At 45.4% G+C, this 71,288-nt stretch overlaps 5 protein-coding genes, 1 non-coding gene and 3 pseudogenes across 6 annotated transcripts; 4 read left to right on the forward strand and 5 right to left on the reverse strand.

Moving 5' to 3' along the window:
* Positions 1–11,541: 11,541 nt before the first annotated feature.
* Positions 11,542–11,735, forward strand: LOC123414333. Its single transcript, XR_006614328.1, has one exon. It is a non-coding gene; the product is annotated as a U2 spliceosomal RNA (small nuclear RNA).
* An 8,015-nt stretch (positions 11,736–19,750) lies between these two features.
* LOC123411209 (receptor-like serine/threonine-protein kinase At2g45590) lies at positions 19,751–22,125 on the forward strand. The gene has a single exon (XM_045104152.1). It carries the CDS (start codon positions 19,844–19,846, stop codon positions 21,935–21,937), a length of 2,094 nt encoding a protein of 697 aa, XP_044960087.1. The 5' UTR covers positions 19,751–19,843; the 3' UTR covers positions 21,938–22,125.
* Positions 22,126–24,913: 2,788 nt separating this feature from the next.
* LOC123414331 lies at positions 24,914–25,134 on the forward strand (annotated as a pseudogene).
* A 9,428-nt stretch (positions 25,135–34,562) lies between these two features.
* On the forward strand, positions 34,563–34,746 carry LOC123414334 (annotated as a pseudogene).
* Positions 34,747–34,753: 7 nt separating this feature from the next.
* On the reverse strand, positions 34,754–38,514 carry LOC123407514 (indole-3-glycerol phosphate synthase, chloroplastic-like). The gene is made up of 10 exons (XM_045100661.1): positions 38,189–38,514; positions 37,862–38,083; positions 37,188–37,364; positions 37,028–37,102; positions 36,891–36,935; positions 36,628–36,792; positions 36,425–36,503; positions 36,188–36,267; positions 35,470–35,538; positions 34,754–35,111 (listed from the first exon to the last, which is right to left on the reverse strand). Exons 1-10 carry the CDS (start codon positions 38,318–38,320, stop codon positions 35,028–35,030), a joined length of 1,128 nt encoding a protein of 375 aa, XP_044956596.1. The 5' UTR covers positions 38,321–38,514; the 3' UTR covers positions 34,754–35,027.
* A 1,770-nt stretch (positions 38,515–40,284) lies between these two features.
* On the reverse strand, positions 40,285–40,890 carry LOC123411158 (annotated as a pseudogene).
* A 2,632-nt stretch (positions 40,891–43,522) lies between these two features.
* Positions 43,523–44,140, reverse strand: LOC123407868. Its single transcript, XM_045101104.1, has one exon. It carries the CDS (start codon positions 44,047–44,049, stop codon positions 43,729–43,731), a length of 321 nt encoding a protein of 106 aa, XP_044957039.1. The 5' UTR covers positions 44,050–44,140; the 3' UTR covers positions 43,523–43,728.
* A 4,859-nt stretch (positions 44,141–48,999) lies between these two features.
* On the reverse strand, positions 49,000–49,721 carry LOC123407869. Its single transcript, XM_045101105.1, has one exon. The coding sequence runs from the start codon at positions 49,458–49,460 to the stop codon at positions 49,152–49,154; it is 309 nt and encodes a 102-aa protein (XP_044957040.1). The 5' UTR covers positions 49,461–49,721; the 3' UTR covers positions 49,000–49,151.
* A 4,946-nt stretch (positions 49,722–54,667) lies between these two features.
* On the reverse strand, positions 54,668–55,386 carry LOC123409647. The gene has a single exon (XM_045102503.1). It carries the CDS (start codon positions 55,242–55,244, stop codon positions 54,951–54,953), a length of 294 nt encoding a protein of 97 aa, XP_044958438.1. The 5' UTR covers positions 55,245–55,386; the 3' UTR covers positions 54,668–54,950.
* Between the last annotated feature and the right edge of the window lie 15,902 nt (positions 55,387–71,288).

Consider the following 71,288-nt stretch of genomic DNA (forward strand, 5'->3'; position numbering starts at 1 on the left):
TGCGGAAGCAAAACCGTGCCTCTCGAAAAAAAAAAACAGAAAACACGTTTTTTCACGTCAAAAAAGCGCATTTTTTGCGAACATTAAAGTTTCTAAAAGTTACGAAAGACAGGTGAAAAACTGTAACACCAAAAAAATAAAAAAACCAATCAAAGAGACGAAAATGCGTGCAAAAAAATAAGAAATAAAAATCCGAAGGGAACGCTCAAAGCGCGGCACATGACGAAGGCTGGAAACGTGCCAAGTGGTGGTGCGCGAAAGCGATCGCTCTGAGGCTCTTGAAAGAGCGCTCGCTAACTAGTTGCTCTCTCGTCCAAAGCGCGGGTTGAGCGGCGCAACAAACAAGAACATCCTATATGGCGACCTATGCGCTGGATTCCAGCAGAGCGCGAAACAGGCGCCCTCATGGGCCAGCCCATGTGTGGGGCGGGAAAGACTATTTTGTTTTTCATTTTTCTGTTTCTTTCTTTTATAAAAATAATTCGTGAAATCAAAAAATGTTCAGGAATGAAAAATGCTCCCGGATGTTTTTTCATGATTTCCAAAAGACTTATTGTATTAAATAACTATTGGCATATTTTAAAAAAAATGATAAGTTTTAGTAAATGCTCAAAATATTAAAAAAATATTTTGGAACTTCATATATTATTTCCAAATTTAAAATATTTTTTACAAAATTGAGAAGTTGTTTACTGATTCGAAAATTCATAAACTCATAAAATGTTCTAAAATTCAAAAACTATTTATAAATTTGAAAAATTATTCCCAATTTCAAGAACTGTTTGCTCGTCCAAAATATTGTTCACAAGTTCCGAAAAAGTATATAATTCCAAAAACAAAATTCATTATTTATAAAAATGTTAATGATTTGTGGAAATGTTTTCGAGTTTGAAAATTTTCACAATTTCAAAATCAAGTTCATGATTTTGTTTTCAAAATTTTCACAATGTCAGATAAATATTCATAAATTAAAAGACAAAGATAAAATAAAATTGGAAAATGGAAAATAAAATGAATAAAGTAGAAAGAGAATCACCAAATGAAACAAAAAGGAAAAAATGAAAGGAAAAGAAACAACCGGTTTAGGGAAGGGCCGACCCATTCAATAACTAGCCCTATGCACATAATAGGAGATCTCCAACAAACATAGCCCGGATGTTTGAGGTCCATTTGAGATGCTCGTTTGGATTGAAATTTCGTGATCGATTAATGACCGGATTATTCGTCCGGACGTTTGAGACGCATTTGGGACGTCCAACTGTAGATGCTCTAAAGGGAGACAATTTAGTGTCATCTCAATGGTTGCCTCCCATGATACGGTAGTGTTGTCGCCCCAAGTGGCTTCGTCCCCGACAACGCTTGGGCAGAAGACAAGAGGAGGTGAGGCCCCGATTGCGATTCAGTCTCTTTTGTTGAAGTCTTTCCTGCAAAGTCATGAACTTGTTTGTAAGTTCCATTTTTGTGGGTCTAATTATAATCCTTGTTGTATTATGTTTTTATGAATAATTTTTTGGGACAATTAGGGATCCTTCTCCGTGTTAAAATAAGTAGGGCTTGTGTGCATGTGTGTCTTCTGTCCCTCGTATATGGACCACTCGCATTTCTTTCATGTGCAAAGGGAATGAGGTTGCGACATTTTTTTTGCCAAACACACATGCATCCAAAATAAGAACCGTGGGAGATTCCGGCTGTTCTGAGAGCTTAGAGCTTAGAGCATTCTGGTTGTTGGATCCTTTGCTTCAGGCGTTCTTCACCATCCGATCTCGATCCCGAACGATCTCAAACGCCGGATCAAACAAACGTGAGCAGTTACCTCTTGTTCTTGACACCGCGCGTAAATATATTACAGAGCAATCGATTGAGTCCCTGTTTCTTAATGGGAGCTCTAGATTAAAAGAAAATTTAAATTGGTGTCCTCTTTTTACCGAAGAAACTTTCGATCTATTCATAATCAATCACTATATGTAATAAAATTACAATCGGTTCAGTGGATCATCTAGCGATGACTACAAACACTCGCGTAAACCAAGGACACGCCGCCATCATCGTCCCTCACTCGTCATAGTCGGGCAAGCTTTATTATAGTAGATAGTTGATAATTCGTCGTACTAAGACTCCATAGGATTAGTGCACTAAAGCATCAATCGTCATCGACGAAGATAGTCGTAGATCGGAAGGTTTAAATTTATAAACACACAAACGAAAACCACATGAAACAAATTCAACGAAGACTAACACTAACTAAATCACGCGATATCCGACGAAGACACACTTGTACATGCCCTCCAATTATGCTGGATACAACATTCCTATATCGAGGGACATTAACGCTGCCAAACAACCCTCAACTATGACGTTGAACCACAAGAATGAGAGCGCCCCTGGCCGCGCGAGAGGGGGGGTGGGGGGATCGGGGGATCCTATAGGGCATCTAAGGCAGGGTAGACAAGTGGAGGCGCCATCGGAAAAAGGAGACAACTTGATCACCTCGACTCTTTTCTTGGGGCCACATGAAATTGATGTCGTCTTACTTTATTTATTTGTTTTTCAGTTTGGACGGGTTAAGTCACATGCATCTGGACCATGGTCATCTTTTTTTTTCAGGGGTGAAGCCATTATCATTTTTTATCGTGCCATGATCATAAGTAAAAAGTGCATGCACAACCTCGTCGAACTAGAAGCTCCTCGATAATATTTTTAGTCAACCTTTTTTGTTTTAGGCCCAATTTGGTTGTCCGCCAGCTTCGCAAAATCCTGCGTTCCCGCTCCTCGATCGATCATGCAAGCCAAAAATATCGTTCGCCTCGCCAGCTCCGCTCTACTTCGAGAGTGGGGCTGAAAGCCCAATAATATGTTTTGTGGCCCATGCTTAGGGGAGGTTGGACAGGCTACAGGCACGTTCGGGGTTCAAAACATGACGATCGATAGAAAGAACTCTATCGAATCGGTATGTTTCACTTATCGGTGACATTCCTCTGTAAATTACATGAACTCTCTCATTTTTAGGATCTGCAGATCACCTCATTCGTCGCTCCGAGATTGTTAACTAAAGCTGGCTCCGCTCCGCTCTGCTGACTTCGCGGTGTTGCGGCTTTTGGGGCTACTCCGCCCGCTCCGGGAGCGGAGTTCTGGAGCGGAGAGAACCCGAACACACTCTTAGTCTACATCTCCTGAAAAATAAGGTTCATGCGGTTTTTTAGCATAAAATAAAGGTCGTCATGAGTGTAAAACGGAAACACAGATCTGTAGTCTAATTATTAGTTTTTTAGGGTAATCGGCAGTCTAATTTGTTTTGATAAATAAATCAGTAGTCTATTTTTTTCTGATACGGTAGTCCCTTTTTAGGAGTAACTAGTTAGCATACACGTGCAACGCACGTATAATTATCATAGAATGAAATTTTCTTGGTCATCCTAGTTAGGACATAATTTTCTTGGTCATCCTAGTCAATGCCTCTCTTTGTTTCGAAAATAGAAAACATGTTCTTTGATCTAGAACCATATCTTGACAGGATTACTGTGCATTTAGAAAATCTGAGATTATGTGCCTCCAGATGAACATGGGCCCTTAGAACATCAACACCATGCGTATCTTTCCATCTAATTTCTGGACGGTCATATAGAATAACATTGGAAATTGTTAATTTGGGAGCTAAGCAATCAAGGTAGCATATCTAATAGGTAGGAATATACATTGTTGTTTATGTAGTGAAAAATAGCCAATGGAAACCATGGCTTTTTTAATCAGGCAACCATGTTAAGTAAACAAAAAGTGTGTTTTAGCCATTATGCAAGAATATAGGTTGCTGGAACCGGGACATAATGAAAAAGGAAACTGATAATATTGTATTGTGTAATTTAGATGATTTCATGAACCTTGTACAGCACATTGTATACAAGAGCGTAATTTTCCGATAAAAAACATTATAAGCGCTTCAGGTGAGAAAAAATGTGTCATAATTCAGGTGCACTGATTTTGCTTGCCAAAATCATGGAGCTGAAACCGGTCTCGAACAGAGCTAAGGCATAATCTATTCCTAATCAGATACAATTATTTCTAATTTTGTCAATACAATTTCATGATAAAGGCTATCACACATACGCATCAATAATTTGTGCTGCTAACATCTTCCGTCAGAATCATAACACCAGAATGCACTTGTAGAATAAATCAGTAGTCTATTTTTTTCTGATACGGTGGTCCCTTTTTCTATACTACTAATAAAAGATCAAACGAAAACTTCTCTAAGTACACACAACTATTACCCCTACAAAAACAAACACCAATCACCACCACACAATTAGTCAACAAATTACAATCTAACGGCCTTCCACCATCCATGCACCACGACGGTGTACAGTTGCCAAATTAACAAAGGCTGACCGTGCTCCACCTCCTCCTACAGCGAACAACTGTTGCACCTCCCCGAAAAAAAAGAGCCAATCAACTACAAAAATTTAGGAAGAATTAACGGCAGCCAGACGCCCTGGCCTGCACCATCGCCGTCCCTCCGCGTCCGCCTCCGCGTCCAACTCCCGCTCCCCGTCCGCCTCCTCCTCCCCCTCCCCGTCCGCCTCCGCCTCCCCCTCCCCCTCCCCGTACGCCTCCGCCGCCGTCGCCCCACGCTCCGCTGGGAACAGAAACCGCACACCTTTAGGCTGGGAACTGCTCCCACGCTCGCGCAGCCGTCGCGGCTCGCCTCGCCTCGCGCAACCGCCGCCCGACCGCTCGGCCTGCCCCCACCTCGCGTAGCCACTGCCCGACCGCTCGGGGCGCTCCCGCCTCGCGTAGCCGCCACTCGGCCCCGCCCCCGCCGGTACACGATGCGATGAAGAGGAGGGGATCGACCCAAGACGTGAGCTCAGGCCGGTGGCGCCCTCTACACAAGCATCACCGGCGGTGCGGCGAGAGAGCTTCTACCCGTCCATTGGTGCGGGGATGCAGATCCGTGTTGTCAGCGTGTACAAGGCCGAGGTTGACACGCCGGTGCAGGAGTCACTGTCCTTCTTCGTCTGGTAAGCGCGGACGGTCTTCTCTCTGTCGTCGTTTTGGTGCTTGGGTCCCGAGGAGGCGATTGCATGTTTGCTTTGTTGTAGGTGCTTTGGTGCTTTAGATAACACTTCAGGTTTCTCCTCCTGTCCTCCATGCTCGCAGGCCACCAGAGTATTCTAGCAACAACCACTAGACGGTAGGTAGCATGCATTTTATGTCCTTGGCTAAATGCGTACATACAAGTTTGGATGAATTCCAAGAGACGGAGCACTCTATCCAAATAGGAGATGTGGAAGTTTAAAAGGGTACAATTTAACAATGGTTTTCATCGGGAGCAAAGTAATCACTAGCGGCAAATTTAGGTTCTAGAATTGACATATATTAATTTCCTTTTTTTATTTTGATAAATAGAGCTCCCTCTCTGATATCCATTAGATGGGGACAAATCGCACATATGTCCAGTAACTGCACATGTGTGAAGGAAAAGGATTTTTCTGAATGCCATTGTTGTCTGGTACATAGTGTTTATTAGTGAGTATTTTTTCCCTTTCGCAATGTGATACTGGTGCATAGGGGAAGCATCATATACCATTGATTTTGTTTATAGATTAAACCACAAACTGGTACACTGTTTGAGATATAATGTTTTCTATATAAATGTTGTTTCATACAATTAATCATTGGTTTTATTCGAGAGATTAAACCAAAATTAGTTTATGCACTGAACTAGAAATAACACAACTAACATATTGATTTTCTGCTTAAATTTCACAATAGATATTTTGCCAAATGACCCACTGTTTGAGGATGCCACGTCCTTTTTTCCTCGCTGTGTGCACAACCTCATATCGTCGAGATGCTTGACGAGATGTGCAACAATACTTTCAGTAAGCATGTGTGTTCGATTTAAGTGTGACAGGTACGTTGTTGTGTGCTTGTCAGTATAGTACTTGAGGTACCACGCTAGGTGGTGACTTGGGAGGCTGGGACATGCTAGCATGGCCAAACAACCGCTCCACTGTTATCAAGGTGCTAGATGCTCTTGGGGTTGCAGCCCGCATGCCTACTGGAGGTAAGTTTTATAGCATGTTTCTGTCAGTAGATGCTCTTGATGTACATATATCATCCAGATTGTATCCTTAGTGATACAATTTTAGCAACAGTGAATAGATGCCTCATAGGTTTGTTATCTGCTTCTGAATGTTCATAATTTCTAAAATGATTCAGGTTTACTATGGTTTTGCATGAGAAGTTGAATCTACAAACTTTTGAGAACATTGACTATATACTCTAACACCACGGACCAACTCTTGATGGGTTTCCAATGTGTTGCTGGACTCCCAGTTTTTTCTGTTGTGTAGTGGCTCTCCATCTCCCTACATCGTCTTGACATTGTCCGGCTGGGTGTCAGTCTGACGACCGAGCGTGTGCTATCCATAGAAGCCGGCTCCTCCACCCAGGCCTTGCTTTGCAATGCCAGCGAGGACACTGATTTTTCGGAACCGATCTCTACGACAACGTGCACGTACACACACCTGTGCTCCGCTGCCACCCCTCCACTGATGTAAGGTGAACTCCAATTGGGGGGGGGGGGGTATTGATAGGCACCAATGTATTTCTGATTGAGTTCTCATGTCTTGAATTACGTTGATCCTTATTGTAAGATCAAACTGAACAATCTCAACATCACTTGCCCAAACAAGCTGAACATCATGCTACATTATTGCCCAATTTGTAAAATTGGTCATAATACTCCTGCTATCATGCCATGTTTGCTAATACTTATTGAGCTAGAAATGATGTTTTCAGTTTATGAGCTAGCACTCCTTATTATGTTTCGGAAGATTGATAATATAAATTACATTACTGCAATACAGTGTAATACGTAGAACCTGATGTTGGGTTGCCAAGAAAATGTTTGTGCTAATTCCCACAAGAAAAATTTGTTTGAAGAATTATTACTTTATGAGGGAAACGTCTTTATATGGTTTTATGGAATCAAATATGACACTAGATTTGCAGAATGACTAAGCGGCATAGAAAATTGATTTAGCACTATTTAATTAAACATGAAGACCTATTCTTGATTTTGTCCTGATGCTTCAGATGGATTTTCATTCATATCACATCTGGGATGTCGGATGATTGGGTGAACAAGCTTCCTGTGAAACATCAAGATCCCGGCGGCGGCGGCCTCTGGCCTAATGGCAAACACCTGCACGGGAGAGAGCAGAGCGGGAGGGGTATTGGGCCGATACCGTTGTGGGCATTTCCAATGCCATCATTGTGGTTAATACCCACAGGATATTCTATTCCTGTGAGTGGATTGAGAAAAGTTGAGTAAGCATCATCCATATGAGATGCATGTGCTGATTAAATTTAGAGGAGAAAGTGGTTCTTTATTCTTGCAATTTTGGTGCAGATGTCATACATTGGCAGAGAACAATGGTCTTTTGGAGAAGTCTATTAACTTTTTGGAGTTGCGAGGTAAATTTTGGTATGAAATTATGTTAGTTCTACTTTTCAATGATGTTTAATTGCTCGGTTCTTAAGGGTTTCAAAAAGGAGATGGATTTCAAACTACTCTATTTTGAATGCCAGTAACGTGGATCTAAAGGTGAAAATAAAAGTGTGCATGGTGTTTTTTTTTCTTACACAATACTTTTATATGCCCTATTGTTTTTTGCTTCAGGTTTAGGACTATTTGGTCTGTTACATAATCCATGTTTTCAACCACAAAATTTTAGTTTTATTACTATCATATTTACTATTTCTTAGTAATAATACATAACACGTCACTGGTGAAAAGCCTACTGCAAAGATTAATTAGTCAATACTGTTGTCTTAAGAATAATAGTTTTAGGCTCAAAGAGACACTTTAAAAAATTGAAAAGCTGTCAGCAAGTGTTGTATGTTGACCACTCTTCTCGTATGTTTTTATTTGTTGGCTTTTCCTATGGAAGTTTGGAGCAAGTAATTGGCCAAAAATCTGATCAATATTCAGGCTTGCTGAGATTTTTTTACTAGGAGATAAGTAGATAATCATGTAACTCACCACGAAGATAAAGTAGATTGTGGTGACCGAACTGAGCACAAGCTGACTTAGTACTTCGACCTTTCATGTTTATGATTTCAAACACCATTTGCAATGACCTGGATCCAATATTATTTGCATTGTTCTCTTTTAGAATTCCTCTTCGAATGACAGAAATTTATGGGACACTATCTTCACTGTAGATCCATTTCATGAGATAAAAGTTCCTACGTGTTATGAATTTTGATCATCTTGTTTGTTTTCCTGTTGCCTCACCTTTTATGTTGATCACAAGTTTGTCACTCTTATAGAATCTTTTGGTACCTCTAAATCTCCAATTGGCATAGCCGAAATCATGTGAAACTACATATATGTCGTGTAGGATACTTGTATTCATGCTTTGTGCAAAGTTCATCTTTTTATTTCATGTTTGTGTAAAGCATGGTTGGCTTCCAAATGCATGATTGGTGGCAATGTTTTTGGTCCTCCGGTTTGCAGTTTTCATGGCCTTGAGCTACGCATTTGGATAAGGGATTAGCTTGCAATATTCATAAGAATTACTCGCTCCGTCCCATAATATAAGGTGTTTTTACAGGCTATGTTAGCTTGAAAAAAATTACAGGACGGAGGGGGGGGGGGGTTATTTTTAATGTACACTTCTTTATTGTGAATTAATTGATACATGCATTGCTTGTGCACATCTATTGTGAAATAATGATTCGTTAAAATGCTACATGAGATAATATGTTCAGATTTCTTTTGTTATTTATTGATGTTTATATATTTTAAATGGTGGTTGTGGGCATCCTGAAGAAGCTTGTTATGACAATTTGAATTTTCTTGGACCACCGCCGCAAGAACATGTCACTGAGGGTCAAGATACAAGGTCTAGGTAGAAGCAACATCTTCCCAAGATGTGCTCACAAGTATGATATGTTCCTTTTTCTCCGTATTGACGCCTCCCTTGCTCCAAGACCGGTTATGCGATTCTAATAGAGGAGCTTGCTATGGCCATCTAGGGGGCCAAGGCGATTACATGCCCATCACCCGTGGCGGCGGCGAGATGCGCATGTATACGGTAAGCTTCGTGTGGAGATGTCAAACCAGCATCAGTTGGGAGCTCGGATGAAGAAGATTGTCGACGGGAGAATGAGGAGAAGTGATGAGATGTTTATGGCAGCTAATGAATGATGTTATCTTAGTTTGTGGATTTTGTTTTGGTCGACTCAGAAACCTTGTTTAGTGTCTGAAGATCCCTTTTTGCCAACTGTTCAAACCATCTCTTCATTTTTGTATAAATGGTCAAAGTGCAATTCAAATAACTTAGTCTTCCCAGAAATATTTGGCAAAACAATGTATTTATCGTTTGAATCAAGACGTGCATTGCACGTGCAAGCTTACTACTCCCTCCGTCACGGTTTAAAAGGCACGGTTAGACTTGCGTGCGTTTCCAAAATAGACAAAGATTAAGGCACGTTGCATTTACTTCTAACAGCTAACTAGTACTCCATTGTACTACTTCTATATGTATGCGTAGTGTGAATGCTATTTTTTAACTCATTTCACACCCAATCAATAATCACCTAGGTCCTAGAGAATTTGCATGCACGCCTTCTAAACCGTGACGGAGGGAGTAGTAGGAGTAATTAATCAATAGTCTAATTAATGTCTCCTGTGTTGACAAAATGGGCCCTGGGTTATGTGGGCCGCCCAGTCCTCCTTCGGCTCTTGACCCCAGATCAACCAGGTTCACCTTCCGGGCCGCATCGCTGGTTGGACGAAGAGCGGTAGGCAAACAAACGTAAGTTTCGGTCTTCTATCTTTTTTTTCTTCTTTAAATACCTTCGGTCTTCTATCTTTCTTGTGAGCGTGTGTCTATTTGACTTGTTCGAGTAATCCCACATCGCTTCTGCAAGTCACCTGAGGAGGTTCGTAAATCAATAAAACCAGAGGCAGGATTTTTTTTTTAGAAACAAGACAAAAAAATTGATATTTTCATCCATTAATTAATTTTAAAAAAATGCCCGATTAATTGACAGAAAACCAGATTAAAACATATACAATGCAATCCAAATACTCCCTCCGTTCCTAAATATAAGTCTTTTAAGAGATTTCACTAGATGACTACATACGAAGCAAAATGAATGAATCTACACTCTAAAGTATGTCTATATATATCCATATGTAGTCCTTTAATAGAATCCCTAGAAAGACTTATATTTAGGAACGGATGGAGTACATGTGTACCACCAGCCAGCTTAGCCATCGATATGAAACACAGAGCTGCAAAGAAAAACTAGCAGGCCACACGCGCGAGCAAACAACCGACAACTCTTACTTTGATGACGAGCCTCGCAAGAGAAATATGTACGACTTGCACCGACCGTGTCCTCCGCATCCGACCACCTAGTGTATGTCATCCTCATCGTCTGGAGCACTGCAACTCCGACTTCAGAGCAACCAAGCAACCCACGAAAGATCACCTCACACACGTCGGGAAGAACCGACTATCGAAATCTAGACCACGACCCGAGCTCCTCTGGGACACCATCATCGTTGCCAAAAAAGGAACCAACGCCCCGCCTCAGCAAACCACGCGGCAAAGATGCCGCCATCCACCGGTCTCGCCGTCGTGGCCGACTTGGAGATGATGCCCCCAAGGAGGAGAAAGACGCGATGACGCCTTCACCGTCCGATCCAGCAGATCTGAGGTTTCCCTCCGGAGCCAAAGCCATGGGAAGGAGGGGCACACTCCATGACGACGCTTCCAACAAAGGTCGCGATACCCACGGGCGACGCCGCCGTCGGCTCCGATGATGCGCCAAGCACATGTTACCAATGACTTCCGCCTACCAATCACCATCCCTGATGAGAGCAAACTTACTCTGGACGCGGGATCCCTAGATCCACCACACCCAGACACGCACCACCACCATGAGCGTAGCCGCCGCCCACCACCGCAGCACCAACATGACCACCACCGCCACAACAACCAGCTCTGCGTCGCAAGGAGAAGCACCCAGATCGAAGCCACCTGAGCGAGCAGCAGAAAAGCTAGCAGACCCGCCACCACGCACACACCTCGCGCGCCAGAGTCGCTACGCCCAGCCAGATGTCGCGCCCGACCCGCGCCACCGCCGACACGCTAGACCATCGATCCGCGCCCCACGCGCACATCGGGAGCCCAACACCGCCGCGCGCAGCTCGCCGCACAGGTCGTCCACTCCCAGCCCAGGCGGGGAACCGGGACCGAGGCCGCGCCCCGGCGCCCCACCGCATCACACTGTGCCTGAGAGCACGCATACCGCCGGCGCCAGACGATCGGACATCCCACCCCCCTTTGGGGGCGAGGCCCGCCGCCACCGTGGTAGGGACCAGCGGCAGCGGCGGAGGGAGGAGACGATGGGGGAGCACCGGTGGCGGGTGGATAGGTTTCCCCCTAAGCCGCCCGAGCTAGGAGACGCGGGGATCGGGCTTCCCTTCCTTCGTCGAACTGCATGATTATCATCAGAAGTATCCTTTCTCGGCCTCTTGGATAAGATCAAGTATAATATCTTTTTTATCAATTTCATATAACGTAGATCCATGGATCCATGAGATATTAAGTTAATTTTTCATGGGGGAGAATTTGTTTGTGTAACACGTTACATGGACGGTTCTCATGTGTCGGCCAAGTGTTGCACTATTGCTTGAATCAGGCGCACCCCAACCAAAGCAGAATAAAATGGCGGCATAGATCATAATCCCGACGTCTGTATCTATAGAGCTTTGTGCTCATTTGTACGGTCTAGACAGACTGTGTACTGCAGCGTTGCTTCAGGGTTCAGAGACGAGAGTGAAGTACTGTAGTAGTACATAACATAAGAGTGACATGTCCTCGCAGTCACGGCCCCCTCTCAAGCACGCCAGCGCCTTCCATTGCAGGAGAGATCCATGTCATAGTATGTTGTCAGTTTTGAGCGAGACGCCCGAGATCAGTCCAGCTCGCCTGCTTTGCCTTTGCTTTGCTGCACCCGGCCGCAACCTCTGCCGGCACTCGCGCCTCCACGCATACATAGATGATGGAACTCCCACCGCATCGCTCCATCAGCGCCACCAGTACTTCAGCTCACCATTTTTTATAGTATATATTAGTGTACAAAAAAGACTTCCGTTCCGTTCCTGCTCCGTCAAACCCGCATGTCGGCTCGGCGTCCCGTCCACCCACGCTAGCTGGATCTGGACTTCTTCTTCTTTCTTCTTTCTTTCGATCCAGCGTGCATCGGTCTTTGACTGGGAATGTGCCAAAGGATTTATTATCTGCCACTTCGTAGGAGTTTTATTCAGGATTTGCTTGGATCTTAGGCTGCAATTTTCTTCCACGTGCCAAAGGGATTGGGTCGCTCCACGCTTGCCAAGATCATGAGATTTGGCACGCATGAACCTGTCAGATAGAACAAAGACAGGCCCAAGCGTGTTGCTTCGCTGTAATACACAAAGGTAGGACGCAACACGAGAATTGTATCGATCATGCGTCCGTACATACATATATACACAGTTACTACAAGGCACGAAAGTGATAACTCTACCGTGGCTAACTAACTCCCTAAGGACCGGCTCATTAGCCCAAGACTAGGGAGATTCAGTTAAGTTACCACGCACAACGGCTGCAGCAGCACATACAGCTTCCTTCACATTCAGGTTTCAGACCGAAGTGAAGTGCCGACAGACGAGAATTTACTATGAAGCACCGATACTTTAGAAATTTGTGTATCGCCGTTCAGTACTTCGTCGATATTCTGATACGTCAGATACGCCTTCGATACGGGTTTTCCCCAAGTATCGTCTTTTTTAAATAAAAAAAAAGCGATACGGGTATCCTTAAAGCATCGTCACTGAATATTGCTCATAACTTGATGTATCGTTGATCTGTTCATATAGATAGTGTATGTGTATTGTGTACTGATGTAGTAGTTGGATAAAAGTACTTCCTAAGGATGTTGTTTGTTGGATAAAATTACTTGTTGCTTGTTGATTTTTGTGGCATAAAATTACTTGCTATGTTGTTGCTGCCTCCTATTGCTAGGAAAGAAGATACAAGTATAAATCATGACATCTTTTAACTTTTTTGTCATCATTTGAACATTATTGATGTGTATTGCTTGTTGATTTTAATTATCGTCGTGTTCATAGGTGAGAGTTTCTATATATTTATTGTTATGAAAATAAAGAGCTCAATGAAGATTGTGCTCTCTATATCGTTATTAAGAATAAACTTTTAAAATATTAAAAGAAGAGTAGTACCCTCTTCATTATTTGGCCAACTCGTGCAATGTAAGGTTGCTTTTATATATGTTTGTCATTTGATAATCTTAAGTTTTTTAACTTTAAAATATTTGTTGATTTCATTTTATCATGTTAATGTGTGTTACAGTTCAAATTAGATTGTGACAGTCTATGACCGATTGGTTGTGTTACCCCATTGATGATAGTGTGATTTTTAGAATGAGAAACACGAAGGTATGAAATCAATTAGGCAACCAGTGATGCGGTATTTTGATATCATCTCATACATTTTATTATGTTATCTTTTTTATATGTTATTTTATCATTATTTATATATGCTTAACGTATCACCGTATTGTTGTTTTTAGAAATTGCGGTATCCCATATCACTGTATCAGTGTCGCCTTATCGGTGCTTGGTCGGACGAGACCCTTCTTTCTTTGCTGCATGGGAACCTTGTCACGCCCGGCGGCAAATCAGCGGCCTCGGCGTGACTGTCACCGCCACAAAGCAACACTGTCTGTTTGGGTCGGTCCGTTTGCTTTACTGCATCCGGCGGCAACCTTGCCGCGCCTCCGCGCATGGAACTGCTGCCCACCGCCGCCACTGGTTCCTCAGCGGCTCACCATCGTTCATCATAAAACAAAAGTCTGAACGCGTCCGATCGGATACGCTGGACTTGCTCCGGTTTTCCTTCGTTCCCATCCCAGCGTGCACCGATCTTTGACCGGGCGTATTATAAGGTGGTGGATGGATGGATTTATCTGCTGCTGCTACTACTCGACACTTGACAGTGGTTTTACTCGGGATTTTGTTTGGGTCTTCCGGATGGTACCGTGCCTGGAAAGAGCAGCCGTTTGGCACGTGAACCTACAAAGCTCGTGACAGATCCAGTTGAATCTCACTTTGTCGATGTGAAAAGAATATGCTCTGGACGAAAGTACCATCCCCACATCAGTAGCGGCCCCATGAAACCAAGCATGATGGATGGATGGCCTCGCTATCTACCACGGGAAGAGAAAGCATGCGAGGACTGTACTAGTAATTGATCTGCATGAGAAGAATTGTTTTCCTTTATGCAAAACTACAGGAGAAGAAATTAACCTCACTTTTGGTGGAAATTGCTTTTGGAGGCCGAGGTCCATGCATGGAGGTCTTCAAATATAAACTTCAAATTTCGTAAAATTAATATTTTAACATTTTCAAAAATTCTGAAAAAAAATACATAGATAGATGAAGGTATAATACACAAGTGTGTAATTTTTTAAAACTAGATACGATGAATTAAGGGCTATGCAAAAAACATAAATCTAAGACTTTTTAACACGTGGTACTATTCATCCTTCCATACCATGGATTTCTCTTTTTTGTCCAGGTCGTGTTTCAAAATATTTTGGCCTGAAATTTTACGCACACACGGATCACATCCTTTTTTAGGTGTAAATTTTTTTCATATTTTTTAAGACCACATTTTTTGAATTTTGATTTTGTTTCAAAAATTTCGGCCTTCATGGAGGCCGAGTGCCAAAATGTCATTCTTCACTTTTGACAACTTGAGTGTAGCCGTAGTATCCGAAGTATGTCTAGAGGGAGGGGGTGATTAGACTACTTGATTAAATAAAAACTTAGTATTTTCCCATTTTAGTTGCGGGACAGTTTTAGCAATTATGATCAGTCAAGTTCACCCTACATATGTATATTTAAGAGTATAGCAGCGGAAAGTAAAGACATGCAAATGTAATGTATATGGTAGGGAAGGAAGATCAAACACAAAAGGTTGACACGGCGATTTTTGGCGTGGTTCTGATAGGTGGTGCTATCATATGTTCACGTTAGTGTAGCCTTCAACCCACGGAGGATAACGACTGCGAGAGTCCAAGGAGGGCTCCACCCACAAGAGGTCCACGAAGAAGACTAGCCTCACTCACGGTAAATCTTCACGAAGTAAGCGATCTCCTTGTCCGTACAAGCTTTTTGGTTTAACTCCACAACACAAAGTAGGAGGCTTCCAAGTGACACATAACCAATCTAGGAGACACCGCCATTCAAAAAGTAATAGATGCGGTTGAACGATGAACTTCTTGCTCTTGTGCTTCAAAAGATAGTCTCCTCAACACTCAATCATTCTCTCACATATTTGGCATGGGTAGGACAGATTGATTTTGTGGGAAGAAACTTGGGGAGGCTAGAGATCAAGTTTCAAATGGTTGAATTTGAATCTCTTGATCTCAACACATGAGTAGGTGGATCTCTCTCAGAAATATGAATCTAGCAAGTGAGTGTGTGTTCCGAGCGCTTTTTTTACGAATGAGAGGAGGTGGATGGGTATATGTAGGCATGCCCAAAATTCAACTATTACAACATTATTGCCCAACTCGGTGACACCGAAATGAATCTCGATGGTACCGAGTTGTACTAAATGTGGCAACTCTTAAATTCTCGGTGAGACCGATATATAAATCTCGGTGGTACCGATACGACGACCCGGGGCAATTTCCAAATCTCGGTGAGACCGTTTTCAAACTCGCAAATTCCGACTTTTGAAATCTACCCAACACAAAGTTGGTCACATGCTTTCGGTGGCACCGATATGAAACTTGCTCGTACCCAGAGATTATGGTTTGGCAAAGGATCTGTCACTGGAAAAATCGATAGGGCCGAGTGAGGAAAGTTGGTGGCACCGATTTTGCCGTTTTGGCTTGAGATAGAGATATTTGTGGGAGAATGACTGAATATTTTTGGTGGCTATCTCTAAGCACTCGAGCAACCAATTTATCATAATACCTCACCCCCTTTTAATAGTATTGACTTTCCTATGGACTCAAAAATTGATTTCTCACAAATGTAAAATGTAGAGTCCTCTCGCTTGAAGCTTGAGCCAATCCTATTCCTTTCCTTGCATCAAGGGGTTTCTTCTCACAATCCTTTAGCCGATGCATATTTGAACTTTTCTGAAATATACTTGGATAAAACCATTAATTCAATTATACATATGTTGTGATTAATTACCAAAATCACCTTAGGGGGCAATTGTGCTTTCAGTAGTATATAGAGGAAACACGGTTTGGAACCTCTAATTTTTTAGGTTAACGAGACAATCTGGTATATTCAGAGCATCTTCAACCGGACCTCCCACTAGTCATCGTCCAGACTAAAAAACATCATCTTACCGGACCCAAATCCAGACTATATGTCTGGGTTGTTAGACAAACCTCAAACTAAAGCCATGTGTGTAGTGGCTTTGAATTAGTTCAAATCGTGTCCGCCACATCGATAGGCTGGGCCTATCCTAGATCGACCTGGACCCTTGAACTAGATCTCGGTTTTGTCCTTGTCTTTGTTGTCCCTTGTCTCTGTCGCCATCTCCAACCCGCAACGCCATCATCACTAGGTCTCATCCCTTCAGACGTCCTTGCCGACTTAGACACGAAACGCCGCAAAGGTACAACCTACTCCACCAGACATACACTTTGCCTGCCATGTGTTTGACGAAATGTCGGAGCTGTTGTTTTAGTTTCCTTTGGTCATTTTTAGGCAAACGAAATATCGAATGATGAGTTTGCTCCCACAGGAACTTGATCAGTTCATTTTGAAGGAGTTCATCGATTCGTTAGATTCAGACATAGATGATGACTTGATGGTGAATATGATAATCCTTGGAAGAAATGGAGAAAAAAGAGGAGTATATTCTCAACACAAAGGCTTTGATGCCGAGCAGGATAGTTGTTGTCTAGGCTAGGATAAAGAGCCAACATGATCTCTACACTACTACTTCAAACCCGACTCAATATTCACTAGTTTTTTGGGGTCGCTTCCAGATAACGAGTCATTTGTACTTGTGCATAGTTGATGTTTTGCGAAGCCATATGATCCTTCACGCCGAGGACGTATTTTGCGGGCAATGGTCATTCTCTCCAAAACCAAAATGCACGACTGCTCTCAGGATGCTTGGATATAGCACAACAGGAGATGTTGCTGACAAGGTCGTCGTGATGGGAGAAAACACGTGCATTGAGGCCATTGTGAATTTTGCCTACGCCGTGGTGAAGGTGTCGAGACGGGAGTACTTGGGATAACCAAATGCCAAGGACAAAAAAATTGGGAATGGAGCAGCAATAGGTTTTTCAAATATGTTTTGCAGTCAATTGCATGCATTGATAAGGGAAAAAGACATACATGTTTGCGTGAACAATACCAAGGTCACACCAAAGTGGCCATCGTCATACTTGAAGCAGGTGCTTCTAGATTTGACATGCTTTCTTAGGCATGCGAGATTCTCACAATGACATCAATGTGCTTTAAAATTTCCTTTTTTAGGAGACTTTGTGATGGAATGCTCGTGCATGCAACTACACCGTTAACGTGCAAACCTACCCCCGGTAGATACTACCTTACCAATTATATCTATCCTTAGCTGGCGACATTTGTGAAGATTATACCTGATTCCTAAGGTAACAAACGACATCTCTTTGCAGAAATGCAAGAAGTAACTAGGAAGAATGTTAAGCGGGGCAATCGGAATGCTCCAAGCTCGTCGGGTATTGTTCATTAAGCTATTAATATGTGAGATCAGAAGACATTGTGACACACGATGACTTGTTGTGTAATCTTGCACACCATAATCATGAAGGATGGGGGCAATGGGGCTACCCGCACATATGGTTGCCCCCCAGATCAAGATTATGCGCACGTTATGAACTTTCTAGAGATACATCAGCAACTTCAAGATACCGAGACACACATGCAACTACTCAATTATCTTGTGAAGCTTATGAGGATTCACACTTAAATTCACTACATTTTACGTTTGAGCTATGCACTCTGAATATTTTATATGTTTGAACCATGCATTTTTTGGTCTAAAATATTTATTGGTGTATTGTTGTGTGTTATATTCATTGTTATGTCTATTTGCATCATTCAATGATCTGCGTGCATGTGTTTGCATGGAAATGGGGTGTGGTTAACCGGATTGACATATAGGGGTTGTCTGGATCCTATACACGGACGCGTCCATACAGATCAACAGACATTTAGGGGGTCATATTAGGCAAGGCTGGTTCAAAATACTCTTAGGAAATAGATTTGTCTTTTGTTGGTACCTCGGGAGGTGAAACTCTAGCCGTCATCATCATTCCTTCCCCCACTGTATCATCTTCACCGTTCCGTTTTTGTCGATGGAGGATGCCTACCGAGGAAGTTCTCAATGATGGACGCTTCGCGGGGGTCTCTCTTTAAGAACATTTTCGTGGTGGCATGATGCTCGTGCGTTGGATGACGATGAGTTGGTTTCACGAGGCAAGCGGATAAGTTCGATGACATTTGAAGGTGCGACAACTCTTTTGTAGGTATTGCGCACCATGACAACATTCGGCTTGTTGCAAAAGAATCTAGGTCGATGGTGGTTCTGGTTCCTACACACAATGGAAGTGGTGTCGGTTTTGATTTGGTGTGGCATCACACAACATTTGGCGGTGCACGGGTCACATGTCAACGCCACATTACATGCTTAGCATACCTTCGTCGAGGTGGTGGAACTTAGGATAGTAGCAGTTGAACATGATGGCTCGACATTGCTCAACGACATGCATGTTTTACAAGTGGAAGTTTTGCAGCTTGGGTGATATCCTAGCTCCACTTTAGGTAGAGGTAGCGATGACCGAAAATTGCAAATGGTGCACGGGCACCATGGTGCCCGTTTTTAAGAATCATTTTCTACAATGTAAAAAAAATGAAACTTTTTGAAGACACACACAAACATGTATGTTATGTATCTGTGAAATTTTAAATTAGTTTACTTTCACACATGGCATACAAAAAAATGACAAATATGTATTTATAAATGGGTTTCTTTTGTTTTGTTATTAGACCAAAATTTTGTTATTTTTATACAGTTTACAAATTACATTTTTTTAAAACGAAATTTCACTGATTCATAAAGAATACATAGAAGTTTGCACATACCTATTTTTAAAACTTTTAAATATGTTTTTTTTTAAAAGGGCACCAAGGTAACCGGGCACACAAACTTCGCTCTCTAGCGTTGACATCCATTTTTCGTCTTTCAATCCTTATAGAATGTCTTACTATGTAGGTACCATACTTGTGCTAGTTTACGCTCATGATCTATGGGCTGTATTTTTCGGACCCTAATAGAGATTTAGCAGATGACTCATGTTTATGCAATGCATTAGAAGAGGTCCCGGCCCACCTGTCGGTCTCCACGAATTGTTTAGGGCACACTTGGATCACGTTTGCTTGTCCAATGGGTCCGGCATGGACGCATGGGGCGGGCGTCGCACGCGAGCCGAATCGACAGAAGCCAGGCCAGGTCGCGGGCTTCCGTTGGGTCACCGCCAATCGCTGGAGAGTGGTTGAGAGTTAAGAGAGAGCGACACCTCATCTCGCCATCGTAGACTTAAACAAAAGCAAAACCAAACCCAAACCAAACCAGAAAATAATATCTCCGTCGAAGACTTCCAGCTCGGCGACCAAGCCCATGGTGGGATCGCAAGAACAAGAAAGGCGCTCCGCTTTACGCCCCCTCCGCCGATGCCCTCCCGCCAGCCCCCCTCCCCCGCCCCCCTCCCCGCCCCGCACGCCCACGCCCACGCGCACGACCGCCAGCTGCGCCGCCTCCACGCCGCGGCCGTCGCCGCGTCGGGGGCCGCCGGCGCGCTCGTAGCCGTCGCGATGGCGCTCGCGCTGCTGCTGCTCTGGCTGCGCCGCAGGAGGGCCCGGCGGCGGGAGGCGAAGGAGGGGGCTGGCTGCGCGCTGGAGCGGCTGTCGTACCGCAAGCTGCGGCGCGCCACGGGGGCGTTCGCGGCGGGCGGCAAGCTCGGGCAGGGCGGCTTCGGCCCCGTGTTCCGCGGCGCGCTCCCGCCCCCCCGCGGCGCGGGCGGCGGCTGCGGCCGCCCCGTCGCCGTCAAGGTCATGGACGCCGCCGGGTCGCTCCAGGGCGAGCGCGAGTTCCACAACGAGATCGCCGTCGCCTCCCACATCCGCGCCGCCGCCGACAAGGCCGCGTCTTCCCCCGGCGCCACCGTCGACGACGACGTGGGCAAGCCGGCGGCGGTGGCGGCGCGTGAGTCCATACTGCTCCCGTTCGCCTACTCGATGCCGCGGCGCGGGGAGGGGCGGGCGCGCCGGATGATGCTGGTCTACGACCTCATGCCCGGCGGCTCCCTGCAGGACGCGCTGCTCGGCCGCCGCTGCCCCGAGCTGGTGGCCGAGTGGCCGCGCCGGCTCGCCGTGGCCCGCGACGTCGCCGCCGCGCTCCACTACCTCCACTGCGTCCTCAAGCCGCCCGTCGTGCACGGGGACGTCAAGCCCAGCAACGTCCTGCTCGACGCCGGCCTCCGCGCACGGCTCGCCGACTTCGGGCTCGCGCGCGTCAACTCCGACCCGGACCCGGACGACAAGCTGGAGAGCGGCGCGATTGCGGAAGCGACTGATGCGAATGAAAACCCTCTGGATGGGGGATGTGAGGATGACGTCTCCGTTGTGGCGGAGAGCACGGTCACCACGACGGTTGATGGGGAAGGGAACGTTGCCCCCAAGTCGCCGGAGGTTGACGACGGCGGCGGCTTCACGTTGCCGTCGCCGGACGAGGCTGCATCCACTTCCGGGTTTGACCAGACCAGTGTCGACAGTGGTCTGAACAGCCGCAGCTGCAATGGTGTCGGTTCACGCACCGGTGGCGCGTCAGGGACCGGGAGCGACTGGTGGTGGCGGCAGGACAATGCCGGACCCAGCCATGGCGGTGTAAAGGATTATGTCATGGAGTGGATCAGATCAGAGATCAAGAAGGAGCGCCCCAAAAATGATTGGATTGCAGGGGCAGCTGCAACCAACCCGGGGGCAGAGAGGAAGAAGCAAAAGCGCAGAGCACGTGAGTGGTGGCGCGAGGAGTACACCGATGAGCTTGCGAAGAAGCAGAAACGAAGGGCGCTTGCCAAATCGAGGAGCCAGCAGGCCGGGCTTCAATGGTGGGAGCGTGATATCGATGATGACTTGGATGGCAAGGGGCGGTCCAAGTGGAGCATGGTGAAGAGCTGGAGCCGAAGAAGCAGCAGCAGCGCTAGCAATGGCAATGGGAGTGGCAATGTCAATGGGAGCATCAACTGGTGGGTCAATGGCGCAAGAAGCAGCCGTGATTGGGCAAGTGGGGACTTCGTGCCCAAGAGCGGCGGCGCGGTTAGCAGCACGCCGAGCATGCGTGGCACCGTGTGCTATGTGGCTCCGGAGTATGGTGGTGGCGGTCCTTTGTCCGAGAAATGTGACATCTACAGCTACGGTGTTCTGCTGCTGGTTCTTATCTCTGGCCGCCGGCCATTGCAAGTATCGGCCTCGCCCATGTCAGAGTTCGAGAAGGCGAGCCTCATATCATGGGCAAAGCACCTTGCACGGGTGAGCCGCCTGATCGACCTCGTCGACCCGGCATTGAAAGATGTTAACCAGGAGGAGGCACTGCTCTGCATCACCGTCGCGCTCCTCTGCATACAGAGGTCCCCTGCACGCCGGCCATCAAGCGAAGAGTTGCTCCGGTTGCTCTCCGGCGAGGGAGAGCCACCTCACCTCCCGCTAGAGTTCTCACCGTCTCCACCTGGTGGGTTCCATTTCAAATCTCGGAAGAAAGTTCGGTGAGTTTGTTTTAGGTTCTTGCTTAGATGCAAAGGGTTCTGTTAACCACCTAACCTTGTGCCTTGAGATATGTTTATCATTCCGTCCGGTACACGATTCTAGTATCTGCCTTTGTCACTTGCCAATAATTATGTATAAAGCTCTCCGTGGAGGAAAGAAAAGGCAATGGCAAATCTTAAATTGACATTTGACAAGAACTGTCTTGCACTCTTACTCACATGCGCAATCATAGGCGCTTAGTCATGCATGATTTGGTACCAAATAGACGGCCGGAGTAGAGTAAGCATATGGTAGGGGATGTCTGGCTTTTGTGCCGGTGCCTTGTGAGGCATCACTGCTGGGCAAGCTTAGAAGGTAGTGCTTTACAGGGGTGGCCTGGATCCTGGTGTTTCTCTCTTGCTTTCCTGGGAAAAACCTCGTGTTGGACTACTGTGGGGTGTCAATGGCCAACTTTTATGATGGATCCCAGTGCCTAACTAAAATTCTTGTGGTGTTTGTATGTGCTTTTCTTCTCCTTTTTGTATCCAAGTGGTACTGTCACTTTTCAGTGCCTAGTCCAGTCTCCCGGGGTTGCTACTGCTGCTTTAGTAGAATCTCAGAGTCAACCGGGCCATAATGCTCCCTTGAAAGTGATTCATTGGACTGGACGCAGCACTCACCTGGTCTTGCCAATGCGATCCATTTCGACGCATTGAACTGACATGTTAGTTGTCCTGAACTTGGTGTTGGTAATCTTAGAGTAGAATCTTTGGCCTGTTTGGTGTGAGTGGTAGGAGGCCTGTCAAAATTGGGGCAATAGACTGTCTGCATTGTAGCGATTGAATAGCTTTTTTTGCTTGAGAAAATGGCTACATAAAGTACTATACCAACTGATAGCTAACCACCTGATTACTTGTACCTTTTTGTTCTTAATGCATGAAAGCTTGGCCTCCTTCTTCTTTAAGTTACACACTGTATTGTTTTACGCCCTGTGATATACTCTCTCTGTAAAGAAATATAAGTGTTTTGATCACTAAAGTAGTGATCTAAACGCTCTTATATTTCTTTATGGAGGGAGTAACTTATAAGTCATGTGAAGATAGTACTGAAATGGTTCAATCATCCAGTTATTTCTCAAAATCTGGCCATATCTCCTGGCTGACTTTGCTCATTCTTTGTTTGGCACTCACAAGTTTACTGGCCTACAAATCAATCTTATTCGCCACAAAGAGTTTTAGTTTACATGGGAATGCAGCATCCCATGTAAATCCGTAAAATCCAAAGATAACAAAGCCCCATCTATTTGATTACTTATATGAATCAGGGTTTCAGAGTGGTATAGAAAAAGAACAGGTATCTACACACATTTATTCCTCTTCCTTCCATGCGACCAGCATGGAAATAGTTAGTTGCCAACTGAGAAAATATATGTAATCAGGATAACCCTTGCCGGGGAGCAAGTAGCTGGAAGGTGGCCTACTTCCATATATTTGAGAATGGCCTTTTAGTTCCCAACTGCCAACATAATTTTAAGGGCAAATCTGTCTGGTGGTACCCATTCTTATGCACATCATCCACCCTGGATCTTCCCAGAGGGCTTGCTCATTTGTTATTGCCCGTTCACCGTCGACACTTAATTGTCTACCGTGTGCGGCGGACAGCGACACGGCACCTTATGAGTGAGGCTGCTCATAATGGAGAGTAACTAGGAGTAGTAACATAATGTTGTTACTACTCTATGTTACTACCTCCATAGTGGGGAGTAACATACATGTGGTGTCATGCAAACTAGCATTTATTAGGTTATAGACACATAATGCATTGAAATATGTGATGTGATGGTAACTAGCTATGTTACTACCACCATCTCTCTCCGCATTAATTACTTGCCACGTCAGATTTTTTACCTACGTGGCGTTGATGTTACTACTTAGTTACTTCCCACTATGGCTAGTCTGAGACTCAGCCCAACAAGAGTGGACTTTTACCTCATTGGCTAACCGAAAGTTGGACTTTGGTGACTAACCATGTATGTTTTCAGCAACTAAACAAACATATCACTGCTGGCAGTACACACCGCCTGGCTGATCCTTTGAAGCGGCAATGTGTAAAGAATGTGGACACTGGTTGTGATGGCATACAATACAAGCAGGAAAACGGTATGTCGGCATTGAGTCGACGCTGCATATTGTTGGTTCAGTCTTCTTTGTCTAGCCATCGTGCATCTTTTCTTTCATCGGTTGGATTCTTCAGGTCTTGTTTGGATCTTAGTTTGCTCTTCTTCCATGTGAGGGAGGAATCAGGGTGCTCTTGTACTTGTTTACAACACAGAGTCTTTGGCACGTGAAGCTACGAATCTCACATCAGTTTTTTTTTTTTGTCATCTGAACCTCAGCTTGTTGTCTGAAGAAGACAAAGTTACTCCGGGAATTGGGAATCTCAGTTTTTTTTTTCTTTTGAGAAAATTTGGGAATCTCAGTTAGTTCTTTTTTTTTTTTAAACAATGGAACCTCTTTGTTGTTTTAGGAGAAAAAAAATCTCGGCTAGTCTGGTGGACCGACTAGTAGTAGCAGCCCAACCCGTCCTAGCCTAGACAAACTGGGCCATTTGTGCCTGTGGCCCGTGACCTTGTTGACGGGATTCTATGAACGAACGCATCTGTCCGGCTGGGCGAAGGAACGAACGAACGCAACTTTGATCGTTGGTGGAATAATAGTACCGTACTGCTTTTGCACTTGAGCGAAGGCGGTTCGTAGTGCAATAAAAGGACACACACGGTCATGGTTCAAGTCATACCTTTTTCGGCCTCTTGGCTAAAATGAAGGGATTGTTTGGTTCCCAGCCTAAGGTTGTCACGCCTAACCTTAGTCATGTCACAATACCTTAGACATGTGTTTGGTTCATTGCCACATTTGTGACTTGCAATATTTTTTTAGTTATATGGTCCACATGTCATATACTCAATTTTTTATCACACTTGTGGTGTCAATTTTGTTAGCCATACTTTTTGTGGCAGCCACACTTTGACTAAGGTTAGTTGTGGCAAAGTTAGTCATGAACCAAACAGACCGAAGTGTAGTATCTGTTCTTATCAGTTTAATATCTGATACATGGATCTTTGGATCCGTGAGATACTAATTTAATTTTTTGTGGGGAGGGCTCATCGGAGCCCTCGACTGTCGTCTTGGCATTGCACTAAAGCCTTGGCTGACGCACCCCAACCAAATCAAAATCAAATAGCTTTTTCTCTTTGCCAAACCAAAACCAAGATTACTTTACTTAACTTTGTAATTGTCTTCCTGCATTAAAAGAAGATCACATGTTTATTTCTCACTTTAAATAAAATACTCCCGCCATCTCAGTTTATAAGTTCGGCACGTGTATCTAGGTCGATAATTTGACCAACTTAGTGATAAGCATATATTACAAAAAATATTTCATTAAAAAATTTAGATGTTCTATTTTCTAATGATATATTTTTTATATTAAATAATAGTTTTTTATAAGTTAAATTGACAATCTAGATACACGTGTGTGTCTTATAAACTGTGAAGGAGGTGGTAAGATAGTATTGTATTCACCGTGAGGTAGTTTGGCAGCTAATATTAGCCTATCACAATGAAAGATGGTTCGAGGCATTCAAAAAAATAAATACAAATGAGAAAAACATGTAGGAATGGTATTAACTATTTTTTTAAACTGGAACACCATTGCATTTGTGCCCCTAATTTGTGCCCACTCTGAGATTTGCCCCTAATTTTCAACTATGCTCAAATTTGCCACTCTGCCGGCTAGTCCCCTTATAGAAATGCTCTTCTGTGTCGTTACCGTCCGGTCAACATGCTTTGACCGTCTGGTGAATAATAACTTTGAAAAAAATAGCAAACAAATAAAAAAAAATTTGTGGAATTGAAGATACAAGGGTGTGCAATTTTTTGTGCTATTTGAACATTCCAGAAGCTCATACCAAAGGAAAAAAATAAATAAAAACTCTACGCCTGTGAAGAGTAAATATAAAAGAAACAATAAAAATGAAAAACATATGAATTTTTTTGGCGTCCAACATGCTTGGGTGCGCATGGTGTGTGCAACTTTTGTGTTAGGTTTGGACATTGTAAGAGCTCGTGGAGAAAAAAATTAAAATTTTGTTTGGCAAAAAACTTTGAAAAAATGCACTATTTTTTTTGCTAGAGCTCCTCGCATGCCATTTGCTCACAAACATTTGCACGCACCTTGCACACCCAAGCATCTTGGATGCCAAAAAAATCAAATGTTTTTAAATTTTCTAGCCATTTTTTCAAATTTACTATTCATAGGCATATAATTTAATTTTTTTCCTTTGGTACGAGCTCCTGGAATGTTCAAATAACATGAAAATTTGCACGCACCTGACTATATTCGATCCCACAAAATTTTAGATTTGTTTTCTATTTTCTTTGAATTTACTGTTCATTGAGTTAGTGTTCACCGAGATGGTCAAAGCCCGTTGACCGAACAGTAACGACACAGAAGGGCATTTCTATAAGGGGACTTAACGGCAGAGGAGCGAATTTGAGCATAGCTGAAAATTAGGAAAAAATCTGAGAGTGGGCACAAATTAGGGGGCACAAATGTAAATGTTTCTATTTTTTTTATCATCTCTAAACTACTTACAAGATTTAAGATAAAGTTGTCTTGTCAATCATTGTACATGCTCTAAAGATGTGTTAAAACTAATTATGTAATCAGGGGAAAATCTTCCCTTAACCAACCGTCAAGCGGTTTCCTCCCGCAACGACGGTTCTCTTTCTGTCTCTCCTGGAACTGACGCATCCCTTGCGATTGCGTCTCCTCCCGTTGTATAAAAGGGCAGATCTCTGTCATCATTGAATAAGAATTTCATTTTCTTCAAACACGTTATCAACACTTGCGCTACCAGAGAGAGCGAAAAGAAAACAGAGAAGGAGAGAAGGGAAGGGGAACTTGCCGCCGGTGAGATGCCAGGCCTCGTCTTCTTTTTCCTTCGCCTCATCCGCGAGGACGGTCGCCGCTACCGTCGCCGCCACGGAGTAGGGGGACTCCGGCGCTTCCGCCGGAGGATGCAGGCCATCCGCCGCTTCGGCCGCAATGCTGCTAGAGGCGTTAGGATGGGTGCGCGTGGACGCGGTCACCGCGCCGCGAGATGCGCCCACCGCGGCGCTCATCGCGCCCGTCGCACTACGCCGATGGGGCTCGACCCCTGGCTGGCGACCGGCCCGAGCGCCCCCGCGGTGCACGGGGCAGCCGCCGCGCCAACCCCGCCTCCCGGATCCCCGCCTCCACCACCTCCTCCACCGACGGCTTGGATGGCGCCGCCGACGCCCACACCGGCCGCTGAGACCGCCGGCCCGAGCCGTGGCCCTCCTGGCTATACGCCCGTCCCGATGCGGGTCTTGGTGGATGAGGAGGCCGCGCCCCCGCTGGGAACGACCGCGGGCTCGAGCAGCCGCGCGGAGAGGCGTTTCGGCCGACTCTTCGGGCGCGCTGTCGCTGCCATCGACCGCCGTCCCGGCCACCACGCCGGCTCGTGGGCTCCGGCGAGCCTCGGCCTTGGCGCCGCTCGCGAGGACCCCGTCATCATCGCCTCCTCTTCTGACGAGTAAGGGGCCCCCTGGGGGCGCCAAAGTAGTGGGAGCGAATCGGCGGCCCTCACTCCTCCTGCCACCGGCTGGCTCTTCCATGGCCCTGTGGCGTGGTGGAGAAGGAGATGCGAGGAGGGGAAAGAGATAATGGGAGGTGGTGGTGCGGTTCCAACCAGATGCGAGGAGGAGAAAGAGATAATGGGAGGTTTCCAGGCTGGAAAGCGCTAGATCTATCGATCCCCACTCCCCTTTTTCTTTTTCTTTTTCCTTTTTATCTCCTATGCATGCGGTGGATGCATCATGCATGCGGTGGCAGTGTTGACCCGTTGGGCTGCTACTAGTTTGGCTGACTATCTGTAGCTTTTAGTACTAGTTTTTTTTTCTTTGTTTAGTACTAGTTAGTACTAATTATTGTACATAGTATAGTTTTAGACTATGTTTAGTATTACTATTTTAGTACTACTATTTACACTTAGTCTAGTTCTAGATTTACTCTAGTTTAAGATTTGTGTAATTATAAGTGTGTTTATATAAATAAAGTAGCGGATTTCATCTCGGAAGAATGACATGTTTTATGTGTTTACCACATTTTCTTTAAACATGTTTCGTATTGCGATTGAGATCAGTTTCTCTCGCATGTCAAACTTGCAAATTTTTGAATATTTCTCCCTCGTCTTATTTGGAATCACAAGGTAATGAGTTGTGATCTACTGCTCATTTGCAGACTATCCCCTCTTACTGTAAGGTCTACGCTTTGTCAATCTTGACATGCGATTACCTTCAACGTGTATTTCTTTATATCTAAATTGTAGCATACACAAGGTAATGGCCATGCAGCCTATTACTGTGAGATCTAAGTGATCTTCAATGTGTTATGTTCACACAATTGAGGTTGAGATTTTTTCAAGTTTTACACTTGACTATCAAATTTTTGCATTCTTATTACACAACCATGATGGTTTTTAATTTACCGCCCGTAAATTAATTATCTCTGGTTCCTCATGTAGGCCACGATGAGTGCCAAAGAGTTTGAGGAGCTTGCCCTCAATGGCCACAACTATCCTACATGGGCTATGGACATCAAGATCAGTCTTGCGTCCCGTTGGATTGCGCGTGCAATCCAGCCCCCGGAGACTCCTCTCCCGGCTGGAGTCACGCCGCTGACAGAACAGCAGAATTATGCTGCCTTATTCATCATAAGGCACCATATTCATCCAGATCTCAAGTCTGAGTATTTACAGGAGGAATCTCCTAGTACTCTGTTTCTGGCCCTCAAAACGAGGTATGAACAGCAGAAGGCAGTAGTCCTGTCAGAAGCACTCCATGATTGGACTCATCTCCGCCTTCAGGATTTCAAGTCCATTGGTGAGTACAATCATGTTGTTCATAAGATATGTTCCCAACTGCGCTTCTGTGAGAAGGAACCTACTGAGGGGGAGAAGATAGAAAAAACTCTGTCTACCATGCTCCCTTCAGACAGGATACTCCAACAACAATACCGTGCTCGCAACTACACTGTCTATTCCGAGCTTATTCACATGTTACTTGAGGCTGAAAAGCATGATGAGCTACTCGCTAAGAATGGCTCTCAGCGCCCAGTTGGGGCACAACCTTTACCTGAAGTTCATCTGAATGTCGCGAATAGACAGAAGTTTAATGGTACCTTTCGAGGTAAACATTCCAATTCTGAGCACAAGCACAAGCGCAATGAGAACAGAAAATTCAGAAACATGGGCAAGGGCAAAGGCACTGCAAAGCCAAAGTTCGATAAAACTAAACTTTGCAACAAGTGTGGATGCTACTCGCATTCTACTGAAAAGTGCTCAATGCCCAAGCATCTGGTCATGTTGTACCAGCAATCTCAGGGACGCAAAGCGACTCAAGGGAAAAGGCTTGAAGCTAACTTCAACTACATCCGCATAGCGCAAATGGAGCTGGCGATTCACAGGATATTCCTCCTGGACCAAGCAACGCCAAGATTCCTTATCCACTTGAGGACCCTGCTGAAACGGAGGCCATGTTACTTGAGTACACCTCAAACGATGTGTTTGGTGACTTTGACTAGTCATTCGACCTCCTTGGTGATCTATTTAACTATGTCCATTTGTGATGATTGTAATAAGAACATAAGTTTGTTGTTGTCTTTATATTGTATTGTATCAACACATTTGATATAATAAAGATTGTATTCTATGTATTAACATAAGGTTTTCTTATTGAAAATTCTTTCGTTTTTATATAGTTTTTCTACGGGGACAATCCGATGGAAGAAGAATTATGCCTTATGGACAGTGGTACCACAAACTCCATACCGAGGGAGATAAAATATTTCCAAACTCTGAAAAAGATGAATGGAGATATTCTAACTATCGCTGGACGCGATACAGTGATTGTTGGCACTGGACGTGCCATATTCACACTCCCAAGTGGTACACAAGTGACGATAGAGGATGCTTTATTGTATCCTGACTCATCACGTACCCTGATCAGTTATCGAGATATCCGTAAGAATGGTTTTCATATTGAAACCCATGAAGACAACAAAGAGGAGTATTTACTCTTTACTAAAGATCACGGATATGGCAAAAAGGTACATGAGGAAATTCCTTCTCTATCGTCTAGTTTGTACTATACGTACATCAAACCCGTGGAACATGTTGCATACAAAGTCATTTTTCAGAATGTTGACGCATTCCAAACCTGGCATGATCGCTTGGGCCATCCCGGTATCGGGATGATGAGAAAAATTACTAGCAATTCCATTGGTCATAATTTGCTTGAGTCAAAATTTCCTCAATCTTCTGATTTTGTGTGCACATCTTGTGCCACGGGAAAGCTAATTTTGAGGCCCTCGCATCTCAAAATACAAGCTGAACCACTTCAGTTCCTTGAACGTATTCAAGGAGACATTTGTGGTCCCATTCAGCCATTATCTGGACCTTTTCGGTATTTCATGGTTCTGATTGACGCATCTACACGATGGTCACATGTGTGTCTTCTATCCACACGAAACCATGCATTTGCCAAAATAATGAGGCAAGTCATTAAGTTGCAAGCCCATTATCATGAAAGTCGAATTAAGACAATTCGAATGGACAACGCTGCAGAATTCTCCTCACGTGCCTTCAATGATTATTGCATGGCTTTGGGGATTGAAGTTCAGCACTCTGTTCCATATGTCCATACACAAAATGGTTTGGTTGAAGCATTGATTAAGAGGATTAAACTCATTGCAAGACCTTTGTTGATGAATTGCAACTTGCCAACCTCTTGTTGGGGTCATGCAGTTTTACACGCTGCTGACTTGATACAATTGAGGCCAACTGCATATCACAGTTCTTCCCCTCTGGAATTGGTACGTGGAAATCCTCCTAGCATTTCCCATCTGCGTAAGTTCGGATGTGCTGCATACATCCCGATCTCACCACCACAGCGGACATCTATTGGCCCACACAGAAAGTTGGGGATCTATGTGGGGTACAAATCACCGTCAATTATCAAGTACCTGGAACCCCTAACTGGGGATCTGTTCACAGCCCGTCACGCTGATTGCATATTTAATGAGGAACATTTTCCGACATTAGGGGGAGATTTCAAGTACCAGAAAGAATGCCCGGAAATTGATTGGAATGCTCATACCATTTCATCCTCTGATCCACGTACCGATGAGACCGAACTTCAAGTTCGGAAGATCATTAATTTGCAACATCTTGCAAATAATTTGCCAGATTCATTTACTGATCTAAAAGGTGTTACAAAATCCTTAAATCCGGCCAGAAACGCGCCAGAAAGAGTGGAGGTACCAATAAAAACCACTCAACTCCCTGTTCCTAAAAAGAGAGGGAGTAGTATGGCTTCTGACCTGGAGCTAGCTTCTAGCAAGCAGCAAAGGAAATCGAGGAAAAAATCCTCGGAGTCAGTAAATGCAGGTCAACTCAACGTTGACAAACACCTGATGGGTAGTTCACACCCAGTGGAAGGGCAACCTTCACAACCCAGCTCGAGTGTGCACAAACTAGCTGGAACATCGGAACACCCAGACTCAATCGTATTGGGAAATCACGAAGAGTCTCTAGGGGTGCAGGAAATTTCCATCAACTATGTTGATTTTGGAGAATCATTTGACCGTAAGACTACGACTGTCGACATATATTTTGCTGAAAAGATTGCAGATACCCTTCTCACTGATCATGATCCAAGGTCTATCGTCGAGTGCCAAAGGCGCTCCGACTGGCCTAAATGGAAGGATGCAATCCAAGCAGAAATTGCCTCGCTTAACAAAAGGAAGGTATTCACTGAAGCAATACCTACACCTCCCAATGTTTTCCCCGTGGGATTCAAATGGGTTTTCCTCCGAAAACGAAATGAGAACAATGAGGTGGTGAGATATAAAGCAAGGCTCGTAGCACAAGGTTTTACGCAGAAACCCGACATTGATTTCAATGAAACATACTCTCCAGTAATGAGTGGAACCACTTTCCGATATCTTATATCTATGGTAGTACAAAATCGTCTATGCATGCAGTTGATGGACGTCGTGACCGCATATCTTTACGGGTCACTAGATTCACACATATATATGAAGGTTCCTAACGGAATCTCCGTCCCGAATAACAGTGCAAAACACAACATGTATTGTGTAAAGCTGAATAAGTCATTGTATGGCTTAAAACAGTCGGGACGGATGTGGTACAACCGACTAAGTGAGTTCCTTCTTCAGAAAGGTTACTCCAATAGTGATGATTGCCCATGTGTCTTCATCAAGAAGTCCTCTACAGGATTTTGCATCATTTCTGTGTATGTTGATGATCTCAACATCATTGGCAGTGCACCAGACATTGATGAAGCACGCAATCACCTAAAGATGGAATTTGAGATGAAGGATTTGGGTAAAACCAAATTTTGCTTAGGTATTCAACTTGAGCACCTTCCCTCAGGAATCATGGTACACCAAGCTGCCTATATCCAGAAAATATTGGAGAAATCCAATATGGACAAATCCTATCCATCTAAAACTCCTATGGTGGTTCGATCTCTAGACGTAGAGAAAGACCCGTTCAGACCGAGGGATGATGGAGAAGAGGTGTTGGGACCTGAAGTTCCATATCTCAGTGCAGTTGGAGCGCTTATGTATCTTGCAAATTGCACAAGACCTGATATTGCATTTGCAGTGAATCTACTTGCTAGACACAGCGCAGCTCCCACCAAACGACATTGGTCTGGAGTAAAGAATATCTTTCGATATCTCCAAGGCACAATGGATCTTGGCCTATTTTTTCAGTTCCAGCAAAATCTGGACTCTCATATGATTGGGTATGCAGATGCCGGTTATTTGTCTGATCCCCATAATGCCAGATCTCAGACCGGTTTTGTGTTCCTACATGGTGGTACAACTATATCATGGAAGTCTTCCAAATAGACTCTAGTGGCTACATCTACCAATCATTTTGAAATAATTTCATTATTTGAAGCGTCATGTGAATGTGTATGGCTTCGCAGAATGATAAACCACATACAACAGTCATGTGGAATTGGTTCTATTGAATCACCCACCATTATCTATGAAGATAATGCGGCATGCGTTGCACAGATGTAGACAGGATATATCAAGAGCAATATCACTAAGCATATTTCTCCTGAATGGTTTTCCCCCCACAATCTTCAAAAAAGCGGGGAAATAAGCATTCTGCAAGTCAAATCATGTGACAACCTTGCTGATTTGTTTACTAAGTCTCTACCAAACTCAACATTCCAGAAATATGTTCACGGAATTGGTATGCGACGACTTAGAGACTTGCAGGCAACAGGGGGAGTTTCTTCTTGAGATATCCTTGTTCAAATAACATCACATTATGCTATCTCTTTGTGAGTTTACATTTCAGGTTCTCATCAAAGTCTTTATGAAGAACTTTTGAAGAAGTGTTTTTGAGATGATAAAGCTTCCTGGACAATCATGAAGATAACTCCACATGGTCAAGCGTAGATTAGGGGAAGTGTTAAAACTAATTATGTAATTAGGGAAAAATCTCCCCTTAACCAACCGTCAAGCGGTTTCCTCCCGTAACGACGGTTCTCTTTCTGTCTCTTCTGGAACCGACGCATCCCTTGTGATTGCGTCTCCTCCCGTTGTATAAAAGGACAGATCTCTGTCATCATTGAATAAGAATCTCATTTTCTTCAAACAAGATCCATATATTCAGCTGATCTGAGATCCCCAATCTCGTCAAACGAGCTGCCGGTAAAGATTCCCGTAAAAAAGTTGTGTAGAGTTTCCCTATAGGTAAAAAACTGTGCATAGTGTTTTCATCAAGCATAGTCAAACGTACACTTGTACACGCTCGGATTGAAAACAATTTGGAGAGTGTTTTCATCGGGCTGATGTAGGGAGTGTGCACTGGACCTAACACTGGTTGCGAGACTGTCACTGTGAGCATAAACTAGCCAGGCTTTGCCTCTCTTCTTTCACTGGGTACATAACGTAAGACGATGGATTTATCTGGGTACCTTTTTTTTTTTAGGGATAGGGTACGTGTTAATTTACAGGAGCAGTTCAGATTTATTATTGCTGGAATAGAAGGCCCGTCATGTTTAAAAAAAAGGCCCATCCACCCCTGTGGACCGCTACCTTGTTAATCGGACATATTGGCCCATGGGCGCGCGCCTCTCGGGCGAACGGATGCAGCCCTTCTGATCGTGGTGGAATAGTCCCGCATCGCTCTCGCAGCTGCGTGGAGGCGGTTCGCAGAGCAATAAAACTAGGGACAGGGTCGACCTTCAAACCATATGCTAAGATCAGTGTAGTACTCCCTCCGTTACGGTTTAGAAGGCACGCTTGAAAAATCTCTGGAACCAAGATAGTCACCGATTGGTTGTGAGATGTAGTAGGTGTAGATGTTAATGCGCCTAATCAACTAAGAAAATAATAGTACTAATGCGTGAGCAGCAAATTAGGAGGGCACATGCATGAGTAGTACTAGTATTAATTAATGAGAGTAATTGCTTTCATGCCTTAAACCTTGTCTATTTTGAAAACGCACGCAAGTTTATCTGTGCCTTCTAAACTGTGACGGAGGGAGTATCTGTTCTTATCAATTTAATATCTGATACGTGGATCTACGGATCCACACTATGATGTTAATTTAATTTTTTGTGGGGAGAGGGTCCGCTGCTTGGGCCCTCGAGCGTCGTCAGGGTCAGGGTTGCACTATAGCCTTGAAAGTTGACGCACCTCAACCAAATCGAAATCAAGCATCTTACGTTCCTTGTTGTCGGATTAATCTGGATACAGTATGGTCATGTTTGTGTCTGAGTTGACTACAAGATTGCTCATATTATGTTAACTGTGCACACCACTGGTAGACATTTATTCCCCATAAATAAAGAATAAACATATATGTTTATTTCCCGCATAACCAAAAGAAAACAAGAGACCATTATTATTCAAAATTCAAATCATGCGGTGGTCTCGCAACTACTACTACTAGTCTACCACAAATAAGTCTGATCTAGTTGTTTCAGTGCACCAGTTCTTTCCCGAAGAGTCCGGCGATGGCGAGCCCTGGGTCTGCTTGCTTCACCAAGGATTCTCCTACCAAGACCTACATCATCAACAAGAACATTTATGTAAGTCAATCACAATTCAAGGCGTTCAAACAATCAAAGCAACTAGACAAGCAAAGAAACGCATCCTTTCGGTAAATGTATCATTTATATCCCAAGAAATATCACGGCTATTTGATAGTTTCCAGAATATATTTTATAGCCCAAAAAACTGTTGTTCATTGAAAGGGAAAAATCACAGGCTTGGGAGAAAATAGCAGACATATATGCAAACAGCAGAGTCAGGTAGGGAACAAAAGCTAACTGATATTTAACTATTGAGTGATTCGATCTACGTGCACAATTTGTTTCATGCAGGAAAAGTTTCGTCAATCCAAAAGCAAACAGACAACTTACAGCAGAAACTCCGGCATTCTGCACATAAGCAACATCATCTGGGTTGAATAGCCCAGATTCACCGACAACCTGAAAACATAGAGGATTAGAGGTAAGGAAAAAAGATCAGCAAAAAAGCTAAGGACAAGCACTTGAGATCATAAAATCAAATGGACCTTGCCAGTTCAAGGAATTTGTGATCTAAGTCCAAAAAAAGAAGCGGGGTATATGTCGACTTTGAGGTAATACCAAAGCTTAACATGTACTCCCTCAGTTCCAAAATATAAGTACTTTTAGAGATTCCACCACGGATTATATACGGACCAAAATTAATGAGTCTACACCCTAAAGTATGGCTATATACATCCATATGTAGTCTTTAGTGAAATCTCTAAAAAGAATTACATTTAGGAACGGAGGGAGTAAAAGAGAATTGTGTAGAGTTCCATGTGCGTAGAATAATTTGTTCCTAGTTTACCTTTACTGTAAATTTTGTTGTCAAATATGTTAAGGCAGTAATCCAAGCAACTTCAAGTATATGGGTTCAACAGACTGAAAAGTACGTCTTTAAGGACTTTCATGCCGTATGGCAGTTAATTAGTGTATGTCTGTAACCATTCAGCAATGCCTTCCAATTAGATCACAGATATTAAGGGACTAACTAATGTTTTTCCTCAGTCAAAATACATACATGTACATAAGGCTAGAAAATAAGTCACACATTAGCATGGGACAGTACCAATATTCCTTTCTCCCTGATGGCATCGCCATGCTTCTCCAGCAACGTCTTCGTGTTCGAAGTATCCACTATAAATGTCTCTGCATCATATTTGTTTTTGATATAATAAGAAAAACGATACATTCACCAGACAAGGGAAAATTCTTGACTCAGAGAAATGCAAATGCAATGTGTCACAGTTTCTAGCATATGTTCACTCAATTACTAGAGAAAGTGAGCATCAGAAGAAGCTTATACCAAGGCTACGGTTGTTGATGCCAATAAGCTGAACACCATTTATTGCGAGGACACGCTCCATCTCTCTTTCATCATGAACCTAAAATAAAAACAAAATCTTAGTTTTGTGCAAACTATAAAGATCAAATCACATGCAGGGTGTATCTTCTAGTACAATGTCATAATATTCACTGTTATTTGAGAAACTGAAACATATGTCAAACCTCAATAAGAGCTGTCAATCCCAACTCCTTGCATATCCGTAGAAAGTATTTTATGTCAAGATCAGTTAGCACAGCGGCAATTAACAGAACTGCATCAGCACCCATCACACGGGCATAATAGATCTGCCATTTATCAACGACGAACTCTTTGCACAGAAGGGGGCACTGCATTTACAACAAGTATAACTGCATGTTGAGAAAAAATGGTGACCCAGAAAAATCCTTTTCACATTGAACGAACATATTTATCTATTTGTCATTACCTTCACTCCTGCTTTGCGCACCTTCTGAAGATTCTCGAAACTTCCCTATAGAATTAATTAAATTAAATACATTAAGCTTGCCCAGTAAATACAACATCTACCATCCTCAGAGACAGACACAATTTTAAACAACGAACCTGGAAGTATTTCTCATCAGTCAAGATGCTCAAGCACGCAGCTCCATGCTTTTCATAAGCCTGAGCAATTTCAACCTACAACATTTTTTAGCGCTAGTTATTTAACTAATCTTTGAAATCACTAGAGCTGATGGCAACTATGAATGAAACCAGAACTCACAGGATCGAAGTTCTCCCTTAGTACGCCCCGACTTGGTGATGCCTTCTTGACCTCAGCGATCAATGCTGGCACCCCATTACGCTTGTGGGCTGCTGCCAACGCACCATAGAAGTCTCTTGTAGGAGGAGCCTTCCCTGCAGACTCAATCACCTCATTCAGAGGACACCTGGCAAGCCCCTGTAAAAATCAATAGCATCCATCATATATATGACACCATACCCCCTAAGATTAGAAGAAACAAACACAGGCATATGTCATTTGCCATTTCACATTCCAACTACACAGATTGCAGAATACCCTGCTGCCATTAGAAGTACTAGCACTATCATATAATTAACTTAATTGGTTTTCCTAGTATTGAAGTGGATGGTCAGAAGGAGCCTCCAATCAGTAACCCGCAGGATGCATAAAATCCAGAAGGTCATGTATTTATGCATGGGTTCATCACAAACACACGAAATTCATGTTGTGTAATGCCTACGGGTTCCAACCAGGTGTTGCTTTGAAATCGACATACATATTTCAAATTATGGAATGATCATCATTGTACTAGTAAGGTGAAGACCGAATCGAAACATAACTGGTGCTATGACAGGCAAGCAACGAGAACTCTCATGATGCAGAGCAAGCTTCTAATCGGTGACGACACGGATCCATGTACCAGCGTGTCATACCTGGGCCACCTCGATCTCCTTGTCCCAGATGATCTTCTCGAGGATGTTGCGGGGCGCGCCCATCTCGGCCTGGATGTCGTCCATGGAGGCGGCGGGGCGGCCGTGGCGGCGGATGCGGATCCCCTGGCAGGCGGCGATGTCGTTGGCGGACTTGCCGCTCTCCCACTGCTCCAGCTCCACCGCGTTGAGCATCTCGTCCCGCGCCAGCGCCTCCATGGTGTCCTGAGGAGAGAAAACCGAATCCTGTCAGTGGTAAGAGAAGAGAGGCAGCAGATCGAGCCGACGGGTTGAGAAAAACCAGAGCGGAGAGAGCAGAGCGGGCCGCACCCTGGGGCCGCAGCGGAGCGGGCGGGCGCGGGCGGCGGGGGCGGCGAGGGCGACGAGGCCCCGCGACGGCAGGGAGGGGCGGGCGGAGGGGAGAGAAGCCCTGAGCGAAGGCGAGGCGAGGAGGGCCTGCATCGCGCGCGAGGGGCAGAGGCGGCGGGGGTTGGTGGGGGTTGGCGGAGGTCGCCGGTGTTGGGTTGCTTCGTCGTCGCAGGGGACGGAGTCCGGGTTTATAGCGCGGTGGGGGGAGGGTGGCGGCGGGGCGAGGGGCGGCAACGGTCCGGGGCGGGCGTCTTCGACGGCGACGGGCTCAAGCCGCTATAGTAACTGAAAAGAGGATGAGGATAGTGCGGCGCTATTTCCATGTGCCTGGTCGGGCCCACGCGAGACGCGAGCCCGTCGTCCTCTCTCTCTCACGTGCTGATTGTTTTTTTTCTTCTTTTTTCCGGAAAACATTCGATTTAAACCACCGTTTTGTCCCATCTGTTCCCATGCTTCTCTCTTCGACTCACTCACCATTCTTCATCTTTTTTGGGCTATATTTCTCCCCGTCGCTCCAACAACCCATTTTTTGTCATGTCAAGGTGTAATTTTCATATCCCCTAAAGAAAATCCATCATCCTACCGTTCTCGTTTTGAATGGTGATCACCAAAAAAGCCATAAAATGGATAAATCACTCGATGAAAACAATTAAAAGTTGCCGCTTTCCAATTCTAGAAGGTTTGTTATCCCAAATTTAGAAAAAGGAAATCCCACAATATTCGAGAGGCAGGATCTAAATGACCAAGACCATTTTGTGGCAAAGTTGATTGGGACTTGTAGTTCCTTGTCAATTGAGCAAGCACGACATCAAAAAGTTTGTGCGTCTGTATTGGGTCTTGCATATTGCTTCACTAACTATGGTGGTGGGAAGTGCTTGATGTTCTGTGAGTGCATCAGATCACCAATCTATCTACTAGTACTCCTATAAGGGGCGCAAGAGTGTAGAATTAAAACCATTTCAACCAGCGAGCCATGTTGATCTGATGTTTGAAACCGTTTCCATATTTAGCGTCAAATTTGTTCTAACACTATAATTACCCACCACTACCACATGTTATAAACATGTTTGTACTCCTTCCGTCACGGTTTAGAAGGTGATATGCCGACGGTGCTCATAAACGTAAATTTCAAGATGATATGCCGACGCTTAGTCTCTCGGAGGTGCTCATAAGGGTAGGGTGAGTGTATGCTCATAAACGCTTGCGTCTGCACTATGTTAAAAAAAAAACATTTGTGCACTTCTGCTTGAAGATTCGTGCAGCCGATCTAACAGCAACCAACATCAGTGGAATTGCCTAAAAACTGCTACTCCCTCTATACGACAGAGGGTGTAGATAATATTTGTGAATATAATGAGATGGCCATAATACTTAGCAAATTTCCGTGTCGTTCAATTTTCCATTTGTCGTCAGCTGCCAAAGTGCCAAATCCAAGCTTGTCTCGGTCATTTGGGATGTTGCTATGCTTGAAACCCGCGGCAGAGCACACAGAATCCACACTGGCACCTCCCTTCGGAAAGAAGAGAAAGAAAGTGCAGAGGAAGATTTTTCTTACTACTGTACTCTCCCCGTTCCTAAATACTATCTTCGTCCGGAAATACTTGTCCTAGAGATGAATGTATCTAGACTTATTTTAATTATAGATACATCCATTATATGCATTTTTAGGACAAGTATTTCCAGACGAAGGGAGTATAAGTCTTTTTAGAGATTGCACTAGTGAAATACATACAGATGTATATAGACATACTTTAGAATATAGATTCATTCATTTTGCTTCGTATGTAGACCATTAGTCAAATCTCTTAAAATACTTATATTTAGGAACGGAGGGAGTACTACGGAGTATGCGACAATTGGCGCGTAGACTACTGCAGTGGTGAGCCGTGACAAAGTTCACCAGCGGATAGTCAGTCTTCAAATCCGAATCGACATTTTTGACGGTTCGATACGCGCAGCAGGCCACACGTACGGCAGATGAATATGATTCCACCCTGCACCAACCCCAGGTGTGGACTTGGTTCGCAGTTCATCATCCAAAATAGTAAAAGGAAGCCTTTTTCTCGATCAAATCAATTCTCCATCTTGTATTGAGAACCGACGGAATATTAGAATATTAGAACCGACGGAGTATACATGTTGCTTTTACAGAGTTAATTCAATCTAGCTTAGAGAAGAAGGAAAAAAATCAGAGAGACAAAAGTTACAGAAGCAGAGGACGCAGTTCAAGCGATGGCGATGGCGGCAGGCGCGAGCTGAAGTTTCGGTACCGGAAGGCGGCGTCCTCCGCGTCGTCGCTGGCGCCGTCGTCGAAGTTGAGCGCGTAGCTGAGTGGGTCGTACCGGAACTCCCCCGCGGCCGCCACACGCCTCCTCCACCTGGCCCTGCCGCCGTTTTGCGGCCTCTCCCCGCCGCTGCCGCTGCCGCTGCCTGGCGACGGCGGCGATCCGAAGCAGCTGCAGACGGTTGTGGCGAAGCGACGGCGGTGAGTAGGGCGAGGAGGACTCCACAGCGTCCATGGAGTCTGCCTTGGTGCTAGCTAGTGTGCTTGAGCTGGTAGAAGCACGAGATGGATGTGGGTTTGTCAGGTTCTCTAGTGTGTGAGAGTGTGTTCTGCTGCCTGCTGGAGAAGGAAGACGGAGGCGGGCGGGACTAAGGGGCTGTTTAGTCATGCCTAACCTTAGTCATGCCACAATACTTTAGGAATGTGTTTGGTTCATTGCCACACTTATGGCTTGTCACACTTTTCTAGTTATATGGTCCACATGTCATACACTTAATTTTTTGTCAAATCTTGCCACACTTGTGGCGTTCATTTTGTTAGCCACACTTTTTGTGACAGTCACACTTTACCTAAGGTTAGTTGTGGCAAAGTTAGTCATGAACCAAACATGCCCTACATAAATAGCAGTGCCGGAAAAAGACGGATAAGGACAGGGGCGGGCGACGGCTTCAAGTGCAAGAGAAGCCATCGCCGTAGCGCACGCGTGCGTGCCGTTAGAGAGACGTGAGGGTGTTTCGGGGATTTCGGAGGTCTCGGGGCGATGGCAACGGTCGGTCGTTTGTGCAAGCTGTCTATGTGCAGTGCAGTGCCCAGAGGGAGACAGCTGACCGTGGCAGCAAAGGTAAGGGTGGTAGCTTAGCTGCAAGCGCACTTATTACATGCTTTGGTTTTCTTTTGTTAACCATGATGGGCCGTTGTTGTCTTTCAAGTTTCAAACAGCTGCTACTTTTTTTCCCAAAAAAAACAACAGCTGGTACCTTTTTCAGTTTTTGGGATCAACATCTGATGCTCACGCGGACGTACGCTATGGCCCCATTTACAGAAAATAACATGATAAAAAAAAAGCACCGACACCGCCGATTCAATGGATGTGAACACCGGCCTGATCGGATGCCAAACCTCGCCGCCGGGGGAAAGGTTTCGTTCGTTCGTAGGACCCGAGCAGACGGACGGGCGGACAGACAGACAGGATCGAGGCGAAAAATCCACGCCTGTCTTTTCATTCCCGTGACGGTGTCAAAGGAAAAAATTCATTTTAAATCCTGAATTTGTAAAGGTTCCACGAAATGAACCTTGAACTTGAAATCCTTGTCGATTGCAGCTTAAAATATGTGATCCCGGTCTAAAAAAGAACCCTGAGTTCGTTTGGTAAATTGGGATTGTTCATTTGATCGGGATTGGGCTGCGCTGCGAGGGGCACGTGTGAAAATGACTGGGCCAGCCCAGTCAAGCCCATCTCGCTCTCGACTTCACAATATTTACGGAAATAAAAAAATAAGAATTTTTTAATGATTTTTGAAAAAATAATCACGGATTTAGAAATGACACGTACTATTTTGAAATGTCATGTACTATTTTTATAATATTTAAATATATTTTAAAATGCCACGTACTATTTTGATAATATTTAAATATATTTTGAAATGCCATGTACTATATATAACACTTTTATATATTACATTCATATTTTTCTAAACCGTGAACACTTTAAACTTATATAAGCATTGATTGAATATATATTTTTATTCAATATGCAAATAATAACATGAACAGTTTTGTAATTCAGAATGTATTATATGGATAAACGTTAATTCAGTACGCGATTATTTAATAATGTAATTCAAATATTGTAACACGCTATTATAATTTAAGTATAGGCTATAATTTTCTAGAAAAAGCAAAATGGGTATATAGATGCAGTACTATCCAGTTATTGTGTAAAATAGCGCCGAGTTAGGTGGTTAGCCGCTACAGGAGGGCGGTTCGAGTCCGCTTGCATGCATCAATTTTTCAATTATTTATCGATTTCATGAGAAAAAATCTGAGTTCTTTTTTTTTGAAAATAGTAGGGCACACGTCCACTTTGTCATCAAGTCGTTGACAGTGGGCCTCATGGCATGTTTGGCATGCCTAATTAACATGCTTTTTATATATAAACATGATTTGCATAGTATATGTACGTCAAAATCAAGTTATGTCATCAGTTCTATGTATGTCATTAGTTCTAGCACTAAACTTACTTTTTACGTCAAGTTATGACATCAATGATGTAACTAACTTATATAAAAATAATGTGTCCGCTCAGTCTTTTCAAATGCTTATAAGGATAAGGTATACATGTGTGCATTCATATGGGTAATGTATATGCACGTGTATGAATGTATGTGTCTGTATTGTGCTAAGAAAAAGGTTTTTGAAGCAAACGAAGGTAAAACATGACATGTCAAGCAGTCGTGCTTCATTATTCGTGCAGCCGATCTGACGGTAACCAACACATTCGCTGGGATCCCGCAAAAAAAAAACACATTCGCTGGAAATTGCCTAAAAAAGTGCTAGATAATATTTCCGAATATAATGAGATTGCTAATATTCTAAACAACTTTTCGTGTCATTTTTGTCGTGAGCTGCCAAAGTGCCAAATCTAAACTTGTATCGATCCTTTGCGCTGCCGCTGTTCTTGAAACCCGCCGCAGAGCACACAGAATCCACACGGGCCCTTACCTCCCTTGGGAAAGAAGAGAAAGAAAGTGCATAGGAAGATTTTTCTTATTAGTATGTGAGACAACCGGCACGATAACTGCAGTGGAGCTGGCTCTTCAAATCCGTATCTAGATTTTTGACGGTTCGATACGCGCAGCCCACACGGTGGATGGCGACGGCAGATGAAGATGATTCCACCCGGCACCAACCCCAAGTGTGAACTTGGTTCGCAGTTCATCATCCAAAATAGTAAAAGGAAGCCTTTTTCCCGGTCAAATCAATTCTTCATCTTGCATTGAGAAGCGACGGAATATTAAAATTGATTGATTGATTGATTTCTATATGTATACATGTTGCTACTGGTACACTGCCACTACTACATCGCCACGATCTGCACGGCCGTATAAGCTGCTTTTACAGAGTTAATTCAATCTAGCTTAGAGAAGAAGAAGAAAAAAAATCAGAGAGACAAAAGTTACAGAAGCAGAGGACGGCTCCTATGCTGCTACGATGCAGTTCAAGCGATGGCGACGGCTCGGGAGGCCGGCACCGGCGAGGGCGGGAGGCGCGAGCTGAAGTTCCGGTGCCGGAAGGCGGCGTCCTCCGCGTCGGCGTCGCCGTCGTCGCTGCCGCCGTCGTCGAAGTTGAGCGCGTAGCTGAGCGGGTCGTACCTGAACTCCCCCGTGGCCGCCACACGCCTCCTCCACCTGGCCCTGCCGCCACTTTGCGGCCTCTCCCCGCCGCTCCCTGGTGAGGCCGGCGATCCGAAGCAGCCGCACACGGTTGTCCGCAGCTTGTGGCGCAGCGACGGCGGCGAGTTCGGCGGCGAGGACTCCATGATAGCGTGCTTGAGGCTTGAGATGCCTTGTGTGCGTGAGCACTGAGGAAGTGAGCAATGGCTGGGTGGAGAAGGAAGGCGGAGGTGTTGTGGACTAAATAGGACGGGCGGGAAAACACGGATCGGGCCATGGGACTAAATAGGACGTAGCGCACGCGTGCGGTTAGACGGACAGACGGTCCTGAGGGTGTTTCGGGGATTTCGCGCGTCTCGGGGCTCCGGAGCCGTTGGGACGGGAGGGAGGAAGGCGATGGCAACGGTCGGTCGTATGTGCAAGCTGTCAAAGTTGACCGTGACAGTAACGGTAAGTAACAGTGGTAGTAGCTTAGCTGCTTCAGTGATGTGCACTGTCAGACATTGATAGTATTTTTCCCTTTTCTTTCATTGACCACGATTGGCTTGCAAGTGTCAAACAGCTGCTACTTTTTATTTTCCTTTGAGAGATCAACATCTGATGCTCACGCGTACGTACGTACGCCGTAGCAGCCTCCATTCAGGTACAGAAAAAGAAGATGATAAAAAGCATTGACACGGCCGAATCGGATGCCAAACCTCTCGGCTGGGTGAAAGTTTTCGCTCGTACGGCCCGCGCTGATCGGACGGAGTGGATCGAGGCATTTTAATTCCCGTCACGGCGACGGCGACGGCGACTCTGCTTAGGTGAGCGCTCCGGTCAAAAGATGCACCTCGCCGGAGCAGCAAAAATATCCTGCCTCCGTCTCCGTGCACCGCTGGTTTGGTTCCCTGCCCAGCCGTTGACGCAGCCTGCAGAAGCGACCAGCACAACGCACATGAGACATCATGTCCATGTTTCACATGCACAATGCACATCTCACACACTGTATCACTCCCTCCGTACCTAAATATTATTTTTATTGATTTAATATTACATGCCTATATTTAATATTACAGTTCACTTTTCTCCTTCTCATGATCGCAAGAGGAAACATTGTGCTGTGTAGGAGCAGCAATATGATGGCTTCTAGTGTGCATTAAAGCCAACCCCATCCTTGCATGAATTTTTGCCTCGTTGCGCAACAAAGCCAGCCCCGCGTGTATTGGCAGAGCTTCCGGGGGCTATCTTGGGCCACACCCCCCTGCCCTAGCCCATGAGAAAAATTCAAAGTAGACTATTTGTCTAGAATCATCCCAAGTCACAGTTTTTGCCCCCAGCCAATCCCCCACCCCCCTCCCCCAAAATAATTTTGGCCCATGCTCCGCCACAACCCGCCTAAATGGAGTTTTGCTGGGAGTAATTATTTAGTTTGTAGTACTATAGTACATTGAACCACATGCCTATCGCCAAGTTTTTCGGCGGTAGGTTTGCACAGCCTATCGTCAAAGGCCCTGACGGTAGGTTTTTTTACATTAAACATACATGACGGTGCAGTTAAGTCCTATCGCTAAGACCCATGGTGATAGGCAGTTATACCCTATCGGCAAGTACTATGGCGGTAGGAAAAAGGGTCAGATCCTGAAATATATTTGAACCGGAGTCAGATCTGGCTAAACTTTTGCAAAAGGGTCAAAACACTAAATTTGGTCCCACTAGGCAGCAAACACTTAAAATTGAGAAGACGCTCGTGAGATCCATCGCCCAAGATGTGGGCTTCATTACTGGGGACAGTCCACATGATTATGGGTAAGAATTTGTACTATGAGAAAGTTCAACACACGGAGCATTGACGAATTGATCATAACTCTTTCTTTGAAAGGAATTTAGATGGGGATAATTTTTTGCGGGGTAACTTAGAATTAGGCCCACAATTAGGAAACATTCTGGGAAAATGAAAATTTTATTGAAGGCTCACGCATACCTACCGAAGAAAGGAATACGAGTATACTAGAAGGGTTAGGTGTGCTTTTTTTGCGGTGTTGGTGATGGGGTCACCTAACAAGGGTAGGGTCATAAATTTGACATCTAGGATCCACGTAGGGCCCTACACCATCATTGAAAGGTCTATTGACCCCACAAGCATTCAGACGCACCTATATTGACATCTACTCGGATGGCACTTAGCCACTCGGGGAAAGCCTAAGCACTCGACGTCTCCTTGCTAGTCGACCCTCCTCGAACCACTCGGACACATTGGACAACCTGGGAGTAACAACGGTACATGAGCTTTATTAGGCTTTAAGTGTAGTTACAACAGCAGTTATTGGTAACGCCTCTACTTATTTCACTCTTAATCTCCCTTGTAATGTAGCAATAAAGGAGGCGAGCGAACTATATATAAGCCGCTCCTCAACTCCATGGCAGGGGCTCAATACCCATTGTAAACTTACACCCCAGAGTAAACAAGCCTCTGGGCACGACATGTAGGGTTTTAACCTCTCCTAGAGGGGCCTGAATTTGTTAAATTTGAGTGCTACACTTGCGTCATAGGTAGGCTCCGTCGCTTGTTAGTATCCCTAATATTCATTGTCATGATCATTGCCTCGACATTTGGTGTTGTTGAGTTTCTTAAAAATAATACTCATTATGTTTCAAATATAAAGTGCGTTACTTTTTCAAGAAGAAAATCTTTTAAGTTTGATCAAATTTGTAGAGAAATGTATTAAAATTCATTATATAAAATCAGTTTGATTAGATTCATCATTAAAATGAATTTCCATACTTTTTTTGTTTAATACTTTGGATGTTGATATTTTTTGCTCTGAGCTTGTTCAAAGTTATAGAAAATTGACTTTCCAAAAAACTAATACCCCTTATACTTAGGAACTGATGGAATATTTAGTTTGTAGGGTGAGGAGATGATGGAGTGTGTTTTATTTTTGTTCATAATTTATGATTTGGTGGGACTTTGATGGTGTGATTTTGTGTTATCCACTAACCAACCTATACTTATGTGAGGAAATGTCTACTTCGGTGGCTGCATGTACTATATTGGTGCTACAGTATCACATAGTGACACTTCTTTTTTCTAGTTGGTGGGTTAGTGCTTGGGATTGATAGGTTTTCATGAGCCAGTTGTTGTTGGTTGATTTGAAAAAAAGTTGGCTTGGTCAAAATCGTAAAACAAATCCGAAATTGAATACCTCAGTTGAATCAAAGAGGTTCAAAATTAGGAAACATATAGTGAACTAAAAGAACTGAATGGGAGAGATCCTTGAGAAATTATTGACACGATTAAAATTGAGTGACCCAATTCTAAATTGAAGATCTCAATTAATTGTGTGGCCTTAGAAAATAGGAAACATAGTGTATAGAGAATGTGAGAGTTCTAGAAATTGTTGACCCGGTCAAAATCAGATGACCCAATTCCAATTGAAGAGCTCAAATGAATGTGGGCCTTTTAAAATTAGGGAGCATAGTGTTATAAAAGGATTCCTTCCCTCGGTGATCCTAATCGAGTCCCATGGTGATGACGGCAGCCTTCTGGGACGCAACGACAGGCGAAACCGGAAGGGATCGACTCGTCCCCATGCCAGCCAGATCTCCTCGAGCTTCAGCATCGCCATTGATGTGAATCTGGCTGATGCCCACATCGATATCTTCATGAACTCCTTATAGCTTGGCAAAGATGCCATCCAATTTAGCAGAATTTTCGTCGGACATCTTGTGGACACCCTTGATGGTCAATTGCAGTGATCAACAAGCTTGCGATCGATGTCGTCAACGAAGCTGCTCTAAAGCAAATCATAGATGTGCCTTCTGTTAATTGTCAACTCCTCCATTGTTTGTCATGGCCAGCTAACCTTATGGTGGGTGTAGTGGTTGTGGCCCGGCAACGCCAAAATGCGATTCTAAATACCATATTATTAGCACTACTAGTTGAGCTACAGGGTCATGGCTATGTTGGATTGAATTCGATCTAGGGTTTGCATTTCAGGTGAATACCGCCCAACCCCCCCCCCCCCCCCCCCCTCACTCCTGCTCTAAGATTACAAGTCATCTGAATGGCCTTTCTTCTCCGCCAAGTTCTCCTTTCTACAACCAAGTAGTTTCTTTTAAGGAAGGGTAGCTAGTTTAATAGGTAAACAGATACATGGCCCACAAGTCGCGCCTGTTGGACAAACTACTCTCATGGGCCAGCCCACCGGCCCATTTCCGCCCTTTGAATCATTGTTTGCACAGCGTCAAAGAAAATAATCCTCTTTATAATCCTCTTTCGTGCTTGGAAACCGGCCAGTGCGATCCCATGGGAGGGAGGTTTACGAAACAACGAAGATGATACCATGGCTGTTCAACGACCGACCGAACTCAAATTTTTTTTTTGAAACCACATATCATCATTATTCAACAATATACTGGATACAGATACAAACATACAGGAAAACATAGCCCTAGAAACTATGCAAAAGGAACCCTGATAAAACGATTTAAACAGAAAGGTCCTTTGAAATCCTTGCAAACAACTAACTCTTTAGCCATCGCCAACTCCCCAGCGTCATCGCGACGCACGCTGGAAACAGAGGGAAGCCTCGAACAACCCCAGATCCAGGCCACCACCATCGCCAATGAGACTTTGCGAGCCGATGAACAGGCCCAGTGCTTGCAACGAGGTACATGTCGATGTGCCATGTCGGCCGAGGGTTGTTTCCATGATTATTCAGATCTGGACGAACTCAAGTTAGGATGAATACGAGGAGTGGAGGCCGAGGCCGGTGGTATTGTCTCGCTTAGTCGCTTGAATGCAACTGCGGTTCGCCCCTGTTTTTGTGAAAGAAAGGGAAGCACAGAGGAGGATTTTTCTTAGGGCGAAAGCTCCACCAGCGCACACGGTGGATGGCGACGGCCGACGGGAGATGGTTCCACACCCACACCACCCAAGCCAAATGTAAACTTCGTTCATCCACAGTTCCCCACCCAAAAGAAAATCCCCAGCACCAACGCTTCATCTCCGTGTACACGTACGTATCTGCTGCCTTGAATCCAGAAGCGATGGAACATTAAAATGGAGTGATTGATTCTTATCTTATATGTATATAAGTACATGGTGCAGTTGCTACTCCTCAGTACGTATCCCAGGCCGTATAACTGAACTGCTTTTACAGATGTAGCCATTCAGTCTCGCTGAGAGAAGAAGAAAAACCAGAGAGAGACAGAAGCTACGTAAAGTTAACAAGGACGGTCGCTACTACTAGTACGATTCAGGACTTCAGGCGGTGGCGACGGCTCGGGAGGCCGGCGTCGGGGAGGGCGGCAGGCGCGAGCTGAAGTTTCTGTGCCGGAAGGCGGCGTCCTCCGCGTCGGCGTCGCCATCGTCGCTGCCGCTGTCGTCGAAGTTGAGCGCGTAGCTGAGCGGGTCGTACCTGAACTCCCCCGCGGGCACCACGCGCCGTCTCCACCTGGTTCTGCCTGCGCCGGTGTGCGGCGACGGCGAGCCGAAGCAGCCGCACATGGTGGTCCGCAGCTTGTGGCGCAGCGACGGCGGCGAGTAAGGCGGCGAAGAATCCACCTCATCCATGGAGTCTGCCTTGGTAGTGTGGTTGAGCTGGATGTGGGGGAGAAGAGATGAGCCGTGTGGTGTGAGTGAGGAGTGAGGAGGTGGAGGCGGGGATTGGCAATGGCTCGATGAAGAAGGTAGGTCGATCGGGGAAGGCGTGACTAAATAGGGATGAGGGAAGAGGACGCATAGGGATTGACAGGGCAGGCGACGGCGTGAAGGGCGAGAGACGCGCAGACGAAGCCGTCGTAGCGCACGCGTGCGGACCCGAGGGTGGTTCCGGGATTGCGCGGTTGCTTCATACTACTTGGACGGAGGGAGGTGGATGAGGACGATGACAACGGTCGGTCCACGTGCCGTGCAAGCTGTCGTATGCTCACCACTAATAACGGTCGCTTAGCTGGCAGCTAAGCTCAGACTTAGGCCCTGTTTCTTTAAAAAGTTCTAGGATTTTTTTAGTCTCAACTAAAAAAGTCTCTAGTCCCTATCCGTTTCTTTCTAAGGACTAAATATGGACTAGGGGTTATTAAATGACATGTAAAAAGACCATATTACCCCTAATAATATACTACTCCTAGATGTAACATAGTCATGCTAAAAGTTATTAAATGACATGCTAAAAGTAGGGGTACTGTTGCAAAAAGTGTCAAAAAAGTCCTAAAAAGTTCCTTCCATAGGGATTTCTTCATTTAGTCCAAAATACCTGCTTTTAGTCCCTAAAAGCCCCTCATGTTTCTTTCACATGAGACTATACACCCAAAAGTCTCTAGAAAGAAATATCCCTTAGCTATGTCATTTTTACAGGCTTTTTCTTTTGGGAAATGTTAACCATGATGGACCGTTGTCGTTGAGGCCGGTCACCCGTTCAGCGTCGGTTTAGTTGAAGATTTGGGTCGACAGTGTGTCTAACGCAATCGATCAACATTTGCCGGTTGGCCATCCTCTAAAAAAAATGTGCACACGAGTCATAATAGTGGTCTATCGAGGATAGATACCGTCATCCAGGTAGTATCCTTTGTCGTAGTTCTGGTCGTTGATGGTAACCATTCATCAGTGCGTACGATTCAACGTCGTAAGGTGTTCCGGGTTCGAGCAACGGAACAACGGCGGTTGTATATTAAGGTGGTGATGGACCAACATGACAACCAAGATCTCCTCATCATCATCGAAGGAGGAATCGTCGGAGTCGCAAAGAAAAATGTGGAAAAAAAACTCGTTGACGGAGTCCATTTTGCACTTGGTAAACTGTCGAACATCTTGTGGGCGACGTCGAAGGAGCTGACCGGTGAAGAGACGCGCGCCTCCCTTGGACCAGGTGGCTGGCCTGGAGAAGTCCCGACGGTGCGACGGTGATGGCGGCGAGGTGGCGACGTTTGGGGTAGGTGTGTCGGCACCAGCAAATGGGTGACGACGACGATGCGGCGAAGAAGGGCAATGGTTTCTTGTCGATATGGATGAAAGAGGATGATCAATGTGTCACCGACTAACGGGCCAGGGGGAGGATAGATGGGCACCGCGTGCGTTTGTTTCGTGTCCACGTCGGCGCAAATCAGGCTCAACAATGGGTCGAGAATGAGTCGGCAGACGGACAAAAGCGAACGCACATCTGTTTGGGTCGGCGCTTTGGGCAGACCTTTTTATCCGCCACCACCCAAATGAACGCGCACGGATGAAATGGGTCGGCTCGTTTAAGTTGCTCTAACGCGATCAAATCAAGCGTCAATCCGACACTATTTTCTTCTTCCCTTTCAAGATCAACATCTGAAACTGACGCGGATCGTACGCCGTACCTCTATTTTTACGTTCTCATCATCATATACAAAACAAAAGATACTAATAGAAAGCTCATGGCCGAAAGCAAGGGGTAAAAGTTCCTCCGTGTTTTTTGTATGTATTGTATGGACAGAATAGAAGGAATCGGTTGATCTGAACGCCGGCCGAATCGGATGCCAAACCTCCCTGGTCTGCCGGGTGAAAGGTTTCCTACGGACACGATCCAGGCCTTTTAATTCCCGTGACGGCGACGGCGACGGCCACTCTGCTCGAGTGAACGCCCTGCTCAGTCAAAACGTGCACGTCGCCGAAGCAGAAAAATATCCTGCATGCCTCCGCGTGCAACTGCAAGCGCCGTTGGTTTGGTTTCCGTGTCCTCGACGCAGCCTGCAAACGCGACCAACACAACAAGCACCAGACATCTCGTGCGTGTTACATGCGCACAATGCACATCCCGTATCCTCATACAGTGCTAGTACACGGTAGGACAGTGCTACCTTTAGCATGGCTTCAGGCATGAATGAACACGTGAAGGTTTTCTGCTCGCGTGGTGGCGCTATCCATTCATTTTCCAGCCGATGATCTTAGCTCATCTGGTCAGTCCAACCACCGCTGATGGTGCAACGCCCATTTAAATCAGTCACTCGATCGATGCTCAGGCTCAGCAAAGCCGGAGCAATTTTCTAATATACTCAGGAGTACTAGTGCCATGCCCAGTTGCCCACCATCTACAGCATCTAGTATCTATGTGTCTGCTTCGTCAGCTGGGATAAGGATCGATTCATTCGTCACGCCGTCAACAAAGCATCCTACTACTTGACAGATAATCTACTGTACCAAAATAAATCAACGAGCGGTCCACGGCAAAACCATACGCGGGAGGAATTATTGTATCCATCCATCCATCGACCTCACATGCTACATCTTTCTTTAATTCCCTAAAAACACTTTAATTACATACGTATGGCGTATTGCGGTCTATAGTGTATAATACGAGATGAGTATACGGGTATCAAGCACACCTCAACTAAAAAAGGATATCTCTTCAATTCCTACTTGGTGCATATCTAATCAAGCGCTTTAGCATTTTTTTAAAGAATAATCACGCACTTTATAGTTAACTTACGCTTTCTGGGTGCCTCAGCAAAGGACCATGTCAAGTTCGTTCCCTGATGTATATAAAAATAGATATGACTATGTTACATCTAGATGTGAGATAACACATCACATCTAATGTGACATCATTATGTAATACGACCCCTCTTACAAAAAAAAGGAAAAGAAGAAAACGGGAGCAAGTCAACTCAACAAATGTGTTGTCATGATGGTTGCTTGCGTCGGCCACAGGGCCGGCCCATAGGCCGAGCAAACGGGGCGCCCGCCCTGGGCCCAGGAAGGCAGAGGCCTCAGCCTAGGTATTGTTTCCTCTGTAGTTGGTAGGAAGCCCAGAAAAATAACGCTGGGCCCAGAAAGAGGGTTTTCTGATCGTTCTCGTCCTCCTCGACTCCCTTTCTTTCCTAAAATCACAGATTCCAAAACAGCACTGTAGTTTTCGTGTCGACTCCGATTTCAAAATCGCCGCCGGTCAATAATGGAGACTAAAGGCGCAAATCGGCTCCCCAATCAGCCTTTCTTCCTTCTTAAACGTTCTACTTCCGTTGGAGACTTGTTTTCTTCCTACCCATAATCCCGTTCCTCCTTTGAGTTAATAGATTTGACCTGCGATGACTCCGCATCTCTTCTTCTTATCATCTGCACTCCAGTGTTCGGTGGATCTAAGCCAGGGCTAGGAGAGGAAGTGATGAACTAGATAAGGGGGAGGGGGGGGCACTATTATCGTTCGTGTTGACTGTAACATGCGGATCTGCTGATTTGGCCACCTACATCTACATTCAGGTGCTCTTGTTCCATGTTTTAATCATTTTTATGCCGCTTGTTCTTGTTCATTGACATGTCAGTTTGATTTAAAATGCCTTGAGCAGGAATGTTTGAAAAAATTGAGTTATTATCCGGGTGAAGAATTTTGGAGTGAAGAACATGGTCAATTGGGGAGGATCTAGAAATAAATGTAAGTTCATGTCAACATTTTATCTGACGGTAACATAAAAGATCTAAGTAGAAACCAGTTTTGACAGGAATTTTTGTTTTATAGAACAAAATGAAGTCTCTATACCAATTTAGAAATGCAAGCTTCTAAGGAAAGAGAGCTTTTGTAGAACTACATCATTTTATTACTATCTTGGCGTAGTTCACTTGATCGATAAATAAATTGTATTGTCACTTTTTAGAGTTCAAATTAAAATCATCAGACAATGCTATGTACTGGATATTACTTTGGTTTTGAAATTCAAAATATTTTGAGCATTTGAGTTCCTTTGAGTAAACAGGGGCCTCTTATTGTTGTCTTGCCCCTGGCCCCGTATATCTATGGCCCGGCCCTGGTCGGCCAACAACAGGAGGTTTCGGGTTCATGTCACCTTGCGTGCTTATTTTTTGCATTTTTAAACAAGAAAAAAATGTGTGTTATAAAGAAGGAAAAAAAGTGGGCCGGTTCAACTAGGAACAGTACGAAATGGCATCAATCCCGGTCATCTTTTAACAATCTTTGTTTACCAAACGACGCGAGGGTTTAATTTAGACTGGGATTATATAATTCAGGATGCAATCGATCGAAATTTTGATACGAGGGTTCGTTTCGTCGAATATCTATGAATTCGGGGTTTAAAATAAACTTTTTTCACTTTTCCTGAAGGCCTTGTTTGATGCGCAGGGTTTGAGGAGGTTTGTAGGGGATTATCCCCGAGGGGATTAGAAACCCCGTGATTCCCTGCATGTTCATTTGGTGGATAGGGTTTGCAATGAGCAAACCCCTTCAATCCTCTCTAATCCCCTTCGATTTCTTCCTACCCACGCGGTTCAAAAATCTTATCTCATGGCTCAGGAATTTGGCAATTGAGGGGATTTGAGAGGATTGGGTGTCTCATGGCTCAGGGATTTGGCAATTGAGTGGATTTGAGAGGATTGGGTGGAAGAAAGGGATTCACCCAATCCTCTGAACCCCCTTCACAATCCTCCCCCAACCCCTTCCTACCAAACAACGCCGAAAGAGGAAGATTTTACGTGACCCGTGAGAAACTGCACGAGGGGATAGTTTAGTGGAGCTGGCTACCCTTTAGGGCTTGTTCGGTTAATTCCAACAAGGAGGGGATTGGAGAGGATTAGAGGGGATTGAAGTGGAATTTGATTTATAGGGGATTTAATTCCTCCCAATCCCCTCCAAACCCCTTCAATTCTCAAACAACCGAACAAGGCCTCACATTTGTTTGGTGTACTTGGTTCCATACACACGGTGGATGGCGACGGTCGACGCGAGACATTCCAGTTCCACACACACACACACCAAGCAGCCAAAGGTAAACTTTGTTCACAGTTGATCATCGAAAAGAAATTCCCGATTAAACCAATCTCTTCATCTCTGTTGCCTTGCGTTGAGAATAAATGAAACATTTCAAATAGACTGACTGATTCTTATATGTGTACAAGTACATGATGCCATTAATTGCTACCCCTCGGTACGTACGTACGTACGTACGTTTCCTCGGCCGTATATATATAGACTGCTTTTACAGAAGTAGCGATTCATTCTCGGTCAGAGAAGAGAGAGAGAAGAAAAATCAGAGAGACGGAATCTACAGAAGCTAAGGACGTTTGCTACCATGCACGATTCAGGAGTTGAGGCTATGGCGCCGGCGTCGGGGAGGGCGGCAGGCGCGAGCTGAAGTTGCGGTGCCGGAAGGCGGCGTCGTCCGCATCGGCGTCGCTGTCGTCGCTGGGGCCGTCGTCGAAGTTGAGCGCGTAGCTGAGCGGGTCGTACCGGAACTCCCCCGCGGCCGCCACGCGTCGCCTCCACCTGCTCTTGCCGACCCCGGTGTGCGGCCTCTCCCCGCCGCTGCTCGGCGAGCCGAAGCAGCTGCATACGGTGGTCCGCAGCTTGTGGCGCAGCGACGGCGGCGAGGACTCAAGAGCGTCCATGGAGACTTGCCTGCCTTGGTAAGTTGATACCACTAGTCCACTACTAGTGTGGTTGAGTTGGTAGGAGCTGGAGATGTGTTGAAGTGGGGAGTGAGGAGGTGGAGGCGGGGACTTGCAATGGCTGGAATGGATGGAGAAGGAAGGAAGGAAGGTGTGACTATATAGAGGGAGGGATGAGGGAAAAGGTCGGATAAGGACACGGCGACGGCGTGACGGGCGAGGGACGCGGGGAAGCAAAGCAAAGCCAAAGCCAAAGCCGCTGTCGACGTAGCGCGCGCGTGCGGTTAGACGGACGGACAGACCTGAGGGTGTTTTGGGGATTTCGCAGGTCTGGATGGCAACGGTCGGTTCTTTCTCGTGCGCGCGCACACTCACTGCTGGCCAGCAGCAACGGTAACAACAGTGGTGGTGACCTACCTTCTCTACGCACATCACTACAGCACGGTAGGTGTTGACCCCGAAGAGAAGATAAGAAGAAAAAAGGATCTGACAGAAATGCACAAGGAATCGAGTGATGTGAGCACCGGCCGAATCGGATCCCAAACCTCCTCAAATCGGCTGACTAGGGTCAAAGTGTTTCTTTCACACGGCACGCGCTGGCGAGTACCGACTCTGATCGACTGAGAAAAAGTATCCTGCCGGCCTCCGTGCAATTGCAAGCGCCGTTGGTTTGGTTCCCCTGTTCTTTAATTCCTACCAGTACTAATTAAACTCAGGTTGTTTGGTGATCACAGAAGACAGCAGCAACTAGTCCGTTTTTGGAAAATGCCGAAGAGAAAGCGAGAACATGTTTGCACAACAGTGCAGGAGGTGATCACCGAAGACAGCAGCAACTAGTCCGTTTTTGGAAAATGCCGAAGAGAAAGCGAGAACATGTTTGCACAACAGTGCAGGAGGTGATCACCGAAGACAGCAGCAACTAGTCCGTTTTTGGAAAATGCCGAAGAGAAAGCGAGAACATGTTTGCACAACAGTGCAGGAGGTGATCACCGAAGACAGCAGCAACTAGTCCGTTTTTGGAAAATGCCGAAGAGAAAGCGAGAACATGTTTGCACAACAGTGCAGGAGGTGATCACCGAAGACAGCAGCAACTAGTCCGTTTTTGGAAAATGCCGAAGAGAAAGCGAGAACATGTTTGCACAACAGTGCAGGAGGTGATCACCGAAGACAGCAGCAACTAGTCCGTTTTTGGAAAATGCCGAAGAGAAAGCGAGAACATGTTTGCACAACAGTGCAGGAGGTGATCACCGAAGACAGGAGCAACTAGTCCGTTTTTGGAAAATGCCGAAGATAAAGCGAGAACATGTTTGCACAACAGTGCAGGAGGTGATCACCGAAGACAGCAGCAACTAGTCCGTTTTTGGAAAATGCCGAAGAGAAAGCGAGAACATGTTTGCACAACAGTGCAGGAGGTGATCACCGAAGACAGCAGCAACTAGTCCGTTTTTGGAAAATGCCGAAGAGAAAGCGAGAACATGTTTGCACAACAGTGCAGGAGGTGATCACCGAAGACAGCAGCAACTAGTCCGTTTTTGGAAAATGCCGAAGAGAAAGCGAGAACATGTTTGCACAACAGTGCAGGAGGTGATCACCGAAGACAGCAGCAACTAATCCGTTTTTGGAAAATGCCGAAGAGAAAGCGAGAACATGTTTGCACAACAGTGCAGGAGGTGATCACCGAAGACAGCAGCAACTAATCCGTTTTTGGAAAATGCCGAAGAGAAAGCGAGAACATGTTTGCACAACAGTGCAGGAGGTGATCACCGAAGACAGCAGCAACTAGTCCGTTTTTGGAAAATGCCGAAGAGAAAGCGAGAACATGTTTGCACAACAGTGCAGGAGGTGATCACCGAAGACAGGAGCAACTAGTCCGTTTTTGGAAAATGCCGAAGAGAAAGCGAGAACATGTTTGCACAACAGTGCAGGAGGTGATCACCGAAGACAGCAGCAACTAGTCCGTTTTTGGAAAATGCCGAAGAGAAAGCGAGAACATGTTTGCACAACAGTGCAGGAGGTGATCACCGAAGACAGCAGCAACTAGTCCGTTTTTGGAAAATGCCGAAGAGAAAGCGAGAACATGTTTGCACAACAGTGCAGGAGGTGATCACCGAAGACAGCAGCAACTAGTCCGTTTTTGGAAAATGCCGAAGAGAAAGCGAGAACATGTTTGCACAACAGTGCAGGAGGTGATCACCGAAGACAGCAGCAACTAATCCGTTTTTGGAAAATGCCGAAGAGAAAGCGAGAACATGTTTGCACAACAGTGCAGGAGGTGATCACCGAAGACAGGAGCAACTAGTCCGTTTTTGGAAAATGCCGAAGAGAAAGCGAGAACATGTTTGCACAACAGTGCAGGAGGTGATCACCGAAGACAGCAGCAACTAGTCCGTTTTTGGAAAATGCCGAAGAGAAAGCGAGAACATGTTTGCACAACAGTGCAGGAGGTGATCACCGAAGACAGCAGCAACTAATCCGTTTTTGGAAAATGCCGAAGAGAAAGCGAGAACATGTTTGCACAACAGTGCAGGAGGTGATCACCGAAGACAGCGGCAACTAATCCGTTTTTGGAAAATGCCGAAGAGAAAGCGAGAACATGTTTGCACAACAGTGCAGGAGGTGATCACCGAAGACAGGAGCAACTAGTCCGTTTTTGGAAAATGCCGAAGAGAAAGCGAGAACATGTTTGCACAACAGTGCAGGAGGTGATCACCGAAGACAGCAGCAACTAGTCCGTTTTTGGAAAATGCCGAAGAGAAAGCGAGAACATGTTTGCACAACAGTGCAGGAGGTGATCACCGAAGACAGCAGCAACTAATCCGTTTTTGAAAAATGCCGAAGAGAAAGCGAGAACATGTTTGCACAACAGTGCAGGAGGTGATCACCGAAGACAGCAGCAACTAATCCGTTTTTGGAAAATGCCGAAGAGAAAGCGAGAACATGTTTGCACAACAGTGCAGGAGGTGATCACCGAAGACAGGAGCAACTAGTCCGTTTTTGGAAAATGCCGAAGAGAAAGCGAGAACATGTTTGCACAACAGTGCAGGAGGTGATCACCGAAGACAGCAGCAACTAGTCCGTTTTTGGAAAATGCCGAAGAGAAAGCGAGAACATGTTTGCACAACAGTGCAGGAGGTGATCACCGAAGACAGCAGCAACTAATCCGTTTTTGGAAAATGCCGAAGAGAAAGCGAGAACATGTTTGCACAACAGTGCAGGAGGTGATCACCGAAGACAGCAGCGACTAATCCGTTTTTGGAAAATGCCGAAGAGAAAGCGAGAACATGTTTGCACAAGAGTGCAGGAGGTGATCACCGAAGACAGCAGCGACTAATCCGTTTTTGGAAAATGCCGAAGAGAAAGCGAGAACATGTTTGCACAAGAGTGCAGGAGGTGATCACCGAAGACAGCAGCGACTAATCCGTTTTTGGAAAATGCCGAAGAGAAAGCGAGAACATGTTTGCACAAGAGTGCAGGAGGTGATCACCGAAGACAGCAGCGACTAATCCGTTTTTGGAAAATGCCGAAGAGAAAGCGAGAACATGTTTGCACAAGAGTGCAGGAGGTGATCACCGAAGACAGCAGCGACTAATCCGTTTTTGGAAAATGACGAAGAGAAAGCGAGAACATGTTTGCACAAGAGTGCAGGAGGTGATCACCGAAGACAGCAGCGACTAATCCGTTTTTGGAAAATGCCGAAGAGAAAGCGAGAACATGTTTGCACAAGAGTGCAGGAGGTGATCACCGAAGACAGCAGCGACTAATCCGTTTTTGGAAAATGCCGAAGAGAAAGCGAGAACATGTTTGCACAAGAGTGCAGGAGGTGATCACCGAAGACAGCAGCGACTAATCCGTTTTTGGAAAATGCCGAAGAGAAAGCGAGAACATGTTTGCACAAGAGTGCAGGAGGTGATCACCGAAGACAGCAGCAACTAATCCGTTTTTGGAAAATGCCGAAGAGAAAGCGAGAACATGTTTGCACAACAGTGCAGGAGGTGATCACCGAAGACAGCAGCAACTAATCCGTTTTTGGAAAATGCCGAAGAGAAAGCGAGAACATGTTTGCACAACAGTGCAGGAGGTGATCACCGAAGACAGCAGCAACTAGTCCGTTTTTGGAAAATGCCGAAGAGAAAGCGAGAACATGTTTGCACAACAGTGCAGGAGGTGATCACCGAAGACAGCAGCAACTAGTCCGTTTTTGGAAAATGCCGAAGAGAAAGCGAGAACATGTTTGCACAACAGTGCAGGAGGTGATCACCGAAGACAGCAGCAACTAGTCCGTTTTTGGAAAATGCCGAAGAGAAAGCGAGAACATGTTTGCACAACAGTGCAGGAGGTGATCACCGAAGACAGCAGCAACTAGTCCGTTTTTGGAAAATGCCGAAGAGAAAGCGAGAACATGTTTGCACAACAGTGCAGGAGGTGATCACCGAAGACAGCAGCAACTAATCCGTTTTTGGAAAATGCCGAAGAGAAAGCGAGAACATGTTTGCACAACAGTGCAGGAGGTGATCACCGAAGACAGCAGCAACTAATCCGTTTTTGGAAAATGCCGAAGAGAAAGCGAGAACATGTTTGCACAACAGTGCAGGAGGTGATCACCGAAGACAGCAGCAACTAGTCCGTTTTTGGAAAATGCCGAAGAGAAAGCGAGAACATGTTTGCACAACAGTGCAGGAGGTGATCACCGAAGACATCAGCAACTAATCCGTTCTTGGAAAATGCCGAAGAGAAAGCGAGAACATGTTTGCACAACAGTGCAGGAGGTGATCACCGAAGACAGCAGCAACTAATCCGTTTTTGGAAAATGCCGAAGAGAAAGCGAGAACATGTTTGCACAACAGTGCAGGAGGTGATCACCGAAGACAGCAGCAACTAATCCGTTTTTGGAAAATGCCGAAGAGAAAGCGAGAACATGTTTGCACAACAGTGCAGGAGGTGATCACCGAAGACAGCAGCAACTAATCCGTTTTTGGAAAATGCCGAAGAGAAAGCGAGAACTTATTTGCACAACAGTGCAGGAGGTGATCACCGAAGACAGCAGCGACTAATCCGTTTTTGGAAAATGCCGAAGAGAAAGCGAGAACATGTTTGCACAACAGTGCAGGAGGTGATCACCGAAGACAGCAGCGACTAATCCGTTTTTGGAAAATGCCGAAGAGAAAGCGAGAACATGTTTGCACAACAGTGCAGGAGGTGATCACCGAAGACAGCAGCAACTAATCCGTTTTTGGAAAATGCCGAAGAGAAAGCGAGAACATGTTTGCACAACAGTGCAGGAGGTGATCACCGAAGACAGCAGCAACTAATCCGTTTTTGGAAAATGCCGAAGAGAAAGCGAGAACATGTTTGCACAACAGTGCAGGAGGTGATCACCGAAGACAGCAGCGACTAATCCGTTTTTGGAAAATGCCGAAGAGAAAGCGAGAACATGTTTGCACAACAGTGCAGGAGGTGATCACCGAAGACAGCAGCGACTAATCCGTTTTTGGAAAATGCCGAAGAGAAAGCGAGAACATGTTTGCACAACAGTGCAGGAGGTGATCACCGAAGACAGCAGCAACTAATCCGTTTTTGGAAAATGCCGAAGAGAAAGCGAGAACATGTTTGCACAACAGTGCAGGAGGTGATCACCGAAGACAGCAGCAACTAATCCGTTTTAGGAAAATGCCGAAGAGAAAGCGAGAACATGTTTGCACAACAGTGCAGGAGGTGATCATCGAAGACAGCAGCAACTAATCCGTTTTTGGAAAATGCCGAAGAGAAAGCGAGAACATGTTTGCACAACAGTGCAGGAGGTGATCACCGAAGACAGCAGCGACTAATCCGTTTTTGGAAAATGCCGAAGAGAAAGCGAGAACATGTTTGCACAACAGTGCAGGAGGTGATCACCGAAGACAGCAGCGACTAATCCGTTTTAGGAAAATGCCGAAGAGAAAGCGAGAACATGTTTGCACAACAGTGCAGGAGGTGATCACCGAAGACAGGAGCGACTAATCCGTTTTTGGAAAATGCCGAAGAGAAAGCGAGAACATGTTTGCACAACAGTGCAGGAGGTGATCATCGAAGACAGCAGCAACTAATCCGTTTTTGGAAAATGCCGAAGAGAAAGCGAGAACATGTTTGCACAACAGTGCAGGAGGTGATCACCGAAGACAGCAGCGACTAATCCGTTTTTGGAAAATGCTGAAGAGAAAGCGAGAACATGTTTGCACAACAGTGCAGGAGGTGATCACCGAAGACAGCAGCGACTAATCCGTTTTTGGAAAATGCTGAAGAGAAAGCGAGAACATGTTTGCACAACAGTGCAGGAGGTGATCACCGAAGACAGCAGCGACTAATCCGTTTTTGGAAAATGATGAAGAGAAAGCGAGAACATGTTTGCACAACAGTGCAGGAGGTGATCACCGAAGACAGCAGCTACTAATCCGTTTTTGGAAAATGCCGAAGAGAAAGCGAGAACATGACTAATCCGTTTTTGGAAAATGCTGAAGAGAAAGCGAGAACATGTTTGCACAACAGTGCAGGAGGTGATCACCGAAGACAGCAGCGACTAATCCGTTTTAGGAAAATGCTGAAGAGAAAGCGAGAACATGTTTGCACAACATTGCTGGAGGTGATCACCGAAGACAGGAGCAACTAATCCGTTTTTGGAAAATGCCGAAGAGAAAGCGAGAACATGTTTGCACAACAGTGCAGGAGGTGATCATCGAAGACAGCAGCAACTAATCCGTTTTTGGAAAATGCCGAAGAGAAAGCGAGAACATGTTTGCACAACAGTGCAGGAGGTGATCACCGAAGACAGCAGCAACTAATCCGTTTTTGGAAAATGCCGAAGAGAAAGCGAGAACATGTTTGCACAACAGTGCAGGAGGTGATCACCGAAGACAGCAGCGACTAATCCGTTTTAGGAAAATGCCGAAGAGAAAGCGAGAACATGTTTGCACAACAGTGCAGGAGGTGATCACCGAAGACAGGAGCAACTAATCCGTTTTTGGAAAATGCCGAAGAGAAAGCGAGAACATGTTTGCACAACAGTGCAGGAGGTGATCATCGAAGACAGCAGCAACTAATCCGTTTTTGGAAAATGCCGAAGAGAAAGCGAGAACATGTTTGCACAACAGTGCAGGAGGTGATCACCGAAGACAGCAGCGACTAATCCGTTTTTGGAAAATGCTGAAGAGAAAGCGAGAACATGTTTGCACAACAGTGCAGGAGGTGATCACCGAAGACAGCAGCGACTAATCCGTTTTTGGAAAATGCTGAAGAGAAAGCGAGAACATGTTTGCACAACAGTGCAGGAGGTGATCACCGAAGACAGCAGCGACTAATCCGTTTTTGGAAAATGATGAAGAGAAAGCGAGAACATGTTTGCACAACAGTGCAGGAGGTGATCACCGAAGACAGCAGCAACTAATCCGTTTTTAGAAAATGCCGAAGAGAAAGCGAGAACATGACTAATCCGTTTTTGGAAAATGCTGAAGAGAAAGCGAGAACATGTTTGCACAACAGTGCAGGAGGTGATCACCGAAGACAGCAGCGACTAATCCGTTTTTGGAAAATGCCGAAGAGAAAGCGAGAACATGTTTGCACAAGAGTGCAAGAGGTGATCACCGAAGACAGCAGCGACTAATCCGTTTTTGGAAAATGCCGAAGAGAAAGCGAGAACATGTTTGCACAAGAGTGCAGGAGGTGATCACCGAAGACAGCAGCAACTAATCCGTTTTTGGAAAATGCCGAAGAGAAAGCGAGAACATGTTTGCACAACAGTGCAGGAGGTGATCACCGAAGACAGCAGCAACTAATCCGTTTTTGGAAAATGCCGAAGAGAAAGCGAGAACATGTTTGCACAACAGTGCAGGAGGTGATCACCGAAGACAGCAGCAACTAATCCGTTTTTGGAAAATGCCGAAGAGAAAGCGAGAACATGTTTGCACAACAGTGCAGGAGGTGATCACCAAGACAGCAGCAACTAGTCCGTTTTTGGAAAATGCCGAAGAGAAAGCGAGAACATGTTTGCACAACAGTGCAGGAGGTGATCACCGAAGACAGCAGCAACTAGTCCGTTTTTGGAAAATGCCGAAGAGAAAGCGAGAACATGTTTGCACAACAGTGCAGGAGGTGATCACCGAAGACAGCAGCAACTAATCCGTTTTTGGAAAATGCCGAAGAGAAAGCGAGAACATGTTTGCACAACAGTGCAGGAGGTGATCACCGAAGACAGCAGCAACTAATCCGTTTTTGGAAAATGCCGAAGAGAAAGCGAGAACATGTTTGCACAACAGTGCAGGAGGTGATCACCGAAGACAGCAGCAACTAATCCGTTTTTGGAAAATGCCGAAGAGAAAGCGAGAACATGTTTGCACAACAGTGCAGGAGGTGATCACCGAAGACAGCAGCAACTAGTCCGTTTTTGGAAAATGCCGAAGAGAAAGCGAGAACATGTTTGCACAACAGTGCAGGAGGTGATCACCGAAGACAGCAGCAACTAATCCGTTCTTGGAAAATGCCGAAGAGAAAGCGAGAACATGTTTGCACAACAGTGCAGGAGGTGATCACCGAAGACAGCAGCAACTAATCCGTTTTTGGAAAATGCCGAAGAGAAAGCGAGAACATGTTTGCACAACAGTGCAGGAGGTGATCACCGAAGACAGCAGCAACTAATCCGTTTTTGGAAAATGCCGAAGAGAAAGCGAGAACATGTTTGCACAACAGTGCAGGAGGTGATCACCGAAGACAGCAGCAACTAGTCCGTTTTTGGAAAATGCCGAAGAGAAAGCGAGAACATGTTTGCACAACAGTGCAGGAGGTGATCACCGAAGACAGCAGCAACTAATCCGTTTTTGGAAAATGCCGAAGAGAAAGCGAGAACATGTTTGCACAACAGTGCAGGAGGTGATCACCGAAGACAGCAGCAACTAATCCGTTTTTGGAAAATGCCGAAGAGAAAGCGAGAACATGTTTGCACAACAGTGCAGGAGGTGATCACCGAAGACAGCAGCAACTAATCCGTTTTTGGAAAATGCCGAAGAGAAAGCGAGAACATGTTTGCACAACAGTGCAGGAGGTGATCACCGAAGACAGCAGCAACTAATCCGTTTTTGGAAAATGCCGAAGAGAAAGCGATAACTTGTTTGCACAACAGTGCAGGAGGTGATCACCGAAGACAGGAGCAACTAATCCGTTTTTGGAAAATGCCGAAGAGAAAGCGAGAACATGTTTGCACAACAGTGCAGGAGGTGATCACCGAAGACAGCAGCAACTAATCCGTTTTTGGAAAATGCCGAAGAGAAAGCGAGAACATGTTTGCACAACAGTGCAGGAGGTGATCACCGAAGACAGGAGCAACTAATCCGTTTTTGGAAAATGCCGAAGAGAAAGCGAGAACATGTTTGCACAACAGTGCAGGAGGTGATCACCGAAGACAGCAGCAACTAATCCGTTTTTGGAAAATGCCGAAGAGAAAGCGAGAACATGTTTGCACAACAGTGCAGGAGGTGATCACCGAAGACAGGAGCAACTAATCCGTTTTTGGAAAATGCCGAAGAGAAAGCGAGAACATGTTTGCACAACAGTGCAGGAGGTGATCACCGAAGACAGCAGCAACTAATCCGTTTTTGGAAAATGCCGAAGAGAAAGCGAGAACATGTTTGCACAACAGTGCAGGAGGTGATCACCGAAGACAGCAGCAACTAATCCGTTTTTGGAAAATGCCGAAGAGAAAGCGAGAACATGTTTGCACAACAGTGCAGGAGGTGATCACCGAAGACAGCAGCAACTAATCCGTTTTAGGAAAATGCCGAAGAGAAAGCGAGAACATGTTTGCACAACAGTGCAGGAGGTGATCACCGAAGACAGGAGCAACTAATCCGTTTTTGGAAAATGCCGAAGAGAAAGCGAGAACATGTTTGCACAACAGTGCAGGAGGTGATCACCGAAGACAGCAGCGACTAATCCGTTTTTGGAAAATGCCGAAGAGAAAGCGAGAACATGTTTGCACAACAGTGCAGGAGGTGATCACCGAAGACAGCAGCGACTAATCCGTTTTTGGAAAATGCCGAAGAGAAAGCGAGAACATGTTTGCACAACAGTGCAAGAGGTGATCACCGAAGACAGCAGCGACTAATCCGTTTTAGGAAAAATGCCGAAGAGAAAGCGAGAACATGTTTGCACAACATTGCTGGAGGTGATCACCGAAGACAGGAGCAACTAATCCGTTTTTGGAAAATGCCGAAGAGAAAGCGAGAACATGTTTGCACAACAGTGCAGGAGGTGATCATCAAAGACAGCAGCAACTAATCCGTTTTTGGAAAATGCTGAAGAGAAAGCGAGAACATGTTTGCACAACAGTGCAGGAGGTGATCACCGAAGAGAACAGCAACTAATCCGTTTTTGGAAAATGCCGAAGAGAAAGCGAGAACATGTTTGCACAACAGTGCAGGAGGTGATCACCGAAGACAGCATCGACTAATCCGTTTTAGGAAAATGCCGAAGAGAAAGCGAGAACATGTTTGCACAACAGTGCAGGAGGTGATCACCGAAGACAGGAGCAACTAATCCGTTTTTGGAAAATGCCGAAGAGAAAGCGAGAACATGTTTGCACAACAGTGCAGGAGGTGATCATCGAAGACAGCAGCAACTAATCCGTTTTTGGAAAATGCCGAAGAGAAAGCGAGAACATGTTTGCACAACAGTGCAGGAGGTGATCACCGAAGACAGCAGCGACTAATCCGTTTTTGGAAAATGCTGAAGAGAAAGCGAGAACATGTTTGCACAACAGTGCAGGAGGTGATCACCGAAGACAGCAGCGACTAATCCGTTTTTGGAAAATGCTGAAGAGAAAGCGAGAACATGTTTGCACAACAGTGCAGGAGGTGATCACCGAAGACAGCAGCGACTAATCCGTTTTTGGAAAATGATGAAGAGAAAGCGAGAACATGTTTGCACAACAGTGCAGGAGGTGATCACCGAAGACAGCAGCGACTAATCCGTTTTTGGAAAATGCTGAAGAGAAAGCGAGAACATGTTTGCACAACAGTGCAGGAGGTGATCACCGAAGACAGCAGCAACTAATCCGTTTTTGGAAAATGCCGAAGAGAAAGCGAGAACATGACTAATCCGTTTTTGGAAAATGCTGAAGAGAAAGCGAGAACATGTTTGCACAACAGTGCAGGAGGTGATCACCGAAGACAGCAGCGACTAATCCGTTTTTGGAAAATGCCGAAGAGAAAGCGAGAACATGTTTGCACAAGAGTGCAGGAGGTGATCACCGAAGACAGCAGCGACTAATCCGTTTTTGGAAAATGCCGAAGAGAAAGCGAGAACATGTTTGCACAAGAGTGCAGGAGGTGATCACCGAAGACAGCAGCAACTAATCCGTTTTTGGAAAATGCCGAAGAGAAAGCGAGAACATGTTTGCACAACAGTGCAGGAGGTGATCACCGAAGACAGCAGCAACTAATCCGTTTTTGGAAAATGCCGAAGAGAAAGCGAGAACATGTTTGCACAACAGTGCAGGAGGTGATCACCGAAGACAGCAGCAACTAATCCGTTTTTGGAAAATGCCGAAGAGAAAGCGAGAACATGTTTGCACAACAGTCAGGAGGTGATCACCGAAGACAGCAGCAACTAATCCGTTTTTGGAAAATGCCGAAGAGAAAGCGAGAACATGTTTGCACAACAGTGCAGGAGGTGATCACCGAAGACAGCAGCAACTAATCCGTTTTTGGAAAATGCCGAAGAGAAAGCGAGAACATGTTTGCACAACAGTGCAGGAGGTGATCACCGAAGACAGCAGCAACTAATCCGTTTTTGGAAAATGCCGAAGAGAAAGCGAGAACATGTTTGCACAACAGTGCAGGAGGTGATCACCGAAGACAGCAGCAACTAATCCGTTTTTGGAAAATGCCGAAGAGAAAGCGAGAACATGTTTGCACAACAGTGCAGGAGGTGATCACCGAAGACAGCAGCAACTAGTCCGTTTTTGGAAAATGCCGAAGAGAAAGCGAGAACATGTTTGCACAACAGTGCAGGAGGTGATCACCGAAGACAGCAGCAACTAATCCGTTTTAGGAAAATGCCGAAGAGAAAGCGAGAACATGTTTGCACAACAGTGCAGGAGGTGATCACCGAAGACAGGAGCAACTAATCCGTTTTTGGAAAATGCCGAAGAGAAAGCGAGAACATGTTTGCACAACAGTGCAGGAGGTGATCACCGAAGACAGCAGCAACTAATCCGTTTTAGGAAAATGCCGAAGAGAAAGCGAGAACATGTTTGCACAACAGTGCAGGAGGTGATCACCGAAGACAGGAGCAACTAATCCGTTTTTGGAAAATGCCGAAGAGAAAGCGAGAACATGTTTGCACAACAGTGCAGGAGGTGATCACCGAAGACAGCAGCGACTAATCCGTTTTTGGAAAATGCCGAAGAGAAAGCGAGAACATGTTTGCACAACAGTGCAGGAGGTGATCACCGAAGACAGCAGCAACTAATCCGTTTTTGGAAAATGCCGAAGAGAAAGCGAGAACATGTTTGCACAACAGTGCAGGAGGTGATCACCGAAGACAGCAGCGACTAATCCGTTTTAGGAAAATGCCGAAGAGAAAGCGAGAACATGTTTGCACAACATTGCTGGAGGTGATCACCGAAGACAGGAGCAACTAATCCGTTTTTGGAAAATGCCGAAGAGAAAGCGAGAACATGTTTGCACAACAGTGCAGGAGGTGATCATCGAAGACAGCAGCAACTAATCCGTTTTTGGAAAATGCCGAAGAGAAAGCGAGAACATGTTTGCACAACAGTGCAGGAGGTGATCACCGAAGACAGCAGCAACTAATCCGTTTTTGGAAAATGCCGAAGAGAAAGCGAGAACATGTTTGCACAACAGTGCAGGAGGTGATCACCGAAGACAGCAGCGACTAATCCGTTTTAGGAAAATGCCGAAGAGAAAGCGAGAACATGTTTGCACAACAGTGCAGGAGGTGATCACCGAAGACAGGAGCAACTAATCCGTTTTTGGAAAATGCCGAAGAGAAAGCGAGAACATGTTTGCACAACAGTGCAGGAGGTGATCATCGAAGACAGCAGCAACTAATCCGTTTTTGGAAAATGCCGAAGAGAAAGCGAGAACATGTTTGCACAACAGTGCAGGAGGTGATCACCGAAGACAGCAGCGACTAATCCGTTTTTGGAAAATGCTGAAGAGAAAGCGAGAACATGTTTGCACAACAGTGCAGGAGGTGATCACCGAAGACAGCAGCGACTAATCCGTTTTTGGAAAATGCTGAAGAGAAAGCGAGAACATGTTTGCACAACAGTGCAGGAGGTGATCACCGAAGACAGCAGCGACTAATCCGTTTTTGGAAAATGCCGAAGAGAAAGCGAGAACATGTTTGCACAAGAGTGCAAGAGGTGATCACCGAAGACAGCAGCGACTAATCCGTTTTTGGAAAATGCCGAAGAGAAAGCGAGAACATGTTTGCACAAGAGTGCAGGAGGTGATCACCGAAGACAGCAGCAACTAATCCGTTTTTGGAAAATGCCGAAGAGAAAGCGAGAACATGACTAATCCGTTTTTGGAAAATGCTGAAGAGAAAGCGAGAACATGTTTGCACAACAGTGCAGGAGGTGATCACCGAAGACAGTAGCGACTAATCCGTTTTTGGAAAATGCCGAAGAGAAAGCGAGAACATGTTTGCACAAGAGTGCAGGAGGTGATCACCGAAGACAGCAGCGACTAATCCGTTTTTGGAAAATGCTGAAGAGAAAGCGAGAACATGTTTGCACAACAGTGCAGGAGGTGATCACCGAAGACAGCAGCAACTAGTCCGTTTTTGGAAAATGCCGAAGAGAAAGCGAGAACATGTTTGCACAACAGTGCAGGAGGTGATCACCGAAGACAGCAGCAACTAGTCCGTTTTTGGAAAATGCCGAAGAGAAAGCGAGAACATGTTTGCACAACAGTGCAGGAGGTGATCACCGAAGACAGCAGCAACTAATCCGTTTTTGAAAAATGCCGAAGAGAAAGCGAGAACATGTTTGCACAACAGTGCAGGAGGTGATCACCGAAGACAGCAGCAACTAATCCGTTTTTGGAAAATGCCGAAGAGAAAGCGAGAACATGTTTGCACAACAGTGCAGGAGGTGATCACCGAAGACAGGAGCAACTAGTCCGTTTTTGGAAAATGCCGAAGAGAAAGCGAGAACATGTTTGCACAACAGTGCAGGAGGTGATCACCGAAGACAGCAGCAACTAGTCCGTTTTTGGAAAATGCCGAAGAGAAAGCGAGAACATGTTTGCACAACAGTGCAGGAGGTGATCACCGAAGACAGCAGCAACTAATCCGTTTTTGGAAAATGCCGAAGAGAAAGCGAGAACATGTTTGCACAACAGTGCAGGAGGTGATCACCGAAGACAGCAGCGACTAATCCGTTTTTGGAAAATGCCGAAGAGAAAGCGAGAACATGTTTGCACAAGAGTGCAGGAGGTGATCACCGAAGACAGCAGCGACTAATCCGTTTTTGGAAAATGCCGAAGAGAAAGCGAGAACATGTTTGCACAAGAGTGCAGGAGGTGATCACCGAAGACAGCAGCGACTAATCCGTTTTTGGAAAATGCCGAAGAGAAAGCGAGAACATGTTTGCACAAGAGTGCAGGAGGTGATCACCGAAGACAGCAGCGACTAATCCGTTTTTGGAAAATGCCGAAGAGAAAGCGAGAACATGTTTGCACAAGAGTGCAGGAGGTGATCACCGAAGACAGCAGCGACTAATCCGTTTTTGGAAAATGACGAAGAGAAAGCGAGAACATGTTTGCACAAGAGTGCAGGAGGTGATCACCGAAGACAGCAGCGACTAATCCGTTTTTGGAAAATGCCGAAGAGAAAGCGAGAACATGTTTGCACAAGAGTGCAGGAGGTGATCACCGAAGACAGCAGCGACTAATCCGTTTTTGGAAAATGCCGAAGAGAAAGCGAGAACATGTTTGCACAAGAGTGCAGGAGGTGATCACCGAAGACAGCAGCGACTAATCCGTTTTTGGAAAATGCCGAAGAGAAAGCGAGAACATGTTTGCACAAGAGTGCAGGAGGTGATCACCGAAGACAGCAGCAACTAATCCGTTTTTGGAAAATGCCGAAGAGAAAGCGAGAACATGTTTGCACAACAGTGCAGGAGGTGATCACCGAAGACAGCAGCAACTAATCCGTTTTTGGAAAATGCCGAAGAGAAAGCGAGAACATGTTTGCACAACAGTGCAGGAGGTGATCACCGAAGACAGCAGCAACTAGTCCGTTTTTGGAAAATGCCGAAGAGAAAGCGAGAACATGTTTGCACAACAGTGCAGGAGGTGATCACCGAAGACAGCAGCAACTAGTCCGTTTTTGGAAAATGCCGAAGAGAAAGCGAGAACATGTTTGCACAACAGTGCAGGAGGTGATCACCGAAGACAGCAGCAACTAGTCCGTTTTTGGAAAATGCCGAAGAGAAAGCGAGAACATGTTTGCACAACAGTGCAGGAGGTGATCACCGAAGACAGCAGCAACTAGTCCGTTTTTGGAAAATGCCGAAGAGAAAGCGAGAACATGTTTGCACAACAGTGCAGGAGGTGATCACCGAAGACAGCAGCAACTAATCCGTTTTTGGAAAATGCCGAAGAGAAAGCGAGAACATGTTTGCACAACAGTGCAGGAGGTGATCACCGAAGACAGCAGCAACTAATCCGTTTTTGGAAAATGCCGAAGAGAAAGCGAGAACATGTTTGCACAACAGTGCAGGAGGTGATCACCGAAGACAGCAGCAACTAGTCCGTTTTTGGAAAATGCCGAAGAGAAAGCGAGAACATGTTTGCACAACAGTGCAGGAGGTGATCACCGAAGACATCAGCAACTAATCCGTTCTTGGAAAATGCCGAAGAGAAAGCGAGAACATGTTTGCACAACAGTGCAGGAGGTGATCACCGAAGACAGCAGCAACTAATCCGTTTTTGGAAAATGCCGAAGAGAAAGCGAGAACATGTTTGCACAACAGTGCAGGAGGTGATCACC

The sequence above is a fragment of the Hordeum vulgare genome, chromosome 7H (assembly GCF_904849725.1).
Source record: "Hordeum vulgare subsp. vulgare chromosome 7H, MorexV3_pseudomolecules_assembly, whole genome shotgun sequence".
Classification (NCBI taxonomy): Eukaryota; Viridiplantae; Streptophyta; class Magnoliopsida; order Poales; family Poaceae; genus Hordeum; species Hordeum vulgare.

Coding starts and splice junctions, on each gene's coding strand:
- LOC123411209 (XM_045104152.1), top strand. CDS start 19,844: ATGCCCTCCCGCCAGCCCCCCTCCCCCGCCCCCCTCCCCGCCCCGCAC.
- LOC123407514 (XM_045100661.1), bottom strand. CDS start 38,320: ATGCAGGCCCTCCTCGCCTCGCCTTCGCTCAGGGCTTCTCTCCCCTCC. Junction 37,103..37,187: donor TAAGGGAGAACTTCGATCCT/GTGAGTTCTGGT, acceptor AAAATGTTGTAG/GTTGAAATTGCTCAGGCTTA. Junction 35,539..36,187: donor TCAGGGAGAAAGGAATATTG/GTACTGTCCCAT, acceptor CTATGTTTTCAG/GTTGTCGGTGAATCTGGGCT.
- LOC123407868 (XM_045101104.1), bottom strand. CDS start 44,049: ATGGAGTCCTCGCCGCCGAACTCGCCGCCGTCGCTGCGCCACAAGCTG.
- LOC123407869 (XM_045101105.1), bottom strand. CDS start 49,460: ATGGATGAGGTGGATTCTTCGCCGCCTTACTCGCCGCCGTCGCTGCGC.
- LOC123409647 (XM_045102503.1), bottom strand. CDS start 55,244: ATGGACGCTCTTGAGTCCTCGCCGCCGTCGCTGCGCCACAAGCTGCGG.